Here is a 72,089-nt window from a genome sequence, read left to right as displayed (position 1 = left end):
ATAATTTTTGTTTCCAATTAATTTTTTTTTTCAATGATTTTTTTTTTTTTCAACTAATACTAATCAATGGGGCAATTGGTAGTGTTACTTTAAACCTTAGGGAGGTGATTGAAATTTCTAAAATGTGAGGGTTGTCAATGTAATTTACCCAATGAAGGCAAAATTGGTATTTAAAAAGATTAAATTGCTAAAGGGAAAAATCTGTAATAAAACTTTAAACATCAGGAGGGAGATGTAATTTTCAAAATGTGAGGAGGGAAACTGTAATAAATATAAACCTCAGGGAGTGTCAGTGTAATTTACCCATTATATTTTTTACCATTGTATTTGAATGACAAAAGATAAGAATGTGATTTTTCAGGGGTCATTTGGAAGCTTTAAAAAAAAAAAAAAAGAGTTACTTTTTAATTTTTAATTTATTCTGGATCGAATAATATTATGAATTATGAAAAAAAATCACAAAATGTTTCATGAAAATTTTTCATTCTTTAATTAGGGTATGACGTTTTATTGTATTTGTAATTCAAGAGTGAAAAATCTTTCATGGGTCATATCATCTCTCACATTTTTTACACACAAAATGATAAAAAAAAATTTAAAAAAAAGTCAAAAAATTAACTTTTAACCAACTTTCAAAATCACCTCTCACTTATTTCGTTTAAATAATAGAAAAAAAAGTCTTTTATTTTACTTTATCAAAATAATCTTTTATATGAATAAATTATTTTTTCAGCTTCTTTCGCTATAGAGTAATTTTGGTATGAGATTTTTATTGATAAATCTATTTTAGAGTTGTTGTAACTCATTAGGTCCACAAAAGATTATTATAGCCTGATTAGTCTCATATACTTATCTTTTTATTCCATGAGGTCCATTTTACTAATTTTATATTTTTAAATACACTATTATGCCCTTATATATATATATATATATATATAGTGTACAAATACCACGTTTCTTTTTCTTTCTTTTTTTTATTCTGTTTTAGTAGTTTCTATCTTCACGCTTTTGATCACTATTCTAATTCAGATGGATACGTTTCTATTTTGCATACTCGTTTCAAGGCTTTGATGTGCTAGGGTTTCATTGTTGCTGTTGTGATATGGTTCGGTGATTTTGGAGTGAAGACGACGGATTGAACAATGTTCGGTTATGACACTTTCTGGAGTATAACTGGTTGAAATCAGTTGTTTTCGAGTAACAGGATGAGTGTAGGATTGCATGATTAAAGTTAGTATCATTTTGGTTATGAATACATGTTCAGTTTATGTTTTGATTTGTATGATGGATTAGTTGCTCTATTTTTTGATTGATATGGATCGGATGCTCTGTTTGTTCAATTATATGCATTTTACGTGGCCATATGGATGTGAAGTAATTCAGATTACGTGAAGAATGTAGATGTTCACATTTTATTTTTGTAGGGGGACAGAAATTAAGCCCCAAATTAAGTATGGGCCTAAGTACTGAGGTCGCCCCAAAGAGGCGACCAGGAATCAAAAAAGAGCATAGGCTAAAGCCCAAGGGAAGTGGGTTAACAGTGGGCGCCAAGGGTTCAAATGGACTCCACGAAGGAAAATGCCCAAGTCAAGTTGCAGAGGGAACATATGCAGCAAGAAAGTTACTGATGCATTTTGCCTCAGCGCCACCATTCCTAATATCTTCGGTTCCGCCGCCATCTGAAGTTGCTGAGGAAAAGAAATAGCCAACGTAACTAAGTTGCAGAGGCAATACTTGTGATGGCCAAGTTGCAGAGGTACTTCGTCCTAGCATCGCCATTTCAAGTAACGTTGGTGTTGTCGCCATTCCAAGTAGTGTCAGTACCATAGCCATTTGGAGTTACTGAGGGAAGGAAAAAACCGAAGTAACTAAGTTGCAGAGGCAGTACTTGCAGCACCCAAGTTGCGGAGCTATTTTGTCGACACCGCCATCTCTGATATTGTCGGTCCTGCCGTTTGAACTCGCCGCGGGAAATGATTACCTCAGCAACTACGACCGCAGCAACTAAGTTGCAGAGGGAATACCCTGCCAAGGTGATAGCAACCTTTGAGAGATGCATCCCTCTGCAAGTATAGGCTAATGTTTAGCGCTGATAGTAGGCCCTAAGGCATTACTAGCCTAGGGCTGATAGCAGGCCCCCTCTCCAAAGTTCATTTAACTTGGTGCTCATAGCAGGCCCCAAGACTTACTGGTTGGAGCTGATAGCAAGCCCAAAGATACCAGTTTACCGCGGCAATCCCACGAAGATGGAAGCAGGGTAGCCCAAGCATAAGGGACTCCCTTTCCATTACCCAAGTCATAGATCTACCTTAGTCGCACAGGCAGGACTAAGGAAGCCCCTTTGGGCTCGGTATTAAGGCACAGCATGGCTAATAGCAGGCTTAGCTGTGGCATTTGCCTTGGGAAGCTAGGGAGTTTGTAGTTAGGTGGCTAAGAGTGGAGGCTTCACTGAGATGAGTACGAACATAGTCGATAGCAGACTAATGGAGTCCTGAGAATGTATGTACTGGCGAAGTAGAACTAAGAAGGCAAGTGCAGCAGTAAGGTTTACCGCTGTAAGTGCACTTGCTGAGGTTCGAGCTAAGAAGGCAAGTGTAGTGGCAAACATCCTCGTCGCAACTGCACTTGCTGAGGCTCAAAAGAGAGTTGCAGCGCCAAACACTCGCGTCGCAACTACACTTGCGGAAGCTTAAAAAATGTAGCTGCAGAGGCAAACAGATAGTACACAGTACATACAGAGGGACAAGTGGCACCTTCAGCCTGGTGGCACAAGGAAAAATATTCCATGTGATCCTCTAGGACACATGCTGATGTAGGCCGAAAGGTACCACATTGAGGCCACTTAAGTTACATTTTTAGTCTTTTAATTTTATTTATTTTGTAGAGATGATGTGTTTCGTGCACTTGTACAGATTTGGCAGGAAATATGAAAATTCAATCAAAAAGGGCGCGAAAACAGATCCTCCGTGTGAGAAGTGAAGAATTCGAGCCAGCCAAACCACCGCACGTGCGTCCAAGCTTCACCACACGTGCGGCCCACAACCGCTCATGCGGCTCACATGGGCACTCGAGCGGCCCATCTAGGGACGCGTGCACAAAATTTTTGGTCTATTTTGCTGAGAATAAAATATAGAAAAATAGCCAAACCTAGGGTTCGAAAATTAATTCAAAGAAAAAGAAGGCTAGGGTTCTAAAGATGTGATATTCTACCAAAGCTTGAAGGACACTTCCATAGGGATTTCTTCTGCATCTTCTTCCTCTTCTCACTCCTCCATGAGTGGCTAGTCGTATTTTCTAGGGTTTTAATGAAACCCTAGCCATATAATAGGATTTTTCATTAGCTTTAATTGTGAATTGCTTTGAATGGATGTATGGATGATTTAGAAGTTTTTAATATTTGGTTCTTTCATTTCTTCAAGCATTTTAGTCTTTGTGATTGTTTAATGTTTTTCTTACATTAGTTTTCTTTGTGTTTGTATTCAAAGTACGAGATGAGTCATGCTATGAGAGACGGGTCGTATTGCTACCATAGTTTAGAGCAAATGACTCGTACTACTCGGGATGATTCGTGCCTGCATGTTGAATGCGACAACCCTCTTGATCAATATTTCAAACTTGTAGTTGTGAAATATTGGATAGTTCAAACCGAATCGTGATTGTTGGCCAATGTTAAGTCTTATTCATGTGGTTAGTGGTGAATTCTCTGCCCTAGGATTTTTTCTGAAAATTAATAACTCAAACCCTAATTTTAATTGTCAATATAATTCTTCAATTTCATTTAATTGTCGTTTAGTTATAAAATCAATCTTATCTTTTTAATCAAAATTAATTTAGGAATTTAGCGATTGAATTAATCTAATTTCACATTTGTCCCTGTGGATCGATATCTGGACTTGTCATTATTCTAATAAAATTTGGTATAGTTTAGTGATTTATTTTTGGTGTGTGTAATGACCCATCACATGCCTTCTCTCTATTTGGCCACTTGGTGTCCTCTTGACACCAAGGGAAAACCTATAAATATGACCCATTTCCTAAGGTCCAACATGAGGAATTTTGGGGATTTGGGGGAGATGCTACTCATTTGTGCACTGCCATACGTTCTTTCTTGAACCATTTGCTTCACTATCACCCAACTACACACTCTTCAACTCCTAGACAGTTGTTACTACTCATTCTCCAGCCACTCCTATCATTATTGTACCATTAGCATAGTTTTACCTCTCTAATCATATTCCTAACCATGAACCCCCTACATTTCTGGCGACTCTACTGGAGAGGCTGCTTTGTTGATGGTTCATATCCGCAATGGCTCACACATTTCACTACAAAAATGGCAACTGATGAAGTTCGGCAACTCCCGCAGTAGCAAGGCTCTTCCAACGGCGGAGCAGCACCTGCAGAGGACCGTGACCACAGTGTTGTGATTGAGGCAGTTCGGTCACCAGGATATGCAGAGGGAGATCCTGGCAGCTTTGCAAACTCTCACTGAGGCTATTATGGCCATGGCTTCTCGACCAGCTCCAGTGTAAGCACCTCAGCCCATAGTAGTCCTAAACCCAGTGCCTAACCTATTCCCTGAAGTTCGGCCTCCAATCTAAGTGCCTCCGGTGGTACCTTAGGCGAATGGTACGGCCGCTGGTTCAGCTATACAGGAGCAGACTGGACCATTCCAACCCACTCACTTTGTTACTCTAGCCGATGTACAAGCTATGCTTGAGCAAGAGCGTAGCAAGAAGCAACTATCATCTCTCCCCAACCCAGATGTGAAGCCCTCATACTCTGAGGAGATATTGACCATGCCATACCCAACTGGGTATACAGTGTCCAAGTTTATTAAGTTTGATGGGAAACAAGGCAATGCTAGAGAACACGTGGTGAGGTTCATTGAAACTCTTGGTGTCGATGGTAGTGACCACTCTCTACGCCTCCAGGAGTTCTCCAAATCACTTATTGAAAGAGCTTACAACTGGTATGTGAACTTGGCTCCTAATTTGATCAAGAGTTAAGAGGAGATGGTGAACATTCCACACGAAGTTCTTCCAAGTCCAAGAGAAAGTTACAACCCTCACACATGGGCGAGATGTCTAAAAAGAAGGCGAAGATATACTGGACTATGTTAAGTGGTTTCAAAATAAGGCTATTGACTGTCATAAACCAGTGGATGAGGCTTACTTAGTCATCATACGTATGGAGGGTGCCATACGCGACTACAAAATCTTCTTAGTGAACCATAATCTGTCTACCTTTTTAGCCTTGATTGAGGCGGCTAGGAACCTCAGTACCGCTGGTCCTTTGCACAGATCACATGACAGCCACCGCTGCTCCTGCAGTGGCAGAGTTGTTGCAGTAACCTCTGTAGGAGGGAGCCACTCGCAAGGGAGGCATCATCCTCTCGGAAGAGAAAGAGTTATGAGGACAAAAATCCATATCTTTGTAGCCTTGAGAATGTTAAGGCCTTGGTTAAAGAATGAGTAGCTGATGGTGAACTTACTTTACCCCCAGTCGATGTCCCTCCAACCAAGAAGGACAAAGAAAGCCCAGATTACTGTGTCTATTACAGAACCACCAGACACCCCACTAGGGACTGTTGGACTTTGAAAAGTATCTTCAAGAAGAAAGTTGATGCAAATGAGCTGAAGTTCAAAGACGCCGGTAATCGTGACGTGAGGAAGGACCCTTATCCTAATCACAAAGAGAGGGGGAAGAATGTACATATATATTGGGTACCTTGGGCCCGTGTGCGATCAAGTGCACATGGCGTCCTACTATGATGAGTTAGAAGAAATTGCTAGCGGCCAGCTCCCTGAGGCAGTACCTGCAGAGGCAAAATTCGTAGAGGATACTTATGCTCAGGCCTTGCAAAACTCTGTTAAGTTTCGCTCCTTCTTTGACCAACTGGGGCTAAGCCAAGCCGCTAGGTTAGAAGCAACAAAGGCCCTTATTAACATCTCCGAAATGCACCATGATAAAGTTGCTGAGGCTAAGGAGTATTTTCCTTGGCTCATCCAAGAAGATTATGGGGCCATTACCTTTTCAGAAGCAGACAGGGCATTCTTATTTCCTCATAACTGTCCTCTTTTTGTCACAGCTTGCATCAATGATGTAAAATTCAAGCGTGCTTTCCTTGATAGCGGGACATCTATAAACATCATCACTACTGAAACATTTGCAAAGGTTGGTATCCCAGAGTCCAGGATGGTTCGCCAACCCATCACTATAACGGGATTTGGTAGTGAGAAGAAGGTTACTAAGGGCCATATTATAATGGACTTAGCAGTCGGCGAGATCCACTCTGCCACTAAGTTCCATGTGATCGAAGCGGACACAAATTACCACATGATACTTGGCAGAGCTTGGATGCACCGATATGGAGCTATCCCGTTGAGTTATTACCAATGTGTAAAGGCAAAGTTAGGAAAGTGCACAATAACCACAAACGCATCTGAAAGGCCATTCAGAGTGGATGAGGCACACTATTCAGATGCAGTTTTCCATACTGAGTTGTCCACGGATGAAACTCCAAGGACTGGTAAAGTTACCGAAATGGGAAAACATTCGGGGTGCAGAAGCTGCTCCAGAAAGTAGTGGGCAGAAGAGGAGCAACAAGTCTATAAGTCTTCTGTCCAAGATTGTTTAAGGTGCGTGAGACCGGTAAGACTGTTTATTACCTATGACGGTCTTGGAGGCCAGACTTCATACCTTGGGAGGATGGCCCCGAAACCAATAAATGTAATGGTGTTGGGTCCCAAGAAAGGTTGGTGAAGACGCCTGAGCCCGCCCCTAAATGCATGCAAGATAGACCCAAACCGCAGCAGGAGGTACTTGCTGAAGTCAACCTCAGTGACTTATGAGGACAGAGCAAGCCCGTGTTTATCAGCGATACAATGGCTCCAGCAGCTAAGGAAGAATTGATAACACTACTAAAACGATACAGTAACGTCTTTGCTTGGACATACGACGAGATGCCTAGTCTTGACCCATCCCCCGTCACTCATTATTCGGACACTTTTCCTAACTCTAAACCAATCAAGCAGCATGCTCGAAAGTATCACCCTGATCTTGAAATAAAGATTAAGGTAAAGGTAGAAAAGTTGCAGAGGGCCAAGTTCATTGAGCCTATACAGTACCCAACTTGGCTAGCAAATATTGTGCCTGTATAGAAGAAGAACGGCCAGATCAGGGTCTGCGTAGACTTTCGCGACTTAAATAAGGCATGCCTGAAAGATGAGTTTCCATTGCCCCATGTTGACACACTTTTCGATTCTACTGCAGGCCATCAGATGTTCTCCTTCATGGATGGGTTCAGTGATTATAATCAGATCAAAATAGCACCAGAAGATGCAGAAAATATGGCTTTTAGAACGCCCTTAGGAAATTTTTTCTATACAATGATGCCCTTCGGTTTGAAAAACGCGGGGGCAACCTACCAACGGGCTATGATTGCAGTGTTCCATGACATGTTGCATCATAAAGTGGAAGTATATGTGGATGATCTGGTGGTCAAGTCTACTAAGGCAAACTGACACCTTTGCGACTTGAAAAAAGTTTTTCAGCGTTGCCACAAATTCTACCTAAAGATGAACGCTCTCAAGCGTGCCTTCGGAGTTATCGTAGGCAAGTTCCTGCCAGCAAGTTCCTTGGCTTTTTAGTACACCAGCGGGGGATTGAAGTAGAAGGGGATAAGATCAAGTCAATCATGGAGATATAACTGCCACACTCTCAAAAGGTTTTGAAGAAATTCCTAGGCAAAGTGTCATACCTCAGGAGGTTCATTCTAGCCCTTGCTGAGATAACATTTTCCTTTGGGACACTGCTGAAAGGGAATCACAAGTTTGAATGGTTGCAAGAACACCAACATGCATTTGATATGATCAAGAAAGCACTTACCTCTCCATTTACAATGATTACTCCACAACCCGAAAAGCCTCTGCTATTGTACCTGACCTCTACACCTCGGTTTATTGGAGCTTTACGTGTCCAAGATATAGATGGCATTGAGAAGCCAGTCTATTACATCAGTCGCAAAGTCAATGGTCCCGAGTCGCAATATATCCCAATTGAGAGGCATTGTTCAGCCTTAATCTTTACAACGCAAAAGTTACGCCACTATTTTTTGGCACATCCGATCCAGGTTGTGACCCGGAGTGATCCAATCCACTACTTGCTGAGAAAGCCCGCTCTGACTGGAAGAATGACAAGATGGCTCTTGGCTCTAGCAGAATATGACATCACTTGTGTTACCCCGAAGGCAATTAAGAACCAAGCACTTGCAGACTTACTTGCCCAATTCCCATCTGGTGAACATGAACCTGCAGAGGTACCCCTACCAGGTAAGGTCCATGTCTCAGCAGCTGCAGTTGAGACTTATTGGGACTTAAAATTTGATGGAGCTTCCGGAGCTGGGAAAGGTGGAGCTGGCATAACACTAACCAATCAAGCAAGAGAAAATTTTCATCTATCATATAAGCTTGACTTCGAATGTTCAAACAACGAAGCTGAATATGAGGCGTTGATACTAGGTCTAATTGCTGCCCAAAAGAAGGGCCTTCGCAAGCTGAAAATTTGGGGCGACTCCAAACTAGTTGTCAAGCAAATAATGGGTGATTTCGCCTTGAAAGAGCCTATGTTGGCCCCATATCACACTGTGGTTCAGAGGTTGCTCACTCAATTTGATGATGTCCAAATCCAGCATACCCCTTGAACACAACCATTTTTTCGATGCCTTGGCTACACTGGGGGCAAAGGTGGATATACCAGATGATAGTATAGCCATCGTCATCGAGAAAAGAATAACACCAGCAGTATTAGCCAAAGAACATACAGAGCAAGATGCTGAGGAGTGGAAAACAGATATAATCCAGCAGTTGAAAACAGGCCAGGGAACAATTAGACCAGCAGAACTTGTATCATTTTTGCTCCTCAGAGGAGAGTTGTATTTTCGCAGTCCCAATAACTTGTTGGTATGGTGCGTCGGTAGACAAGAAGCAACTTACAGACTTAAGCCGATCCATGCTAAGTCCTGTAGAGATAGAGATATCAGTCTATACCGACGGATACAGAGGTAAGGGTATTACTGGCCAAAGATGGAAAAGGAAAGCATTGAGTTGCAGAGGCAATGTGCAAAGTGTCAGTCCCATCCTAAAGAAGAGGAAGCCCATTTCTTAAGCAGTAATGAATGGAGGTAGCCATGTATTGACAACCTTGAAAATGGCACACTACCTGAGAACAAAGTTGATGCAATCAAAGTTAAGAGATGGGCCCTCCGCTTCTTCCTTGACCAAGGCAAGCTGTACCGAAGAAACGTTGAAGGGGAACCTTTAGTGTGTTTATCAAAAGATTAGGCAAATGAGGTACCGAGGGAAGCCCACGAGACAAAGCATCAAGGAGGGTAACAATTATATAGACATCTCATTCACCTCGGCTACTACTGGCCGACAATGGACGAAGATGCTAAAAACTTTGTGAAGAGATGCCAATCCTGCCAGAAGTTTGGGAACTGGATACATGCATCAGTAGTTGAACTACATAACATCAAGACTCCTTACCCACTCCATACATGGGTATTTGACCTGGTAGGTCCTATAGCGCAACAATTCAAAGGCCACAGATGGATACTTGCAGTGACTGAAGTTAGCACCAAGTGGGTAGAGACTATACTGATGAGGAAGGTAGACAGGGCCAGAGTAGCCAACTTCATCAAAGAAAACATAATCTGTAGGTTTGACATACCCAAAGTAATATTGTCTAACAATGGAACTTTCTTTATAAATCGTCATGTGGGAAGACTGCTGGACGCCTACCAGATCAAGCACCACAAGTTTAGTCCATACTACCCCCAAAGGAACGGACAAGCTGAGGCGGCCAACAAAACTCTCATCCGAATATTGAGTAAAATGATGGATGAAGCAAGGGGCATATGGTCCGAACAACTCCCCGTAGCATTTTGGGCGTATAGAATGTCAAAGAGGAGGCTAACTCAGGCAACTCCATTTTCCCTAGTATATGGATCCGAAACTGTGTTACTAGTTGAGTTGGTAGCAAGAATGGCTATGTCAGCACACTTAGTTCCAGACAGTAGGAAGAATGACATAGAGGCAGCTGAAGAAATAAGAGGTTGGGCCTCACGGGCAATGGAAAAGTATCATCAATCCACAGCTCGTACCTACAATCAATCTGTTCAACACAGGAAGTTCTATGAGGGGGACTTGGTATGGAAGACGGTGGACGCAATCATGTGGGGGCAACCAATCCCCAAGTTCTCACCTAGATGAGAAGGCCCCTACAAAGTTGCTGAAGCAAGCAGCAGCGGGTACTACAAGTTGACAAGAGTAGATGATGGGTTCAGAACTGGCCGTATCAACGCCAAGTATGTCAAAGAATATTTTCCTTAATTGTTTTTGTCCAGAAAAAAGAGTTGTAAAGTTTCTTTGTTAATACTTCCAAAGCAAAGTGTAAAAAAAATATCATATACTTAGTAAACCTGTTACTCTTATATACACTTAGTATGAAGAAAGTTTTCCATACTTAGTGAAATTTTATCCTTGTAAAAGTTTAGTCATGATGAAGTTTTGTTCACTACAAAAGTTTTGTTTATCTTTAAAAACTGTATAAAAGCAACGTAAGGATGGCGAAGAAATGAAATTCAAAGTACTACAAAATATCCACACTTTTCATTAAAGTCAAATTTCCATAACATGATTACAATGTTTGAAAAGAAGTTGTGACAGAGAAGAAGAAAAGAATAGGCGCCACAGGTGCAATGAAACAACAAAATAAAGAAAAGAAAACGGAGGAAATCATAACAAAGTCACAGGTACATCAAATCAAACCCTTCAAAAGGGAGTCCATCAGGGTCACATCTTGAGGCAGCTAGGTAACCAACGCAGAGTCTTTCTCTTTGAACTGAGCCTGGTTCTACCGATGCTACTCCAAGGCACCCTCACACTCGTTGATAGTCTCCTCTAAGGACGCAATGAACACCACATTGTTTGCATGCTCAAGGAAACCATCGACTTCCGGAAGCCTATCCCTCATCGACGATAGGTCCAAACCGTTCCTCTCAAAGCCGCTTAAGTTGGCCTCAGCATTTTCCATGAACTTGCTGGAGGTTGTCAAAATCTTCTTGGTAGCAAGGTCATGAATGAAGCTGGCAAGTGACTCTAGGAGCGCTATCTGCACCATAGATCCAGGAACATTAAAGGCAATAAAGGTGCCCGGATGCAACGCCTGGATACGAGCAAGAATGAGAGCAGCTTCGGAGGAGACCCAATAACTTAGGAAAGAAACTTTTCTTGAGGACTGAGAGGACTCTCTCACACCGCCGCCGGCTTCAATCACTAGAGGGAGACTGGCAGAGCGACCAAAGGTCTAAAGGCAACACACTTCCCCTGAAAATGATTGCCTAGCAGCATTGGAATGGATAGATGCTGGTTGGTGACTGGGCGAACTAGCCTCGTGAGAAAGGCCAAAGCTACTTGCACCATCATGTCGCTCTGAAAAGAGGTCATCCATCTAGTAGTCTCCAAAGTTCAGATTTGGTACAACAGTGGTATCCATCCTAGTATAAAAATCTTAGGATACCCCAAGGTCAGTTGATATCCGGAAAGTGAGTAGGGTACAACTCTGCCAGTTGTTCAGAGGTTGACGAAAGAACTGGGTCAGAGGTTCTAGCGACAGAAGTAACAATGTGGGTGGCTAAAGTGACAGCTACCTTTGCAAGTTAGTCCAAAATTAGAAAGGCCACAGCAGGAACGGTGGAAGCAGCCGCTACACTTGCACTCCCCTCAACCACTTGGACGTTTGGAAGTGGGATCTGTTGAACCAATGGAAACTCAACGGACTGGAAGAAACCACCAGATGCAGCTCCAAAAGGAAGTGGTGTAACTTCCAGCGACTTTCTCACGCCACGATCTTCTTTTGGGGTCTTAGGGACAAAATCATCTCCGCCGACAGAGAAACGGTCAGAGTGCACAGAATCAGCGGGGTTTGGAGGCTCTGTACCCTCCGCAACTAGACCACCCACAGCAACTTCCACAACATGGGGAACCTGTTCATTTTCTGCACCCTCCACAACTGGCTCAGCCTCAGTAGTTGGTGCAACTCTAACACTTGGTTCTTCTTCAACATTTGGAAGTATCATCCTGCGGGTCCTGAATCTTGTGACCCTTGTAGCAATGGGAAGGTCGTCGTCGTCGTTCGAATCTGAGGAAATTCCGATGGCAGTAGAAGAACCTCCGGGACCAAAAGGTGGTATGGTCGACTGGCCCTGAAAAGGAAAAAGATTATGTGATTACTAAAGTAAATATAAGAAGCCCAAGGAAGTAATGCAAAATATTTTCTAAGTATAAATACCTTTTAGTGTCTCTTCCTACTTGGTGAGGCACATGCCTCAATAACTGATGTCGCTGCTTCTTAGGTTGCCTTCAGTCTAGCGGGTCATGCGTATTGTTGTGCCGACTTAAGGGAGAGCAATTTTCAAGGGTTGAATAGACATTGCCCTAAACGGGTGAGGCTCTTCCACATCAGGCAAGGATAGAAGCTTGAAACGACAGAATATACTAGTCTGTTTCCCTAGACCAAAGGAGAGACGAAATGATAAGTCAGGCTATGGAATAGGTTCCATCGTAGGGATAATGGGAGCACAGTTGCAAAAGTTGAAGAAGAATTGAGGTTGCGGTGCTAGAACAGCCTGTTACTGGGAGTGAATGCACCCTCTTTCCCAAGTGAGGGAAGCTCCATGAAGCCTAAGCCCTCCACAAGTAGAGCGGTATAATCACGGGCAAACCGCTGAAAACTCTAATGGAAATCAGTCTGAGGCGATGTGGCATGTGGGACGCCCTGATCCATTCCGAACTGCTTAAGGACCCTGTCTGGTCGATAGAGGATGCTGGACATGCCCTTCTCGTTCCACACGGGTAGAAATCTGGGGCGTATTATAGTAGCAACAAGAAGGGAGTTGGTCTAGACACTGTCGAGGGAGAAATCAACATGACGAACCTCAACAAAATAAAATGAAACCATAGAAATGCCAGAAAGAAGCTGAGTGAAAGGGCGGACCATACACTCCTTCATGCGGTCGACGTAATCCACAAAAGGTCTATTAGTGCCAAGACCAGACCACCGAGAGATGCGAGGGAGGGATTGGCGCACTTGTCTCGTAACAGGTCGACCCTCTGCATCGAGAACGGGATGACCCTCTGCATCAAGGGCTTCATCGATGAAGAAAAGCTCATGGTTTTTAGGGACGGAGCCCGTATTAGGAAATCTCTCATAGAAAAAAATAGTCAGGAACTGAATGTGTACGAAGCTCTATACATCATAGCGGCCCATGGATCGCTCCATGTCCGAATGAATGAAGTCAAGGCGGAAGTATAAGTTCCCTAAGAAGAGGGGGGCCAAAGGGATTTAACTGCCGCTACAGAGTTTAACAACCACAGGAAACACCAGAGGGTTGATACTCTCAGCGGGGTTGCTAGAGAGAACAAAAAAAGAGATGAAATAACTGACAAAGGCGGCCAGGTACAAGTCGCCGCGGTAGTCCGACCTAACTACAGAGTTGCGTCTCTCCTCTGTGATGTCGCCCACAACTGGTTGCAGGTCCTTGAAGAAATGCTTTAATCAGGAAAGATAGGTGGTTTTGTCCCTCTTAGGTCTCTCCTGGAGCAGTTCCCCAGTCTTAAGGTCGTACCAGGAGCCATACTTTCGCGCCTCACGAAAGGCGCCTTGGAGAACAGTGACAGCAACTTGTTTTGCAGAAGTCAGGGATGCTGGATCGAAGGGGTGATCTCCATGGGTGCTCAAGCGCAGAAGGACGGCAACATCTTCCAGGGTCGGGGTTATCTCCCCCCATGCCAAGGCAAAAGTGTGAGTGTCGCGGCTTCAGCGGGAGACAACCATATCAGTGTTGGTCTACACCTTGCGCACTAATAACTCCCTCGAAATCAAAATGACATTAAAGAGACGAACATCCCGCATGCATTGCTTGAAGCCACCATCTGCAATGATGTCATCAACCCAAAGGGACCAGTTCGCTCGCTGGGGGATGACTAGTTTTTTGGCACACCCCTACACATAACTTACCTTATTAAACCACACAAGCTAAGTTGGTACGGGATGACTAGTTTTTTTACACACCGCTACACATAATTATCCTTTAAAAAATAAAAAAATAAAAAATAAAAAATAAAAAAACCCAACACAGCCCAACAAATAAATTTTAAAAAAAATACAAAAACAAAAACAATAACCAAACTCACACAAGTCAACAAATAAAAATAAAATTAAAAAAAATAAAAAAACAAACAAAACAAAACAAAACATTAAAAAAACAAAAACAAAAAAAAACAACAACAACAACAATTTGAGGCATTCGAGCCTTGATTTGTCGAGGCCCATAGCACTGTCTATAGGCTATCCACACTATAAAATTTCTTTTTCAATCATTTCCAACGCTGAGATTATACAAACTCAAAATCATATTTATATTCTCCATTCAAATTTTTTGTCATACAAATTTAAAATCTCACAAATTTTGTCAAAGTTTTTTATTTACTATTTATTTATAGACAGTCACTCTGTTTGATTTTTATTTTCAACATTTATTTTTTTTAAAATTTTATTTTTTATTTTCACTGAATTTTTTTAAATATTTTAAATAATTTTTTTTTTAATTTTTAAACACACCTAATATAAATACATTTACAAAATATAATATTTATGAATTTTTTTTAAAAAAATTCACTAAATACTAAAAATATAAAAAATAAAATAAAAATTTAGAACATTTATTTTTATTTTTATGTATTTATTAATTTTTAAAAATATTTTACTATTTAAATACATTTAAGTAAAATATATATTAAAATAATATTAAAAAAATTACTTAAAATTTAAAAATATTCAATAAAAATAACAAAATATGAAAAATAAATAATTTAACTTTCAAAATTAAATTCAAAAAGTTAAAACCAACCACACTAATATTATTTATTTGTAATTCACTCTCACAATCTACACTCCAAAAGCAATATGATCACACACACACAATAGCATTACTGGGCACAAGAAATTAGGGTTATTCAGCAATCTCAAACTACAAGAGAAAATTCAAGCAAATCCTTTGTTTTTATTTTCCAGGAAAATTAACCTTCTCCAGAACAGAATCACAGCGCTCGAATTTGCTTTCATTCACTTTCTCGACAGAGTCTGAGAATTTTCTCTTCTCCTCTCGTTCACACTCATCGCAACCACTCGTCCCATCAAAAATCATATAGACATAGAAAAGAAAAGCACTGCCAATCGTCGCAACAAAGAAGAGAGACAATCCATACCCTGAATGAGGAAAATAGGGTCCGAATTGGAACACGACTCCGAACATAATCGAAGAAAACAAGAACCAAATGGCGAATTTCAATAAATTCTTCTTGATCGATTTCTCGTGAGGAGGCAATTTCTGGTACGCCAAAGAACAGCGATCTAACAAGAGAAAAGCAGAGTAAGCGCAGACGATGAAGAATAGCAAGGCATAGTCGGATCGACTGTAGGCTCTGCACATTGCTCCGATGCTGTTTGATGCTAAGAAAAAGTAAGTGATTGAAGGGAAGAAGCTTGAGTATTCGCGATTGTTGCTGGTTCGGTGAGTAGTTGTGTTGTGAGACATTGGGATTGTTGATGTTGTTCTTTTTCTCGGAAACGTTTTTCGCATTATGTGACACAGAATTGTGATTGTTGTCGTTGATGTGAGTTTATAAGTTTGATTGTTCTATATGTATACTTGTAATCTCTGGAAGATGTCTTGTGATAATTACGCAGAAATTTCGAAGAAGGTAAAGTCGTCTATACCTTATGATCCAAGTGCGAAGAAAGTGAGTTGAAGTTTCTTGGATATTACTTTCCGATGTACCCAAAAATAAATAATAAAAATAAATTAACTAAAAAAACAAAAGAAGAAGTTTCTTGGATATTACCTGGTAGTGACTAAGAAATTCGAGTCTCAAAGTGAGAGGACGGGCCCACTTCAACTGAACTAAAAACTCGGTTATACTCGATTATATTTTTTACCATTGTATTTGAATCTATCTATATATATATATATATATATCTATATTATTATTATATATACTAGCGTATCACCCGTGCTATGCACGGGATAATTATAAATATTTATATTTATTTTAAATTTTTTTTAATATATAAATTATATATTAAAATTTAATTTATCTGTGATTTTTATTTGTTTTTAATTATTATTATTTAGGTAAGTTATGATGTGAGTTAGATATGTGATAGACATGTGAGTTTTATTGATTTAAAAGATTTTTTTTTTAGCTTTTTAGTTTTTTTGGTTATGTTATATATAAAATATAGGTAGATATCTACAACTTTAATAGAAAATATTATCTAATTTTTTAGGGAAGAGAAAATGAATGCAAGTTTTAATATTTTTTTTAAAAAAAATTGTGAGAGAGATTAGGAGGGAGAGATTATGAAATATTTTTGTTATTAAATAAATAAATCAGTCAATAGTTTTTTTTAATCTATTATGTAAATTAAAAATCAATAATTTTGGAAAATTGATTAATTTGTCCTATTAAGTGATTTAAAATTTTGATAGATATACATAAAAAAAAATACATAATTATATTATTAAATCATAATTCAAATTTAGATGTTATATCTTTTTGAGATCTATAGCTAAATTCTTATCTTTTTATTTTTTATTTTTGTGTGTAACCATAGTATATGGGAGAAATTGAAAAGGGTGTTGCAATAATTATGAGAGAAGTCAAAAGGGATTGTAAGTTGGGAGAAGTCAATAAATGTTGAGGTTTTTTTTTTTTTTAATCAAAAAATTAGAAAATTAGGATTAGGAGATTGGAGCTCCCACAGGCCTTGGGGTTAAAAACCCCCTTTTGCTTAATATATAGTATAGATAATCAAATGTAGTGATTTCTTAAAAAAAATTAAATTTTTAATCTTAACATCTCATTAAGTTCTTTCTTAGGTAACACATCTATTCTTCTCTCTTTCTATTTTTCTATTTTCTTTTCTTTTTTAATATATATTTTATTTTACTTTTTAATTACTTAGAGCATGGATATATATAATATCATGTCGATAGAATTTTCTTCTCTCATTCTATTTTCATGTTTTCTCCTATTTTTTAATATATATTTTATTTCACTTTTTAATTACTTAGGACATGGATATATATAATATCATATGGATAGTATTTTTTCAAAATATTTATAGATAAAAGATAAGTTTGACTCTAATTCAAATTCTTTCATCAAATTTATATCATACTCAAAGATATTTCAAAAATAAATAAATAAATAAACTATAAATCTCAAAACCTTACTTCCATGACAATATGAAATTGGACAAAAATATTAGAAAACAGAAGAACCCTGCACAGAAACTAAACAAGTGATTTAACCAATCATGCAACATTTTTCTTACGTGAAAAGAAATATATATTTGAAATCTCATATCATGTTTTTTGTTCTATTTTTTCTTTTGCAGATTTTTTTGTTTGTTTTAGGTTTAGTCTATTTGGTGTATTTAATTTTTTTTTTCATAATCTAAATTAGTTGTTGAAATTATAATAATATAGCAGATGCGCTTATGCCTCCGAAATTTATTATTTATCTTTTAAAAATTTTACAACGACAACGTACAGAAAAAAAGTAGCAATGGCAACAAAGAGCTAAAAGACCAATACAAAGAGTGATATTTTGTGATGCAATTGGAGTTCACCCATTTTTTTTAAAGAAAAATTGTACCAATCGAGAAGAGTATTTGGAACACATTCACGAGTTTGAAAGAAGTTTTTATTCAATCTCATTTATTTTTTATTATATTTTGTTCTTCAATTATATTAATTTATGTGTTCGATTTTGTTGTAATATATAAGGAGAACACTCAACAAAGGCAGGGGTGACAAAAGGCTACATTGACGTGATTAGGGACATGCATGAAGGGGTGGTGACCACTATTCCACCACTATTAGATCGCCAGCTGGAGAAACAAATGAATTTCCTATCACTGTAGGGTTACACCAAGGATCTACCATAAGTCCTTATCTTTTTGCTTTAGTTATGGACGAGTTGACGATAAATATTCAGGATGAAGTGCCATGGTGTATGCTTTTTGTAGACGATATTGTGTTAGTGGATGAGACTAGAGAAGGAGTTAACACAAAGTTGGAGATATGGAGAAAAGCTCTTGAATCTAAAGGATTTCGGATAAGCAAAACTAAGACAGAGTACATGGAGTGTAAATTTAGTAACAGTAACAATGAAAGCAGAGGAGAAGTGAAGATTGAGAATCAAGAACTGCCTAAGAGTGAACATTTTCGTTATTTAGGGTTGATTATCACAACAGCGGGAGAGATTGATGCAGATGTGGCCCATAGGATTAAGGCGGGATGGTGTAAGTGGAGAAGTGCGTCTGGGGTATTGTGTGATAAACGAATACCCACTAGACTAAAAGGTAAGTTTTATAGAACGGCTATTAGACCAGCTATGTTGTATGGGACGGAGTGTTGGGCAACCAAGAAACAACATGTAGATAAGATGAGTGTGGCTGAGATGATGATGCTAAGGTAGATGTGTGGTAAGACTAGACAGGACAGGATTAAGAATGAGTGTATTTGGGAATGGGTAGGAGTAGCACCGATAGAAGATAAGTTGAGAGAGAATCGTTTGAGATGGTTTGGTCATATTCAATGGAGACCAACAGAGGCAGTAGTGAAGAGATGCGATCCTGTAACGGTAGATGGAAGTGTAAGGGGACGGGGTAGGCCTAAATTAACGTTGACTAGCATTATAAATAGAGATATGAATCTACTTAATTTGACCAATGAAATGACCTTTGATAGAGCCGCGTGGAGAAGAAGGATTCATGTAACCGACCCCATTTGATGGGACTTAAGGATTGGTTTGGTTTGGTTTATATAAGGAGAACACTCAATTTAAATTCAGACGTAAATAAACTTAATTATGTAGTAGCTCTAAAATAATTTTGCTTATATTTTTCTTTTTTTTTATTTGAGATCTTCATGAGTTTAAATTTGTTTCTTTGCATATATGTAGTGAGTAGGATTAAGTTTTTAAATGATAAGTTTCGCTTTTGCAGTAAAAAGTCAACTGCACAAAGGAATATTTAAAGCACAAGATTGGATTTCAAAATCCTTAATAAATATACAAATAAATTACTTTGTTTTCAACTCATAATACTCTTTATATATATATATATATATATATATACGTGTGTGTGTGAAAACCCATCTTTTAATTATTCTTTAAATAATTAATTAATTAATTAATTTTGTCTACAGTCTATCTGAATTATACATTAGTGTAAAAGTTAGTTTTAAATTAACTCAATTCAATCACTAACAAGAATTATTAAGAATAATAATTTTGTGGGTGTTCAATATTTGTTGTTTATAAATTATTTTAATTAGGATTCAATATAATAACTATTCTTACTAAATACCTTAGTTAAAAATCTTAGTGTGTCAATTTTCAGAAACCCACACAAAAAAAAAAAAAATACAAACAAACAAACAAATCGTGGACAAACAACCCACAGCTCCTACCAAACTCACCATCTTTTAGAATTTAGGATAGCCATAAAATTTAGGGAAAGCTTGCTCTTAGAAATTGGAGAAAGGGAATGGAATGTTTTTGAGAAAATAAAATAATGGAAAGAATGAGAGGGAGAGAAAGATGTCTTCAACTAGCATTTTATGTATATATGCATGCAAGCTTTCCTTGTGCATGCAAGCATTCGGTGAGAGAAAAAAAAAAAAAAAAGAGAGAAATCCCCAAAGCAACCAAGCTTAGTGATAGGAGAGGAAGAAGAGTAGGAGATTAAGGAAGCCAAAATTCTCAACCATTTTGTCACCCTATTACTAAGTAAGAAAACCCTCTCAACCCTCTCATTTTTTTTATAAAATTGAAAATTTTCAGATTATGTACATTTGATACATTGTCTAAAACTGTGTTAAATCTGCCAGCATGTTTGCCCGAATTTTTAGACAATTTTATACTCAAAATTTCGATATTAATTCTTCTACAAAGTTGTTGATAATTATGTCTAGTTCATCCAAGAATTTTTGGAAACAATTTTTGAGCTCTCTACGAATTTATACAAAATTTTAATTGAAACTGAAACTGTGTTGAGAATAATCTGTCTTGAATCTGCCAGCATGTTACCCGAATTTTTAGATAAATTTATACTCCAAATTTTGAGGTGATTTCTTCTACAAAGTTGTTGATAATTATGTCTAGTTTATCCAAAAATTTTTGGAAACAATTTTTGAGCTTTCTACGAATTTATATAAATTTTTAACTAAATCTGAAACTGTGTTGAGAATAATCTGTCTTGAATCTGCCAGCAGGTTACCCGAATTTTTAGATAATTTTATACTCAAAATTTTGAGATAATTTCTTCTACAAAGTTGTTGATAATGATTTGTAGTTCATCCAGAAAATTTTGGAAACAATTTCGAGCTTTCTACGAATTTATACAAATTTTTAACTAAATCTGAACTGTGTTAAGAATAATCTGTTTTGAATCTGCCAGCATGTTACCCGAATTTTTAGATAATTTTATACTCAGAATTTTGAGATGATTTCTTCTACAAAGTTGTTGATAATGATGACTAGTTTATCTATAAATATTTGGAAACAATTTTTGAGCTTTCTACGAATTTATACAAATTTCTAACTAAATCTGAAACTGTGAGACAGATTTTACCATGTATTTGAAAATTTATTTAAAATTCTATACTAAGCCAAATCTAGTAATTTCTAACTAAAAGATGAAATTTGAGAAGTCTAGTTTCATGATAAATTTTTAGATTATGGGTTTGATCTATAAATTTAAGCATGGAATTAATGTCAGGAAATGTGACAAATCTGTGTCATAAACACCCTTGGAATTTGTTTAGAATTATTTATAAGTTATTTTTGGAAACATCTTTCTGAAAAATAACCATAACATGTTTATTGAGTATCCTGTAGATTGATATGAATTTTAGAATTGTATAAGTAATGTATTTATAATTTTATTTGCAAGATATATACTCTGAAAATGTTTCTGAACAGAATAAAACCACCACTTTAATATTATGTTCGTCTAATTTTGTAAATCAAAAATTTTTGCATGTGTGTATTTAGGGTTTAATTCTTGTATCTAAATTATTATTTCATACCATGGTTTAAATAAATTGTTTATTTAAATTCTGTACTTTTATTTAGTATTGTGTGACACATGCAATATTTTATGATTGGAAATTTTAATGAGTTGGTATAACATTACTTGTGATTAAAAATTTGGAATTATTTGTGATTAATATCAAAATTAACTGAAATGATTAACGGCATATACAAAGTTAACAATCGACGATTAATACCAGTTGTTCGGGGTGAGTCTTGGTTTAAAGACTGTACGGAATTAAGAGTTGACGATTAACACCGGTTGTTCAGGGTGAGCCCTGGTTTTGAGAATTCTCACGTAAATTGTGTTGCGAAACTCTAAGATGGCACGGGACTTATTTGAACCCTTTTCGGTATTCGGTTTTGGAATAAGGGTGGATGTGCAGGTGGCACACAGGGAGGTTACTTACCCCTGGCAGACCGTTTCCTTGGAGCAGACCACGGATGCCACTACTTGGGTATATAACTCCGGACGTGGGCATCCCTGGTTGTTACGGTTGGTAACACTTAAATATTTGACCAAGGGAGGGTTTCAAATTAACCGTTGCCATGCTTAGTGGTTGGTAAGTTAAATCTCTTTGGTGAGATTTCGAGTGTCACCTAATTTATTAAAATTACTGAAACTATTCTAATGGTTGTAATTTCTGTGTATAATTATATTGTTATCTCATGTTTATAATATTATTATTTGTCTCTTAAAAAGAATGGTAGGTTGGTTACGTTTTCTTACTGTGTTGCAAAACTCATGGCATATATTTTGTTGCCCTGGCGTTTCATGCCAGATTATGTTGAAGAAGGGACTGAGCCTGAAATTGGAGTTGCTGCCAATATCGAACCTTGGCTGACTTAGAGTTAAGATTTTGTCAGAATAAAATCTTGTTATCCCTTGTATTAGGATTAAACTATGTTGTGACGTTGTGTGTGAACTTGTAGTTTTATTTTGTCGTTGGACTTTGGCTTTGTAAGAACTTAAAAGTTCCTAACTAGTAGTTAAAATTTTATCTAGCAAGTTATTGTTATTTAAATCTTATGACGTTTCAAAAAAAAATTGGGGCGTCACAGCTTGGTATCAGTGCCTAGGTTTGAACCTTTTGGCCATGGGTAGTAGTTTATTATTTTTACAATTAAGAAAACCTTAAGTTAATTTGTAATTCTCGGTGACCTAACTAAGTTAGAACCTTTTTATTTGTAGGATGCCAGGGTTATCAGACATTAACTCTAACGAGGAAAAATCGGTGGAAAACTATGACATAGAATCTGACCCAAATGAAGAAGTGGAGATGTCTATAGAAGACTATGAATCCATAGAATCCGACCCAAGTGAAGAAGTGGAAATGCCTATAGAAGACTATGAATCTGAGCCTGAGCTTGACCCTGAACCTGATCCTGAACTTGAGCCTGAACCTGAGTCTGAAGAAGTTGAAGAAGTTGTACCAATATACAACTCCCCGGAGGTTATTGTGATTGAGTCAGACACTGAGGATGAGTCTATGGAAGGCAATACCGAGGGGAACCCTGGAGATATAGGAGCCACGTTTGAGGGTTAGGATGTGCAAAACGGGTTGCAGATTGGCTCTTTTGTATATGTCAGACTTTATCCCCTCGGAGGTTGTGCTTGGAAAAATGAGAGTTGGGTGGGCACCTATATCGGACCTATCCAGATTCTAAGACAAGAGACTCCCTGGGTATATCAACTAGGCCCCTTTCCGGACGGTTTCACCGAAAGAGTGGGCGACATTTTTGACTTTTGGAGCCTTCAGTATATCATGCCCGACCCAAGCAAAATTGTGAGGAGAGATGGGTCAGTGGACTTCAAAGACTGGAGGACTTATCGGGAGGAGCCGGTGCTGCTGCTAGGGCATCGTGTGTGCGAAACTGCTATCTTCGTAAGGGTGCTATGGCGATTCATGGGACTTTTCCAAGCCACATGGGAGCCGGAAGCCCTGGTATGGAGAGACTTTCCTTGGCTATTTTAAGGGGTCTTAAGGGAATTATAAGCCAGGCTAACTGATTGTTTTGTATGCTCACATGTAAAAATTGCCTAGTTTAGAATTGTGAGTGTAGGAGTTAACTCGGATTGTAGGGGCTATCTCTTGGCCGTAGTATGTTATTTAATCTTTTCCTTTGTTCTCTTTGTATTTTGCTAATTGTAGCTTATCTAATCTAATTAATGAAGTCTTTTTTTTTTTTAACTGTCCTTGCACATAAGCATAATAATAATACTGATAATAAATAAGTGAATAAATCACAAGAAAATCCCATCATGCAGAATGGCTGGACGAATAAGAAATAATAACAACGGTAATGGCGATGGAGTGCCTGATGGCGATGTTGCTCGAATTATACGCGCGATTGCTGATAGGGTAGGCAATATACCACCCCGAAACCAAGATCAAAACAAATCGGAGATGATAGCAAAATTTGAAATGCTACGTCCCCACAAATTCCTTGGTGGATCAAACCCCCATGAAGCTGAAGCTTGGTTAAGACAAATTAAGAAGTTGCTAGATACTTCCGACATCCGAAATGAACAAGATAGAGTGACCATGGCGGCATTTCAAATGGAAGGGGAAGCAGATCATTGGTGGGAAATGATCAAAAGTACTCGACAAGTAGAGACATTAACTTGGAGACAGTTCGAAGACCTGTTCATGGAAAAGTATTTTCCTAACTCGCTAAAACAAGAAATGATTTAAGAGTTCCTCCAACTGAAACAAGGAAAAATGTCAGTCGCTCAATATGCGAACCGTTTTAAAGCTCTTTCACGGTATGCTTCAGCCATAGTAGCAAATGAAGAAGATAAGGTTAGGCGATTCGAATGGGGCTTGGACACAGACATTAGAGGAAGATTGATCGCAGTACAACTCTCCACCTATGCCCAAATGGTGGATCGAGCTTTAATTGTGGAACGAGAGTTAGCGAATTCCGAATACATTCGGAATCAGCGATCAAGGAACAACAACCAACCACGCGGAGGAGGCCCAGTCCGCAACACCAGAAACCATCATGCACCAGCACCTTATGCCGGAGGAATGCAACAGCAACAAAGGCAGAATCGAGGAAACCAGCAAGGAGGAAACTTTGTAAATGAGTGGAAAGGAAGATGTTTCAGATGTGGTCAACAGGGGCATCGTCGAAGTGAGTGTCCTCAAGGTGGGGAGTATTTTATGGATCAGCGAGGGGCACAACAATACAACAAATACCAACCTGGGCAAGGTTCTAAGCCTACTCAAAATACTCAGACCAACAAGGGGCAGCCACAAGCCTCTAGGAATGCAGGCCGACCAAGAACACAACCACAAGGAGCTGGAAATGGGAAGAAACCAGGAGAGACTAACCAACAAGCAGTAGGGAGAATGTATGCTCTCCAAGAAGAAGAAGATGTTGATAACCCATCAGTGATTCAAGGTATGTTAATCCTTATGAATTCTTGGGTTAAAGTATTGTTTGATTCTGGAGCTTCGCATTCTTTTATATCCACTACATGTGTGACAAGTTTGGGTCTAGAGCCAAAGACGCTAGGGATAACTATGAGTGTCGCTTCGCCCTTAGGAGGTCAAACCTGAGTAAATCTAGTATGTAAATCTTGCGAGCTAGAAATCTCCGGTTCACATTTGATCTGTGATCTAAGAGTTATGGATATGTCGGATTTTGACGTCATCCTAGGAATGGAATGGTTGTCAGTTCATCGAGCCATTATTGATTGTTACTGTAAGACAGTGACAGCATCCTCCCTTAACGGCACGAAAGTTCAATTTAAAGGGGATAGACAAGATTCTCTAACTCCAACGTGTTGCAAGTCGCGATGGCATGATCAACTAAACGGATGGTTGGCAAGCCTAATTTTGGAAGACGAAAATCGAGAGGATCCAAGATTACCCCATGTGGTGTGCGAGTACGCTGACGTTTTCCCTGACGAATTACCAGGATTACCTCCAAAACGAGATGTAGATTTCACGATTGAGCTTCAACCCGGGACTTCACCAATTTCAATAGCACCACATCGTATGGCGCCAGCTGAACTTCAAGAATTGAATGAGCAGTTGCAAGAACTGTTGAGTAAGAAGTTCATCAGACCAAGTACGTCCCCTTGGGGAGCGCCAGCATTATTTGCAAAGAAGAAGGATGGGACCTTAAGATTGTGCATCGATTATCGACAACTAAATCGAGTCACCATTAAAAATCGATATCCCTTACCCAGAATTGATGACTTGTTTGATCAATTAAAAGGTTCAAAATGTTTTTCCAAAATTGACCTTAGGTCGGGATACCACTAACTTCGTGTTAGAGGAGAAGATATACCCAAAACTGCATTTCGAACCCGTTATGGCCATTATGAGTTTGTGGTAATGCCATTTGGTTTGACAAATGTTCCTGGGGTATTCATGAGTTTAATGAACAAAATTTTTACCCCCTATTTAGACCATTTTGTGGTAGTATTCATTGATAATATTTTGATATACTCACGATCGGAGGAAGACCACGAGCAACATCTGAGAACCGTTTTGCAAATTCTAAGAGAAAACCAATTGTATGCTAAAGCTAGCAAATGTGAATTTTGGTTGAAGGAAGTAAAGTTCTTAGGTCATGTTGTGTCTGAATCAGGGATATCAGTGGATCCTGCTAAAGTAGAAGCAGTAATGGGGTGGAAACAACCTAAGAATACGTTTGAGATTCGTAGTTTCTTGGGATTAGCAGGTTATTATAGGAGATTCATTCAGGATTTCTCCAAATTAGCCAAGCCAATGACACGCCTAACGCAAAAAGGAGTAAAGTTTGAATGGAACGAAGCGTGAGAGCAGTCATTTCAAGAACTCAAGAAGAGACTGACAAGCGCTCCAATATTAATCATACCCGAACGTGACGTTGGGTACACTGTTTACTGTGATGCCTCTAAAGAAGGGTTAGGTAGTGTGTTAATGCAACACGGGAAGGTAGTGGCTTACGGATCAAGACAATTGAAGAATCATGAGAAAAATTATCCTACTCACGATCTGGAGTTGGCAGCTGTGGTCTATGCACTTAAGACTTGGCGACATTACCTTTATGGCGAAAATTTTGAGATATTTACCGATCATAAAAGCTTGAAGTACTTGTTCACACAAAGAGATTTGAACATAAGGCAGAGACATTGGATGGAGTACCTTGAAGATTACCAATTTACCTTGTCTTATCATCCCGGAAAGGCTAATGTTGTAGCAGATGCACTAAGTCGAAAGACAAGGGAGATTGTAGCCAACATATTAATTAAACAATGGGAAATGGTAAGCACTGTGAATGGGTGTAAGTTACAACCAGAGACTCAGAATGGGAAGGGTAGGTTGTTTACAATAGTTACAACACCCCAACTTCTTACCAAAGTGTTGGAAGCCCAAAGATTTGATCAGGAGACCGACTTCATCAAGGCCCGATTAGTGACCGAGGAATCTTCATCGGATTAGACACTCTATCAAGATGGTAGTTTAAGGTATTTAGGTAGAATTTTTGTGCCAAACATCGAACAATTAAGAGAGGAAGTACTTAAAGAATTTCACCATTCGATTTTTGCGGTTCATCCGGGAGGAAATAAGATGTACTAGGATCTTAGGCGACAGTATTGGTGGAGTGGAATGAAGAAGGATGCTGCTCAATTCGTATCTAAGTGTTTGACGTATCAGCAAGTGAAGGCAGAATGTCAAAAGCCAGCAGGGAAACTCCAACCTTTACCAATACCTAAGTGGAAATGGGAACACATAACAATGGATTTTGTAACAGGATTACCCCAGTCGCCGCAAGGCCATGATGCCATTTGGGTGGTGGTTGATCGATTAACTAAGACGGCACATTTCCTACCAATAGGACCAGCAGGTACACTCGAATCTTTAAGTCGATTATTTATTCGAGAAATCATTTGATTGCACGGAGTACCAGTCTCAATAATGTCAGATCGTGATTCTTGTTTTACGTCACAGTTCTGGCAAAGTCTGCAAAAGGCCTTGGGTACAGAGTTGTGTTTTAGTACAGCTTTTCACCCTCAAACTGACAGTCAATCGGAAAGAACAATTCAAACTTTAGAAGACATGCTTCGAGCTGGTGTGATGGACTTTAAAGGTAGTTGGGAGAAATATTTACCACTAGTCGAATTCTCTTACAATAACAGTTTTCAAGCAAGTATTGGTATGGCACCGTATGAAGTTTTGTACGGACGGCCTTGCCGATCACCAATATGTTGGACAGAAGTCGGAGAAGCACCACTTTTAGGGCCAGAGTTAGTTCAAGAAACTACCGAGAAGGTGAAATTAATTAGGCAAAGGCTTGAGACCGCTCAGAGTAGGCAGAAAAGCTATGCAGATCAAAGGAGAAGACCTTTAGCATTTAAAGTTGGAGATCATGTGTTTCTGAAAATACAGCCTCGTCGAGGAGTTGTTCGTTTCGGAAAGAAGGGAAAGTTGTCACCTCGCTTCATTGGACCTTTTGAAATTTTGGACAAATTAGGAGAAGTGACGTACCGTTTGGCTCTACCGCCTCAACTGGCTGGAGTACATAATGTTTTCCACGCCTCTATGCTACGAAAATACGAGCCACACCCTTCTCACATCATCAATTGGGAGGAAATTAATCTTGATGAAGACGTGACATTTGAAGAAAAGCCTGTCAAGATTTTAGATCGTCGCGAGAAGAAATTACGAGGCAAAACTATACCATTGGTTCGAGTTCTCTGGAGACATCGTGGGACGGAAGAGTCAACGTGGGAGCGAGAAGATATGACACGTGTCAATTACCCTCAACTATTCGAGTCTAAAGTTACGAATTAATTTCGAGGACGAAATTTTCTTTTAGGAGGGTAGATTGTGAAAACCCATCTTTTAATTATTCTTTAAAGAAATTAATTAATTAATTAATTTTGTCTACAGTCTATCTGAATTATACATTAGTGTAAAAGTTAGTTTTAAATTGACTCAATTCAATCACTAACAAGACATTATTAAGAATAATAATTTTGTGGGTGTTTAATATTTGTTATTTATAAATTATTTTAATTAGGATTCAATATAATAACTATTCTTACTAAATAACTTAGTTAAAAATCTTAGTGTGTCAATTTTCAGAAACCCACACAAAAAATAAATAAATAAATAAATACAAAAAAACAAACCGTGGGCAAACAACCCACAGCTCCTACCAAACTCACCATCTTTTAGAATTTAGGATAGCCATAAGATTTAGGGAAAGCTTATAAAATTTAGGGAAAGCTTGCTCTTAGAAATTGGAGAAAGGGAATGGAATGTTTTTGAGAAAATAAAATAATGGAAAGAATGAGAGGGAGAGAGAGATGCCTTCAACTAGCATTTTATATATATATGCATGCAAGCCTTCCTTGTGCATGCAAGCATTCGGTGAGAAAAAAAAAAGAAAAAAAAAAGAGAGAAATCCCCAAAGCAACCAAGCTTAGTGATAGGAGAGGAAGACGAGTAGGAGACTAAGGAAGTCAAAATTCTCAACTATTTTGTCACCCTATTACTAAGTAAGAAAACCCTCTCAACCCTCTCATTTTTTTTATAAAATTGAAAATTTTCAGATTATGTACATTTGATACATTGTCTAAAACTGTGTTGAATCTGCCAGCATGTTTGCCCGAATTTTTAGACAATTTTATACTCAAAATTTCGATATTAATTCTTCTACAAAGTTGTTAATAATTATGTCTAGTTCATCTAGGAATTTTTGGAAACAATTTTTCAGCTCTCTACGAATTTATACAAATTTTTAATTGAAACTGAAACCGTGTTGAGAATAATCTGTCTTGAATCTGCCAGCATGTTACCCGAATTTTTAGATAATTTTATACTCAAAATTTTGAGATGATTTCTTCTACAAAGTTGTTGATAATGATGTCTAGTTTATCCAGAAAGTTTTGGAAACAATTTTTGAGCTTTTTACGAATTTATACAAATTTTTAACTAAATCTGAAACTGTGTTGAGAATAATCTGTCTTGAATCTGCGAGCAGGTTACCCGAATTTTTAGATAATTTTATATTCAAAATTTTGAGATGATTTATTCTACAAAGTTGTTGATAATAATGTCTAGCTTATCCAAAAAATTTTGGAAACAATTTTCGAGCTTTCTACGAATTTATATAAATTTTTAACTAAATCTGAACTGTGTTGAGAATAATCTGTTTTGAATCTGCCAGCATGTTACCCGAATTTTTAGATAATTCTATACTTAGAATTTTGAGATGATTTCTTCTACAAAGTTGTTGATAATGATATCTAGTTTATCCAGAAATTTTTGGAAACAATTTTTGAGCTTTTTACGAATTTATACAAATTTCTAACTAAATCTGAAACTGTGAGACAGATTTTACCATGTATTTGAAAATTTATTTAAAATTCTATACTAAGCCAAATCTGGTAATTTCTAACTAAAAGATGAAATTTGAGAAGTCTAGTTTCATGATAAATTTTTAGATTATGGGTTTGATCTATAAATTTAAGCATGGAATTAATGTAAGGAAATGTAACAAATCTGTGTCATAAACACCCTTGGAATTTGTTTAGAATTATTTATAAGTTATTTTTGGAAAAAGCTTTCTGAAAAATAACCATAACATGTTTATTGAGTATCCTGTAGATTGATATGAATTTTAAAATTGTATAAGTAATGTATTTATAATTTTATTTGCAAGATATATACTCTGAAAATTTTTCTGAACAGAATAAAACCACCACTTTAATAGTATGCTAGTCTGATTTTGTAAATCAAAAATTTGTGCATGTGTGTATTTAGGGTTTAATTCTTGTATCTAAATTATTATTTCATACCATGGTTTAAATAAATTGTTTATTTAAATTCTGTACTTTTATTTAGTATTGTGTGACACATGCAATATTTTATGATTGGAAATTTTAATGAGTTGGTATAACATTACTTGTGATTAAAAATTTGGAATTATTTGTAATTAATATCAAAATTAACTGAAATGATTAATGGCATATACAAAGTTAACAATCGACGGTTAATACCAGTTGTTCGGGGTGAGTCTTGGTTTAAAAACTGTACGGAATTAAGAGTTGACAGTTAACACCGGTTGTTCAGGGTGAGCCCTGGTTTTGAGAATTCTCACGTAAATTGTGTTGCGAAACTCTAAGATGGCACGGGACTTATTTGAACCCTTTTCGGTATTCGATTTTGGAATAAGGGTGGATGTGCAGGTGGCACACAGGGAGGTTACTTACCCCTGGCAGACCGTTTCCTTGGGGCAGACCACGGATGCCACTACTTGGGTATATAACTCCGGACGTGGGCATCCCTGGTAGTTACGGTTGGTAACAAAAAAATATTTGACCAAGGGAGGGTTTCAAATTAACCGTTGCCATGCTTAGTGGTTGGTAAGTTAAATCTCTTTGGTGAGATTTCGAGTGTCACCTAATTTATTAAAATTACTGAAACTATTCTAATGGTTGTAATTTCTGTGTATAATTATATTGTTATCTCATATTTATAATATTATTATTTGTCTCTTAAAAAGAATGGTAGGTTGGTTACGTTTTCTTACTGTGTTGCAAAACTCATGGCATATATTTTGTTGCCCTGGCGTTTCATGCCAGATTATGTTGAAGAAGGGACTGAGGCTGAAATTGGAGCTGCTGCCAATATCGAACCTTGGCTAACTTAGAGTCAAGATTTTGTCAGAATAAAATCTTGTTATCCCTTGTATTAGGATTAAACTATGTTGTGACGTTGTGTGTGAACTTGTAGTTTTATTTTGTCGTTGGACTTTGGCTTTGTAAGAACTTAAAAGTTCCTAACTAGTAGTTAAAATTTTATCTAGCAAGTTATTGTTATTTAAATCTTATGACGTTTCAAAAAAAAAAATTGGGGCGTCACAATATATATATATATATATATATATAAGGAAAATCAATTGTAGACAAGGTCATTTGGATCCATTTGAAGAGCAAAAACTCAATATATATGTTTTTTACTTAATTAATATTTAATAGTTAATTTCAATTATATTATTGAATGTTATGTAATTTTTAAACAGATTAGATTCAATATGTGAATATTTCAATAAAAGTTTGGTTAATTTCTTATAAACAAAATTATTATTCAACTATGTTTGTGTTGAAATTACATACACATTACATATTAATGATCAAAATTTTAAAATTTAAAGGGTTATTTGGAGTGTCCTAAATAAGTGCATTTTTGAATTTTTGGACTAAAAAGTTGAGGGGAAAAAAATGGTTGTTTGGGTTAATTTTTTGACTTTTTATGAAAAAATGTGTATTAAAAAATTGTATAAATGATTGTGTAAGAGAAGATAAGGACAATAGGCAGTAGGCCGTACCGTCTAGGGGAGTGAATTGATGATAAGAAATGGTTGCCTACTTTTCGGATATTATATTGGACGGTGTTGTTCGGTCCGTGGGGGCCATCACGGGTCTCATTTTGATAATCTGATCCGTTCAATGTGTAGAACTCGTCGAGTACTATATGCCTGTAAAAAATCACGTTGAACGGATATCGATAACTATCTGATAGAATTCTTTTTTTCAACCGTTAACTATAACGCCATCGTTTTTTTTATACAAAACTGATTTAATCATATAGGTAGCGATATTCAATCAATGTGATGTTTTACAGACATACAATATTCAACGATTTCTACATATTGAACGGTTAAGATTATCAAAACAGAATCCGTGATGGGCTTCCACGGGCCGAACAACACTGTGTTGTTTGTGCACTCCACCTGTGCAATTTTTTCAAATCATTTCAACAACTCAGCAACAGTCTGCGGGACGGTTCAAACTGTGTTGTAATAGTTTGAATAAATATGTTTTATGTATTTAAACAAAAATCACAGGTAAGAAATTTTTTTCTATGATTGTCGAATTTTATCTGCACATGTCATTGCCATAGAAATATTCATGTCATGCATTAAGACATTATTGTTTAAAATGAATGATTATATTACCATATAACATAAAGTAAAAATAAAATTAACTAAAATGCTTATAAAAAAAGAAAAGAAAAGTGGTGCTATTTTTTTATTTAGTAGCTTCAAAATACGAAAGTTGTTGAAATTTATAGGCTATGGACACAAAACAAATTTAAAAGAATAAAAAAGTGATCCTTGATTTTTGTTTGTAATTAAATAGCTTTAGAATACAAAAACTGTTAAAAATAGAGTTAAAATTTGTATAATAAGATAATGTGTTTGGTAACGTTTACGTTTTCAGTTTATATTTACAAAAATTTTATAAACTGGTTTTTGTTTATTTTTTGTTTATTTTTAGAAAAACATAAACTACAAACACGTTTGGTAATTGACAAAATGTTTAAAAAAAATTTAAAATATAAAAAAGAGTGAGAAATGGCAAGTGGCGGCGGAAGACGGTGGTGAAAAGTGGTGACGGTAGGTGGTGGGTAGTTGGTGGTGGCGGGTGGTGGCGGGTGGGTGGTGGTGGTGGTGGGTGGGTGGGTGGTGGTGGCCGGTAGTGGGTGGTAGCGAGTAGGTGGTGGTGATGGTGGTGGCGGGTGGTGGTGGTGGTGGGTGGGTGGGTGGGTGGGTAACGGTGGCGGGTGGTGGGTGGTAGCGAGTGGGTGGCGGGTGGTGGTGGCAGGTGGGTGGCGGGTGGGTAGCAGGTGGGCGCTGGTGGTAGGTGGCTAGTGGTGGCAGGTGGGTGGTGAGTGGTGGTGGCAAGTAGGTGGCAGGTGGTAGTGGCGGGCGGTGGATGGTAGTGGCGGGTGGATGGCAGGTGAGTGGTGGGTGGGTGGTGGTGGTGGTTGCAAAGAGTGGATGGTGCTGGCGAGTGGGTGGCTGGTGGTTGGTGGGTGGTGAGTGGCGGGTGGTGGTGGTGGCAGGTGGGTGGTGAGTGGTGGTGGCAGGTGGTAGTGGGGGGTGGGTGGTGGTGGCGGAAGACGGTGGTGGAAAATGGTGGCAGGTGGTGGAAACACATTTTTTGTGTTTTCATTTTTTGGCCAAATTTATAAACTGAGACCACTGATTTATAAATAAAAAATTTTACCAAACAAATTTTTATTTGAGTTTTTAAAATTTTTGTAAATATAAACAGAAAACATAAAACGTAAGTGTTACCAAACAGCACCTAAATATTTTTTAACTACACAAAATTTAAATTTTAAAAAATTATAGATTGCATTTAATTCTTATATAATTTTTAACTTACTAAGGTTCTTATTTTTGAGTTCTTTTTTTTACAAATTTTAAAAATTATAAGTGGCATTTTATTCTTATCTAATTTTTAAACTACTATTCTCTCTGATTCTTCTATTATTAGAGTTATATTAGATGTTGTTTTTCTTATCAAGTTTATCTTATCTTATTTTTGAATTTTTAAATTTCAATTTTGATTTTTTTTTTTCAATCTTCATTTGATATTTACTAAATTTCTCTCTACCTCATTTTTCTAGGATTTATCTAAATTTCTCTCTCTATATTCTTATAATTTATCTTCACATTTGCACTTGATTTTTTTTTTTTTTTTTTGATCTTTATCTTATATTTACAAGATCTACTCTTACTTTTGATTTTCAATTAAGTTTATTCTTTTTCTGAGATTTATCTGATTTTCACTTCCTATATTCTTATAGTTCACCTTCAAATTCAAATTTAATTTATTTTTATTTTTATATTATATTTATAGAATCTCACTCTGACCTTTCTTTTTTAGTTGAGATCAATCAAATCTATTATTTAAGTACCTATCTAAATTAATATCATAGAATTTTGTTATTAATTTTTAACATATTTAGTGGGTGTTTGGGAAGTGGGTTTTTATGTAGGTTTTTTTAGTTGTAAGATCTTATTGGATAAAAAAAATTTAGTGTTTGGAAAGATAGTTGGATTTTTTTGTGGTTGGATGTGATATTTGTGAGAGAAAAAGTGAAATGATTATAGAGTTGGATGTGATATTTTGTTTGGATTTATTTTTTTTGATTTTGCAAAACTTTTGTCCTTTAGTGGAAAAAATGAGAAAAAAATTTGGGAACCAAGTTCCCAAACACCACAGTATTATTTACCACCTTTTGTTACTAGTCCGTGCATAGCCCAAGTTACCACCAGTGACAAAAGATAAGAATGTGATTTTTCAGAGGTCATTTGGGAAGCTAAAAAAAAAAGTTAGTTTTAAATTTTTAATTCATTTTGGGTCGAACAATATTAGGAACTATGAAAAAAATATCATAAAATGTTTCATGAAATTTTTTTATCCTTTAATTAGTGTATGGTATTTTATTATATTTATAATCCAAGAGTGGAGAATCTTTTATGGGTCATATCACCACTCACATTTTTTACATACAAAAGGAAAAAAAAGTCAAAAAAATGTCAAAAAGTCACCTTTTAACCAACTTTCAAAATCACCCCTCACTTATTTCACTTAAATAAAGTAAATAATAGGAAAAAAAATAAAGTATTTTATTTTACTTTATCAAAATAATCTGTTATATAAATAAATTATTTTTTCAGCTTCCTTCGCCATAGAGTAATTTTGGTATTTTTGAAAAGTTTTACTATTAAATTCAATTCTTTTCTCGTTAAATTTTACTATTTTTAGTAAAAAACAAAACACAATTTTAATAAAAGTTTTTTTTTCACAATTTCTCATCAACTTAATTATCAAAATAAATAAATAAAATTATTATTCTCACAATTTCTTTTCTTTTTACACCAAGTTCAGAGAAGATTTGTTCACAATATGAACAATACATACCCACCATTTCATTGGTTTATTTTTAGCTTTTGGCGGACCACCTCATTGAATCAAAGGTATATTGTATATTATTCACAACTATGTACTCCAAGCTAAGGGTGAACAGTGGATATATCGATCTGTCAAAACTGATCGAACCGCACCGATTCGCCGCATTTTGGACGGATGCGTGATGTCAAGCAGACGGTTGCGGATTGATTTTCTCCAATCTGCCAATTTGGCGGACGAATGGCGGATTAGAGGTTCCTTTGGCCGCAACCGAACCGTCAAACTGCGAGTACCCTTAGTAATTTATAAGATTTCGTGTTTTCAATTTGTTTGAATATTTTGTTTATGTTTTCAATTCAAATATTCTGTTGAAATTTTTTTTTTAACTTGAATATATTTTTTGAATTGAAAAAAATAAACATATTATTTATTTATATTTTTTGGTTTTTAAATCTAACTCTAAAAGTAATAAATAGAAAATATAATATATGCTGGTTGGTTTTTGTTTTCAAATATTGCTTTGTTCTTGGTTTTGATGGTTTGCATTGTTTTTATATTTTAAGAATCACAGATTATAATATTTTATGTGGATGAGGCATGTTGTGATTGTAATATATTAATGAGGCATGTAGTGATTGTGATATTCTAAAGTTTCAAACTTTCTTTCTTTGGATGAGACATGCAGTAATTATAATACTTTTTTAAGTCATTAACTGTAATACTTTTTTTTTTTTGAGGAAGTGCGCAAGTTGAATTATGTTGAAAATTTATAAAATTTCAAACCGCCAAACCGATTCGCATCCATCCGTCAATCCGCTCAATCCACATCCGCCGGATTGGAGGACGGATGCGGATTGATTTTCTCCAATCCGCCAATCTGGCGGACGGATGGCGGATTGGAGGTTTCGTGGCCGCAACCGACCCGCGCCCACCCCTAATCCAAGCTTGCAGCCCGTAATATATTTACAACTTTTTTTTTAAGATTTGATTTTTTTAACAAAATAAATCTTTAATTTTTATTTTTGTTAATTTAAATTTTAAAATTTTGATTTATTTTCAACCTAAATTATTTAAAATACTATTTTTTATTGAGTTTAATAACTAAAATATTATTTTTTCTGTTGATTTTACTTAACAGAAATTGGCTGATCCTTTACATTAAAAACAAATAAAATAATTAGAATTTAAATTGATAAAATTAAAAATTTTGAATTTTTTTGTTAGAATTTTTAAAAATAATTTTCTCTCTCTATATATATATATATATTTTTTTTTTTCTTACTTTTTTCCACAGCCCATTAGGATTGTTTTTTGGGTGAGTCGAAGGGATGAATGGTCCAGTTCAGTTAACATAAATGGGCTGGGGAACAACTCGAGAAATGAAATCGTGTCTGGGTCCAACCCAGTGTTAAAACAGAATCACCACGAACCAACCAATTTAAGCAATGGCAATTATAATTACAAATAATAATTAAATTCAGAAGACATGGCATTACAAGGGGATGTAGCTCAGATGGTAGAGCGCTCGCTTAGCATGCGAGAGGTACGGGGATCGATACCCCGCATCTCCATGTATTTTACAGTTGTCTTTTTAACATTGTACATTTTGTTTTCTTTATTTAATTTTTTTTTTTAAACAAAAACTATAACAAATTTTAAAACTCATCAATTTCATATTATTTTTCTTTTTGAACAAAATTAGTTTTTAAAAAAACAAAAAAGTTTTGTGTTTTTCAAAAAGTTGGGTTTTAAAAAAATTCAAAATTTTTCAAAAACAGGTAACCAACAATTTTTCGTGTGGCAATTGATGTCACTAGGGACGATAGTATGGAGGAAGTAGCGGTTCACGTGCCCCTTGGGTTTTGGATTTTTTTTTTTTGGCCGTGCTATGTCTCCCTAAAATCCACCCCCCCTAATTCCCCGAATTTTCAAACCAAGGCAAAAAAAAAAAAAAAAAAAAAAAGTTCCCCAAAATGACGTCGTTTTGGGGATTAGGGGGGGCTTTTTTAGGGCTCCAAATCATTTTTCTTTTTTTTTATAGACATAAAGAAAGTTTTTTAAATAAAAAAAATTACAAAAATATTATTTAGAGTGAAATATCAATTATATTTTTAAAATTATGAAAACAATAATGATTGTTTTGATTGAAAATGAATAGACTACGATAGGTCATATTATTTCTGAAAATTTTATGAAATTTTTTTAATGTAACAATGATGCCTATTATTATTAACATGCAAATATAATTAATCTCACTATGAAGATATAAAATTTATTAGACTGTTAATTACATTTGATATGCAGGATTCATCTTTTGTGTTTCCTTACTATTAGTTAGTGATATCACATATCAATGATGACGTGATATTACTATTATATTTATTTTTTCCTAAAATTTTGTATAAAATATTACTTTCTCACTATATAATTTATTTTAAAACTTATATCCATAACTTTTTTCGTATTGTCCATGATACACTAGTTACAAATAACATTATTTTTTTTTTTTTATCTTTCTCGAAGTCAATCTAAAAATTTATTTGAAATATTTTTGTAAAATTTTTTAATATTATAATTAATAAGTGCCCTTCTAATTTAATTTCTTGCCGGATGTCACCATTCCCGTAATGGGAATAGGGGATAATAGAAAAGGTAAACCTATACAGCTTACATAATAGAAACATTCCACAAAATATGCATGACAAAACATCATAAGTTGGGAGAGTTTTGTTTCATAGCAATGCTGTGAATAATATAGCTCCAATTACATGCTTCACAAAACATAAAACTTAATTGATACTAAAACTTCATAAGTTACAACCATCCGTATCAAAATTGCAAGCCAATAAAACATGCATACATGCACGACAGGCTCTTTGAATATACTTTGATCCACAAGCAACCGATCAACCGTGAAGCATCATTAACTGTCACTTGTCATGATGCCTTTTGGGATAAATTCGTCAATCCACACCCGACGCATTTAAGTATGACTGTCCCTGTTGATGGATCTGGCTTGATGACAAATTTAACGCCTAGAAAGTCTCTGATGTTCCTCAGTGTTTCTATTCCATATGGCGAGAGTTTCCCTACGCGAACCTTTGAAACATCTTGTGGACATAATGCACAAAGAATGAACAACAAACCCTGCCAAACCAAATATAACAGCAATGACTATCTATCTCATAAAGTAAATATCAAGAAAGCATTGCAATTTGACAATCTAAAGCTTCAAAGCCAGTCAAAGTACTTTCAATTTTCAACCTCATTTTGTTATCAACAGATATGCATTTTAAAGTGGAGTTGATTTAGCACTCTAACCTGGTTTTACTGTATTTATTTATTTGTAAAAGTCAACTCATGGTCAGTGTTTGGTAAGCTTGTATGATAGAAGACCCCAAAGTAGCTTATATGGTTACACACTTAGCCCTTAAAAGAACTACCCTTAACCGTTTGTAACAACACTGTTGTAGGAAATTAAATTGGGATTTAACGTTCTTTTCGTTGTTGCCCAAAAGAAGAGGACCCTAAGTCATTGCAATTTGTTGATTTTACATCATTCAATATGTAGCAGGCAAACAAGAGAGGGTGTGAGCGTGTGAGAAGAGATATGTATAGCCTAGTTGGCTAGCCCTTTGGCCACCAAGTCTCTCCTAAGGGGGAGTCTTGGGTTCCACTCTTAGGAGTAGAATGGGAGCGTTGAAAGGTGAATGGGTGTGAGTTTCAACTCCCCTGAAGTGTTAATCTAACAACTAACTATTGACTTTCGCCGAAAAAAAAAAAGAAAAAAAAAGAGGTATGTATACAAAGAGAAATGTAAAATAAAAATTTGAAAACAAACCTGGTGTGTTGAGTCCACCACACCTCCTTGTTCAATCTCCCCAAGCAATATAGAAGCAATTTGCTCCCCAACATCCACTGGTGGCATAAGCTCTTTCTTCTCTTCGTCTTCAATTTCACCCTCTTCATCCCCACGTGCATAAGACACTGCACTATCAGCAGAGATGAAGCAGCCAGTAGTAGTTTCAGCAACTAGTGAAATTCCATAGCCAGGTGACCTGCCATTAAAGATCCCCAGATGGTACTAATCATAACATGTTCTAATAAAAGAAACTAAAAACATAATTGTGTATTCCAAACAAGTGAACTACCACTAGAGGATGTATATACTAAATCCCTAAACATACTTTCCAGCTTGAGCTCCAGCTTTATGATCAGTAAATATGTGGACATCCGGAAGCAGGCGATTAAAAATTCCTCGAGCTGCATGTATCATGGTATTCTCAAACTGAGCAGACACTCTTGTTGAAAAAGTAACTCCCCTAATCCTCTTCACCATGCCCTCGTCAATCCAGGTGACTGCCTGTAGAACAATACATAATAAGAGAAAAATGATGCAGAAAATGATAGAACAGGACTTAGATGAAGTATCTCACTGTTAAACTACTTCGGACAGTAGGAACCGAAAGAAAAACTTCTCCACCACCATGAGGAGGAGCACCACGGCACTCAATTTTCAGATCCAATCCTTCTGAAGGAACTCCGAAATGCTTCAGGATTGGTAAGGTAGTTGATCGGAAAGTATCAACAGATGGATCCTTAGAATCATTTGTAATCCCTGAAAGCAACATAGATATAATTTATAATGATAATGAGTACTCCAAACCCTGGATTCATTTCTACCTAAAACAGTGTTTAAAATCATTATAATTTATATTGATAATCGATATACATGTAAAGCTTTTCAATTGGTAAATGCATCAACTGCTAAGCTTCATGGCTAATCCATTCTAGAAGGTTTCCAGCATAAAAAACCAAGCAATATCTAATAATATAATGGCAAAACCTTACAGATAATATTTACAGCTGATAAGCTTTTCCTCAAACATCACTAATTGTGCCCCTTTTCTCGCAATAACTAACAAGCAGTCGGAAAACACCAATGACATGTACTCATGATTGAATGCTTCCCAGAATTCTTCAAATTATAGTGTCCAACAACTTGTGTGTATTTTACCTAAAGAAAATGTTAAATAACAAAAATAAAAAATCAAGGGCAAACTACACAATCCGCTCCTAAGGTTTTCTGAGTAGCTTACAAACTACACAATCCGCTACTAGAGATGCTAGCATAATCTACCAAAAACAGCAAAATTGATTTTCAAAAATGCCAAAACCACCCTTTTCCACTATTGCTAAGACCAAAGTGCATTTCTCATGCATTTAAGGCACTTACATATAGCCAAGGCCAACAGCCAAGTCTTATATGCAGCCAAGAACAACAACCAACTTAGTGTTTCTTTCACACACACACACACCCCACGCCGAAGAGTTGCCCAGGGCCGTATTAGTTCTCCCTCTTTATACCATTGCTAAGACCAAAATGCATTTGTCATGCATTTAAGGCACTTACATATAGCCAAGGCCAACAATCAAGTCTTATATGCAGCCAAGACCAACAACCAACCAACTTAGCTTCTCTTTCACGCACGCACACACACACACACACACACACACACACACACACAACACCACACGACACAACACCACACCAAAGAGTTGCCCAGGGCCATATTAGTTCTCTCTCTCTCTCTCTCATATAAAACACAAACAAACCCAATCACCTTCTCACCAAAAGTACCACATATATGTGTATATGCCATAAGCATTAGCATTAAAAGCAAAAAAAACATTAGAGTTCCAAACGTAGCATTATTAGTACGAGATAAACTAAAAAAAATTACAACTCCATAATGGAAGCAGTACTCTATGAGAGTGAGCAAAGATTGTAGCAAAATGAAAAAATAATAGGCCCAAGAATACTCAATATAAGTTAACCAACACTTCACAAATCAGAGTGCACAATTGGAAACAAAACAGCCAATAGAGCAAGAAGAACAATCTCATTATAGACAGCCCCGCTGATTTTGCTTTTCCATAGTGATTGGAGGGGTAGGGGGTGGTGGTTCAGTTTGCGGTATATATATATCTGTATGAAACTGGTAGCATCAAGTGAGAGTTGGAGGGTGGTGGCTGGGTGTGTTTTGGAGGTGGTGGAGGAATGATACATCACAGCAAATTGTAGACAACTTTATCAAATTCAGCCAATAAGGGAAAAATGAAAAATCAAAAGAAGACAGATTTATAGTACCTTTTAGCCTTATTGAAAGGGGTTTCTTCCCAAACAATCCAAGCACAATTAGTGGCTCCAAGAAATAGCCAACGGACCGACTAACACCACAGTCATGCACAAGATGTTTCCCACCATTCACAATCCCAGGTTCATACTTCAATTTTGTGCCTGCAACATTAATTATCAGTTTTTAAGAAATTAACTTATAGCCATAAAACTCTATCCTTCAAACGGACAAGAATTATACAAAAATATTAGTACGTGTGTTATATATAGAGAGAGACATACAAATTAAAGTCTTATACATCATTTTAAGTATTGAGGGAAAGCGGAAAAATTTGGGTGGTACCAGTTTCGTTGATCTTGACGACACAGTCATCAGAAATCTTCTCGAGGAGGCGGAGGAAGGAGACCTCATGGGGGCGGAGGCCAGGCCAGGTTTCATCAGCGCGGATATCCTCGATAACAATTGGAGTGGAAGCAAGTGTCGAGAGAACGAGACGCTGCCTCAGGTTCTGGCTTCCCTTTAGTTTCATGTACGTTGTCTTCCCCATTTTTTGCACTCCTGTTTTCGTCGCTCACCAGTTAACTCTCCAAGTCTCTGTTGCCCCTTACCCTGTCCTCTGCAACTCCATGAAATACTTTCTAGTTGTGGTCAATGAAAATCTTTTTAAGTAGCATAAATTCTAGAAACACAAATTTACACTCTTATCTATATCTATCATCTATTTTCAAAAATTTGACAAAGATAATTTAAATTCCTCATACCTCATATCACAAAAAACAAAAGATTATTTATCAATGCTATCAAATACAACCTATTCAATGTATGTGACTAATTAAATAAGTGTAATTGCAGCAAACAAGACATGTTCTCACTTCTCAAAATAAAACCCCCAAAAGAATCCAAGCTTTCCAGCAAGCCACAAGAGAAAAAATAATCATCTAAAAAATCCATAACAAATTAACAACTCCAGTAAGAATTTAAACAAGCAGACTATCCCAAAATCCCAACATATAAAAATTAAGCATAACATAGCAATAAAAGTCAATAGCTAAACATTCAATTACGGGCTCACCTGAACAATGTCGTCTTCTATTGAAGAGAGCTCAGAGAAAGAAGAGAAAGCTTTGGGCCGTCCTGCGATGTAGCTAGGGTTTGAGACGTGTGTGTGTGTTTTTAATGTTATTTTGCCTCCAATTTTTTTATTTATTTACAATTTGACCCCACATAAATTTATATAATTTCAATTGGCTAAACTGGCCACTCACTGTGCGGCCTATAAATGGCCCTTGCGATTCCCGGAGTTTCTTTCAGAATATTCAAATACAGAAAGAAGAGCAAAGAAGAGAGAGTTTCACCGGAAAAAAGAGGTCGATGATGATGGAGTGCGGAGGCGCCCCCGTAGGTCCGGCGTCAACGGCGGTGGTGAGGCAGGTGAAGGTAGGGAAGGAGTGCGAGCTTAGAATCGAAGTCGGTCCGGACACACCTCTCCGACTTCGTCTCCTCACTGGCACCGCTGAGATCTTCGGCACTGAAATCTCTCCCGGAATTTGGCTCACTTTGACTCCCAGGCTCAAATTCTCCGTAAGGCTACCAATCCCTAACTTCTTATTATATTATATTATTGTTAAGATATTTTTAGTTTAGATAGATACATACACACTCAGGACGATCTTGAACGCATTAGCCAAGAACAAGCCGGCCCCCTGAGTTGTACGGGAAGTAGCAGCAGGGAGCTTCTAAAATGGCCCTTTTACCACCCAAAAAAAAAAAAAAAAAAGTTAAAGGAAGAATTACATTTCAATGTATTTTTATTTTTTTAAAAATTAAAAAATTATTGAAAATTTTATGATTTTAATTATTAATATTAATAAAGTTTTTCATTTATCTGTAATTGTTTTCTAAAACTACTGATACGTATTTTCTCTAAAAATTAAAGATAAATTATAAAAAAATAAAAAATCTTTAAAGTTTGAGCTTATAAGAAAATAACTATCCCAAAATTGTTCAGAATTATCATCTAATGCTTCATATTTGTCATATTACACAAAGAGTGATGCTATTAGCACTATCAGTTAGTTTGGACTCCCGATTTCTTTAGACTCTCACTTATAAATTCTAAAATTTTTAAAATTTATTTTTTTTCCTAAATAATTTCAAAATTATTTTTATAAAAACATTTCACCTATTCAAATGCACAACCCCACACTCCCCACACCCCAAAAAATCTCTCTCAAAACCCTAACAAAACCCATGACGGTGGAACCTTCCAAAATCGGTGAAAAATATTTGTGGTGATTAAGAAGTTTTTTCTCTATTTCATTATGAGGTTTGTCAATCTATTAATTTTTTTGTTCTTTTTCTTTTTCTATTACCTCTTTTCACACACACAACACAATCCACTTTCATGCTTCAGTGGTTTGTTTTTTGCGATTCATCCATGGCATCACTGTACTTTATGCTTCCTGTGTGAGCAAAATTGGGCAGGATTTCCCCCCCCCCCCCATCAACTGGCCGATCGACCACCTAAGGATGGTCTATTCTCCTTTGTTTGCTTGCTTCTGCTACTTCAGTTATCTGTTCCCGAAACAAATAAGAAATGTTCAATTACCTATTTCTGAACAATAAACAATATTTAGACCTGTGTTCCCGAATTTGTTTATATGTTCGAACAATGTTCAGACTTGTTTTCTCAAATTTCGTTCATATGTTCGTGAGTTTAGTTCAAAAAATATAACGAACAATTTTTATTATTTTTGTCATTTTTTCTAATATACTTACCTTTACAAGGTCAAAGTGAATTCAAAAGATAAAAAGTGGGATTGAATTTCCCTCTCACTTTCTTTTCCCCTATTCTTTCCATTATAACCAAACAAAAAGTGGGATTGAAATTCTTTTTCCCTTTCCATTTCTCTCATCAAATTCTCCAACCAAACACAGCTTGAGTGATTGGAAATGAATCACTCTTTCTATTGTAAGCTGCTATGTTCTGTTGCCTCTTGTTGATGTATGTTGGATTTTATGTTTCAGGTTTTTTCGTGGTATGGAGCCACAGTTGAAATGGATGGCACTACTGAAACTGATTATATTGCAGATGAAGTATGCTTGTTCTCTCAAATCAGTTTTGCGTTGTTGTCTGGCATTGCTCTAGTATATTTGTTGAAAGTAAAATTTCAATTTTTTTCAATGACTGATAAAAGTTTTGCATTGTTGATTTTAGACACCTATGATTAGTTATGTAAATGTGCATGCCACACTGGAAGGACGGAGAAATCGTGCTAAAGCGTCATCTAGTGACTCCGATACGTATCAGGTATTACTCAATTGTATTTGATATGCCGGGGGGGGGGGGGGGGGGGGGGAAGAATAGAAAAGAAACAAAGAACGGTATTTGGAATCATATTCCTGTTTAGTTTTTATTTGTCCATTGTTTTGACTGAATGTGAGAGTAACCACCTTTTGTAATTGACAAAAAAGTTTCAACTTAAGACAAACAAAATTCCCTTCCCCACTCCCAAGGAAGATGTTGATAAAAAATATTGATGTCAATATGGACAAATGCACAGTTACCCTTTTTTTTTTTTTTTTTTTTTTTTTTTTTTTGGACTCACTTTTAATAATATTGGGAGGAAGCAGCTGCTTTTGATGAATGGTTCTGCTTGACCAATGATTTTCCAACAAGGAAATGTTGGCATAGAAATGAATACAAAACATAACCATCCCATTGGTTTGTTATCTAAACTGCATTTTTTATGTACATTAGATGAGACTGAAGTATTTGAAGCCGGTTTTATGTCTGTTGAAGTGCACTTATAACATTGGTTGCTGATAGGTGGGAAGTGCAAAACATAGTTACTGGATTTGGAAGTAGAAACCGGAATTGATAAGGAAACTGGAAGCCAGAAATGCAGCCAAAAAATAGGAAACAATGAAAAAACTTAATGAAAATCTATGAGTACTTCAATGGATACTTTAGTAGAACATATTGGATGCTTAATTAATACTAAAGGAGAAACAATATTCAAACTTGAAAAATCTAGAAATCCTCTAGATATTGATTTATGATTATGTATCAATTTTAATTAGTAAATAGCAATCCCAATCAAACAATTAAAGATAAATCAACACAATGATTTTACGTGAAAAAATCACAATTGGAGCGCCTCCAATTGTGATAAAAAATCACGGGCAAAAACCACAAAACAATCCACTAAAAAGATATAAAGGAATTACACAGATATACTCTCAATTACCTAGTGAATCCACGCCCAAATTGAACCAACCCCTATGTGCCTCTTCCAGCCCCGTCTTCACTTCGGAATTGTCTTGCCCAACGTTGAATCCACAATGCCAATGTCGAATCACGACGATGAGCCACTCCAGAATCCATCAAAGCTTTAGGCTCGAATTCTCCAAAATCCACCGAAGAACAACTCTCTCTTTTGTATAGAATAAACAAACAATCCTTTGATGTATACTTCTTAAACTATGAGTTGAATACTCAATTAAATATCAAAGAAAACTAGCAAAATAACCCCAGATATAAACCCTAATATTAAGAAGAAGATCTGGAAGCCTAACCTTAAAATCTGGTTGAAACACATATTTATAGCAATCTGTTTCGCGATCTCCGCTCAAGCGCAGGAATGGATGCTCGAGCGAACCGACGCTCAAGCACTGGAAATTCCGCTCGAGCGGGAAAAAACATCTTCTAGTATTTTTGCAGGCGATCAAACTTCTGGAATCAAGGATTCTCCGCTCGAGCGGGGGAATGTCCGCTCGAGCGGAGGAGCAATTTCGAATGCATTTTTGCATTTTGCTTCGAGGGCACTGCCCCTCAACCTCGCCATGGCATTGCCCCGGACCCACCAAAAGGCGCTGCCCCCTGGACCCCCACGAGCTGACCGGGCAGCTCGAGCCCCGTCATAGTTAGCGAAGTGGCAAACATGAAAGAATTATCTTCTGAAACTTCTCAGCAAGGCACAATTTAGGTTGGATTCGCATCTAAGTACTCATAACCTCACTGAAATAAAAGAGCAAATAAAAGTACAACTGAAGGGAGTTTTGTCAAACGGGATTGCCAAGAATAAAATCCAAACAAAACTAATGAAAATCACTTGTGGATCACTGTAGGAAGCACGTTCGAAATGAATAAAACGTATCAAATTTTTATGTTTGCTGGAATATTTTTTAAATAGTTTCCACGAAGCTTCTTTCTAGTTTTTTCTTAGTTTCTTTGGAGTTCATATACAATTTCCAGCTTGTCTTCAATACGTTTCCCAAAAGTACCTAGAATATTTTCTTTAATTTTCACAATAGTATCGTAGTTGTTTCAGATGTATGCACGTTTCCCCTCTTAAAGAGAGTTCTTGATAAATTTGTGCAAAACATCAAGAGAAACGGGTTACCATGTTCACTTAAATCTAAATACATAAATAAACATTTTTTTCTTTGTCTCTCTTAACTAGTTCAGCAGCTTGGACTGCTTTCAAAGTTGGAAGTACTTGTGCCATGTGTCTACATGTCCAGATATTTGGGGGATTCCGGGCAACTAAGATTATCGGTCGACAAGTCCAGCTGTTTCTCTTTGTGCTTGTGCATGATTTTGTTAATTTATCAGGTCTCATTACTTTTTGTTGGTTCAGGGTCCGAGGGTAATTGTAGTGGGACCTACAGATTCTGGAAAGAGTACCTTGTCAAGGATTCTTCTTAGTTGGGCAGCTAAACGAGGTTGGAAACCTACTTTTGTGGATTTGGATATCGGCCAAGGATCTATAACCATCCCCGGATGTATTGCTGCTACCCCAATTGAAATGCCAATTGACCCAGTTGAAGGAATCCCTCTTGAAATGCCTCTTGTTCACTTCTACGGACACACGACTCCTAGGTGATGAATTGTTTTTCTCCTTTGTCAGTTTTGACTGTTTTCTCTTGACGTATTCTTTATTTCCTAGATTGATTCCACATGAATACAAAATTTCGTATTGCCACTTATTGTTTGGCTTAGTTACAGCCTTTTCCGTCTCCCAACTATCATGTATGTTTTTAGAATAGGTGCTTCGCAGTGTCAATGCAGATTTGTACAAGGTGCTTGCGAAGGAGCTTGCTCAGACTCTGGAGAGACAGTTTGCTGGAAATGCTGAATCTCGAGCTGCAGGAATGGTAATCAATACCATGGGATGGATAGAGGGTCTTGGTTATAAGGTAACTGAGTTTCAAGCTTCCATTGACAAAATGCTTGTTATATTATAATGTCTGGTTGCTTCAATTAGAATTTTTTTTGGGGGGATATGTTGTTAACTAGGCATCGTCTTTGTATTTTGCTGCAGTTGCTGCTTCAGGCAATTGATACATTCAATGTAAATGTTGTTCTGGTTTTGGGTCAGGTAAATGTTTTCCTTGCTGCTTTTGCTTTGATTTTGTTAGGATGCTTTACATGCAAAGTTTCATGTTAACATGCATCTTCTTAGGTGGATATGCTAGAATCATCTAGGAAATTAGATGTATAGATAAACTTGAGAGATGAAATTTTACCCTTTTTACATTTAGGCTCCATTTGTTTCAACGTAAATTGTTTTCAATTGTAAAATATTTTACGGTAAATATTTTTCCGGGTAAAATGGTGTTTACTACTTATTTCCTTCCTGTTTTTGGCTAAACTACTAAACAAACTTTTCAGGCGATCATTCTGCCCAACAGCTTGAGGACATTTAACTTGTGATTTAAATCAATCAATATTCCTATGCATAACCAATTGAAAACTGGAAAATGGAAGAATAAAGCCATCAAAAACTGGTTCAAATTCGAAGTAAAAAGTGAATGATAATCACCTTGAATGAGCCAAATCACCCCATGAAGGCTCCCAAGCTATGTTGTTCTATAGGAGAGTTTATGGTTCGTACTGAAAAGCTGCTGAACATGTTGCAAGATGGTCATTGGTTTCAAGAACTACTCATCAACTTTGATGAATATCGATTAAAAGCAATATTTATGTCTTTTTATTTTTGTTATCTCTAGAGAAGACTGTTGAGGCTCTCAATTTGTTTTTGAAAATAACAAATGGAAGATGGATCCATGGGTCATTTTACCACACTGAACGTAAAATAAGTTGCATGTAAAATGTTTTACAAGGTCTCAATGTACATCTGAACACCAAAAATTATAAATAAATTAAAAAAATATATTAAAAAATTGGGTAAAACCTTTTATTTCCAAAAAAATGGAGCATCAATGTCAATGTTCTTCCAGATAAAGTTTGTTATTACTTCCAGACTTCATCCTGGCTGTATCACACTGCAACGTCTAATATCTTTATAAATTAGCTTGGGCCAATCACGATTAATTGTCTCTTATTAATCTATTTCAGTAGGGTTCAATTTTTATGCCAATCTGTTCATGTTTTCATGCTCACTTAAATCCCTGTGCAGGAGAAACTTTGCAGCATGCTAAAAGATGTATTAAAAAGCAAGCCTGATGTTGATGTTGTGAAACTTCAAAAATCAGGTGGTGTTGTATCCAGGAATTCAAAAGTCCGTCAGAAGTCCAGGAGCTACAGGATAAGGGTAAACAAAAACCTTTATGGTTATTAAATAGGAACTTGATTGTTAATTCTTTATTTGCTAATCATGAATTGCCTGGCTTTTAGCTTTGTTTGTTTGTCTCCCTAGTACACTAGCTAAATCATGCCGATATTGTTTATTCCAGGAATATTTTTATGGCATTGTAAATGATCTTTCGCCACATTCAAATATTGCAAATTTCAGTGATTTGTCTGTGTATAAAATTGGTGGACCACAGGCCCCGCGTTCGGCCCTGCCAATTGGTGCAGAGCCAGCTGCAGACCCAACAAGGTTGGTCCCTGTGAATATCAACCGGGACCTGCTTCATTTAGTTCTTGCTGTTTCGTTTGCCAAGGAACCAGAACAAATTATTTCAAGGTATGCAAATTCATTGCCTTTTCTTTTTTCTTATGTTATGATAATACAGCAAGAAGAAGCACTTGGTACAATTGATTTGGTTGCTATGGACTCTTTTTTCATGGCTGATGGCATCACTCAATTGGGGATACATATTGCTTAATACTCTAGATACTGCCGTCTCCCAATACTGCTATTTAAAACTGTGTTAGTGACAGAAGAGTCATGTATTTGTAGCCTTCCAATTTGGATTACCTGTAAATTTTTAACCCTTTCTACAACTGTACTGATTAATTTACTCTTGCTGACAGTAATGTTGCCGGGTTCATCTATATCACAGACATCAACATTCACAGGTTTGAATATCCAATTTTTCCACTCCTTGATTGACAGCTATTGTATATTGTATATACATTGCTTTTGTTTTGTTCTAATTGTAATTTTTCATTTTCCAGGAAGAAAATTACATACCTTGCGCCATCCACCAGGCAACTCCCAAGCAGATTCTTGGTCATGGGAACTTTGACATGGCTTGAAACCTGAATTATTTAAAAATAATTGCAAGTTGTGCCTTGTTTTTGGTTGAAAGCTTGGTTTAATTGTTTAATTTTAATCTTATCACCTATTTTTGTATGTATTATTGCATTCCAAACCTTTTGCCAAAGTTGGCATAAAGTTTGACAACTGTCAAGGTTTGGCGAAGCTCTCTCTACTTCTCATCATGGGTTCCCCAAATGACGATGTCATTTGACATTTTGTAAGGAAAATAAAAAGAAATTACATTTTTTTTATAATTGTCAAAATTATAACAGTTAGGCCCCGTTTGTTTTCAGAGGTAGAATGGAGGGGATTGTTAGTGAGTGGATTAAGTAAAATTGTTTTTAGTTTGGTGATAGTTGTTAGTGTAGGAATTGTTAAATTATTTTTATATAAAATAATAAAACAAATAAAAAAATATAAAAAATTAAATATTAATATTTAAAAAAATTCCTAATATACAAAAAATAAAAAAAATTTCTAATCCCCTCACTATTTTTCTAAAACCACATCTACCTCTTCCATCTCAATTCCCCTTCCAACTTCCATCTATATCCCCTCCATCCTAATTTATTTTCTAACTCTACAAACAAACACAACATTAAATAATCTCACCTCCATCTTAATTCCCTCCCATCCATCGCACCCAAAACAAATGAGGCCTTAGTTCTTTGAATTTGACATTACTATTTATTAAGTATCCACCATTAGAGATGCTTTTAGAACATGGATGCTCTGTATATAGAGTTTTGTTTTTTATTTATTTTTTGGTTCTCCATTAGATCTGCAATTTTTTTGTTGGGTCTGTTACAGGTGGTTATGTTTATTAAAGTTGATATACACTAGATGTGGGGGGGAAAATTCAACTACCCCACCAGCAATAAGTTTGAACATGCACAGTAGCCTGCAATAATGATTACTTACTCAGATTTACAGAAGTACCCTTAAATTCAATATGAAACTTTAATCTTTTGTCTTCTTTCATAAAATTAAAATGCTAAGGTGATGGGTAAATTATAATGTGTTTCAAAATTTGTTTTAGTTCAATTCATTAAATTTTTGAGTTGATTTTAAACAAGTTTTTGTCAAGCTAAGCTTGAGTAATTTGAATTTGGTATGTTAATATAATTTTAAACTTATCAAACCCAGTCAAATGAGTAATAAATTATTTAAGTTTCGCTTAATAATTTTAATAAATTTCAAAATATGTTCTAGATTAGCTTGTATGAATCGGTTGAACTTTTAACAAACTGAATACGAGTTAATGTCAAAATATTTGGTTCGTTAATCATTCATAACCAAATTCTAAAGGTAAACTTACATGTAAGTCTTAATAGGTGTACTTATTGTCTAATAGGTTCTGCAATAATTAATGACATTTTTGTCAAACACTATTAAAACACATCAAAATTGTTAATTTTCAGTGATAGTTTGAAAATTTATCACAAAAAATTTTACTAATTATAAGTTTTAGTGACGGTTTTAAAAAATCGTTACAAAAAACATTACTAATTTTAAAATTTTAGTGACAGTTTAAAAAATTCATCATAAAAAAACGTCACTAATTGTAAATTTTAGCGACAATTTATAAAAATCGTGACAAAAGCAAAGTCACTAATTGTCACTTTTTAGTAACATATGCAAAAAATCGTCACAAAAAATTATTTTTAGCGACGATTTTATTAGAAGTTATTTTTAATAGGATTTGATGAGAATTAAGTCCAACCATTAAAACTTATTAGTTGTTTACCTAATTCTTGAACTCTCCTTCTATCTATAAATTATGAGTAAGGCTAGAGATCCTAAAAGTTCTACCAAAATTTCTATCGAATGTCCCACATGATAACATGGATGTGGGAGCCACACTATGTGGGTGCCATGTAGGTCTCATATTCATATGAGACATTTTGTAAAAATTTTGATAAAATTTATAACATCTCTAACATTTTTGATAAATTATTTGTCATCAAGATAGTACAAAGGGAGTGAGAAATTGTGAAACATTCATTTAAGTAGTTATAATCCAAACCAAAATACCCGACTCACTCATGAGAGATCAAGTGGCTTGTGACCCACACACCACCACCACAAACCCAAGAGACGTGGCCAACAGCAAAGTCTGACTCTATGCAAATAGGATGAAAGAGAAACTTTAATAAAAATCAAAATTCAAAGCAACATCCCAAACTACAATTTCAAAAGATAGTACTAATTATAAAGATCAAAATGATAAGGTGTTCAAAGAGATCCCAGAACTACACTTTCATACAATAAAACTAATTCTGTTAGATAGTATTCAGTTTATTGAAATGAAAATGCATTAGAATGAAATGATTATATTTTAATTTTTTCAGAGAATGGCATGAAATAGATTGTGAGCATGAATCATTCCAATAAATCAAACATAATATTAATACTGTGTTTGGTTGAAAGATTTGTGAAGAGATTTAAAAAATGAAAGGAAAAAAGTGTGCGAAATTAGGTGAAATGTAAATATATTTTATTCACATTTCACCTTCTTTTTCTATATTCATTTCCAAATCCTTCTTCAAATTTCACAACCAAACACAGCATAATGAGAATGGAGTAATTTTATTTTATGTCATCAAAATGTCAATCTCTTTCTCACTTTTGATCAAACTTTTCTCTATTGGTATTTGGTGAGCTATAAACATAAGATTTTATTTAAGAGTAATTCTATTCGTATACCATATTTTATCTCAAAATGCATCATTTGTTTCGTTTCGATATAAATTTTTAAACAAAAAAATAAATATTTGAAATATTAACTTTTGAACAACACAAATAGTTTTTATTAACATAAAATATGGTATGTCAACAGAATTACTCCTTATTTAAAAGTTTAATTGTTAAAAGAAAAATTAATTATATTAGTTATATATAACGTTCAAGATTCAAATAAATAAATTTAATAGAAACAAAGACTAGAGTTTAATCCTAGACGAAACCACCTCTACCTTGTCTTAAAGATAAGAAGAATGTATTGTGGATCAAAGTCAGTGGATGATGGCCATCATTGGGTGTTTGTCAAATGTCTTTATGGGTTTCACTTTCTTTGGTCTAGGCGTAATTGCCTGTCACACGTTTTTTTTAAAATTTAAAAAGGAAAAGTCATTGAGAAGGTAAGTTAAGGTCAAGTTAAGGTAAGTTAAGGTCAAGTTACACGTTTTTATCTTTTTATCTTTTTTGGGTCACATTAATCAATATCTACTCTTTATTTTTTTTACATATAATACAAAAAAAGTCAAAAAGTGCACTTATTTAGTCTTCCCAAACTTGGCCTAAATCTAGCTATTAATTTAGGAGAGTAGCTTCCCTCCAGTCTTAGATTAGACTGGAGAGTGCTGTTGGACCCGTGAAGATTCATCACGAGTTTCGTTTTGATAATTCGAATCGTTTCAAGATGTAAAATTTGTCGAGTACTATATGTTTGTAAAAAATTATTTTGATCGGATATCGATAACTATGTGATCAAATCAATTTTATATAAAAAAAAAATGGACGGTTAACAAATTAACGATTGACAGAAAACTGATCCGATGAGATAGCTATCGATATCCGATCAATATAATTTTTTACAAGCATATAGTACTCGATGAATTCTACATACTGAAATATTCGAATTATCAAAACGGGACCCGTGATGGGCCCCCACAGACCCAACAACACCCTCCAATCCTAGATCGGACCGGAGGGAAGCTACTCCCTTAATTTAGAGTAATAGTAGAAATCTCAAATGTTTTACTAAATATTTTACATGAGTGTAGGACTCACATGGTATAAATCCTGACCCACATGATATAGATCACATACCCATATAAAATATTTAACAAAATATTTAAAATATCTAAAATTTTTATGTCCTATATTTTAAGATTTAATGATGATGAGCTCCCCATCCGGTAGCCCTCTGGTTTCCCATTGAATAAAATCATACTTTCATTGAGATATAATTTTTTTATTGGAATAATGTTGTGGGTCTATATATAATACAATTTTGTTTGTTTTCAATAAATGTGGTGCGAAATGCTATACAAATTTCACACCTTAGCAATACCTTACTCTTTTTATTTAAACATAAGAAAAAGAAGAAGATAAGGACTTGATCTCTTTCCAACTTTATTAATTAATGAAAAATGTTAGTGTTGATGTATATATGGTATATATTTTTACATATATTAGGTATTAATTTTCTAAATATATTAAGTATTGTCATAATTAAGTTTCTTATAAGATATTATTTCTCATAATTAGATTTCTAGTAGGATATTCTTTCTCAACCTATATATACAGGCCTTCTCTTATGAGAAAAAATTTATTCATTACAATTTATTGACTACAATACATATTATTTCCTCATCTCTCTCTTTACTACACTACTAGAAAACAGGACTTTTGAGTCGGCAGCATGTCGTCGTAAATAGCGTATTTGCAGACGCAAAAACTTTTGCGACGGCGTTTTGATGACAACTCAAGGGACGAAAATGGTGGGGTCGCAAAAAGTTTTTGAGTCGACAATCTATTGACGCAAAAAGTTTCAATTTTTTGAGACGGTAGATTGCCGACTCAAAAAGTGGTTAAATGTTTTAAAAAAATTTAACCCACAATTTTCTCATTAAGGCTCCCAACTTTTGAACACACTCCATTTGGACGATTTGACCCGAAGTCACCGCACTAAGTCCAATTGACCACCATACCTCTTTCAGATATTAAATGAGATATATATTATTTATAGTATATACACTCAATATTAATATAAAAGTATATGTATAAATAAATATATTTATTAAATATAATCAAGTAAATATATATATATATATATATATCTTGGCTATAAATTTTTTTTTTTTTTGCTACGGTATCAGTTGCCAACACAAAAAGGTATAATTTCTTGCGTCGGCACAAATTTGCCGACGCAAAAGGTCTATGCCGACTCAAAAGGTCTATCTTTTGCGTCGGTAAATTGAACCGACTCAAGTAATGCTATCAAATGTTAATTTTTTGTGTCGGCCAACGGTGCTGACGCTAAAGGTTTGGTATTTGAGTCAGTAACTCTGTGCCGTCTCAGCTACCTTTTGCGACGGTAAAATTTGCCGACTCAAAAAACCGACTCCAAAGGCCCTTTCTTTAGTAGTGCTATTCTAATATAGTATCATAGCTATAGGTTAAGTTCTTGGTGTTTTTTGCCTTACCGGCGAGCTATAACCTTGCCTTGGCCACCTACTGGACCTCAATCCATTCCACTGCTTTGCTTCGTGGTGATATCTTCCTCTATCCACTGGTTTATTTCTGCCCTAAATATCTCTTTCATATATGTAACAACCCGAAAATTTAAGTTGTTCCTTAAATTTTATACTAATATTATAGTTGTATGTGATAATATATTATTAAATAAATAATAATAAATACAGAATCTAATTCGGTATTAGATTACCAAATATGGGATTAATTATGGATTATTATTTGGGGCCAAATTAATAAAAATATGGAATTATAATACTAGTTGGGGGCCAAATTAAAGTTAAAGATAGTAAATAAATAAATATAAAAGTAAGAGCAAATAAATAATAATATTGATAACAATAATAATAATAATAAGTGTGGTAGTAAAATAAATAATTAATTTTCTGTTGGTATACGATAGAGTGTAATTTAATTAGGGATTAATTTATTTATATAGTTATATTAGAAAATTGGGCCAAAGTGTAATTATCTTAAATATTTATTAAAGATAAGTATAAATCCATATAATTTATGATCAAATCTGTGGGAGATTTGCTGGCCACGTGTTAGCCAGCTAATGTTCTTACCTCCCTATAGGGGGAGGTGATCAACCGTGGGAAAGAAAAGGAAAAAAAAAAAAGAGAGAGAGAAAGGAAAGAAAAAAGGATAGGGAGAAAAGGAAAGGAAATATGAAGGAAAAGGAGAGCGAAGGAACATCTGTGAGAAGGTAGTAAAAATAAGAAGAAAATAGTAAGGGTCAATATTAAGGTGAGTTATATTATACTTTGAGTTACCATAATATATTTTACGTGTGTTTTGACTTACCATAATTTATTTGTATTTATTTATACAAGTTATGTTCTATAAATTATATAAATATTTTAATTATGTTGATTATTTTTGAACTCCTTTTGTTTAAAATGAAACCCATAGATATGTTTGTTTAACTTTTAAAAAATATTTGACTATGACTTTATAAACAATTATATTTTGTAAGTGCCACCACAGGAGTCTCATGCATTGGGGGACTTAAATAACCATTGACCTCTGTTTGGTCAATTTGTGACCTGCTGTTGTTATGGATCTATTGACCTCTATTCTATGCGAAGCAAAGTGCTATGCAGAGATAAGTGCTACACTATTGTGGGAGCCACCTCTATAATCCGTACGAGCCACCTCTTGAATCTGTAACTCTGTATTGTTATGAATCTATTGACCTCTGTTCTGACTGTCACTCTTGTGACTTCTGTTCTGTTCTGTTCTGTTCTGTTCGGTACCATAGTTATGGTTATTTATTTACATAATCTCAGTTTTGTTACTTAAATGATTATTTGTTCAGACTAAATTATCTTAAATATTTTAATTACATAACTATCCATGGTTATTTTGTGTCCCTTATACTCTTAACATAATATCTCTCACTTTGTCATGTGCTTATAGTTGTTTACCAATTTTTAGGAAACAGTGCAATTCAGAAATAGCTTTTGAAAAATCTTAGATGCAGGGTTGCGGAATAGACACACGTAACACTTTATGATATTTTTCTGTGTAAATATCGATTTTTTTGTCAATAAATTTTGTAATAAAAATAGAAGTTCCGATAATTATTTTGGTGCCCTCACTTAAATATTCTTTATGCTCGCGTTTATTAATTTGTTCAAGAATCAGCCGAAGGTAACCTCAGTTACTGGCCATTACGATACTTAACCATTATGTACGGGAAGCGGGGTCGTGACAAATGGTATCAGAGCAATGGTTTATTAAATAATAAATAAAATAATAAAACAAATCATTATTGGAGCATAGTACACACGCACATTTAAGAAGTATGATAGCGGGTAATTAGTACCTAAATATTATATTTTGTTAGTCGATTTAATTAGATTATAATTTTATATGATTATATATATATATATTAATTTATTTATTTATTTGTGCATAATTTGTAAGGGATATTATATATAATTTATCTTTGTAATAGTAAATGAAGGAAAAGAAACAAAGGGTGTTGGGGTCAAACACCCACTAAAATTATAATATAATTAAATACATATAATTTCCAGTTTAGTATTCAAAAAAAAATTTATTTCAACTTTTTAAAAGTGAGTTCAAATTATAAAGATACTAATTTTAAAATTATTTTCGTCAATGGAAAGTTCACGGATAAAAAAAATGGGAGTTCATCTCAAATTCCTTCAATTCCTGCATATGATTCTGTCATTTCATTTACAGTCGCTTGTTTAATTGTATTCTCATTTTATTTTATTTTTTATTTCTTTTCAAAAACAAAACTAATGAAAAGTTTTTAAAGTCACTGATTGTTTCACATTTTAGTTCAAAACAATTATTGACAAATAGACGGTGAGTTGTTTCTGGTAAAGTTTTTTTTTTTTAGGTAATATTTTCTATCAGATTAATCATATAATATATATTTATCAGAGTGCGCAGCGGTTAGTTTACACATATGACAAATTTCGAGGACGAAATTTTTAAAAGGAAGGAAGATTGTAACAACCCGAAAATTTAAGTTGTCCTTTAAATTTTATACTAGTATTATGGTTGTATGTGATAATATATTATTAAATAAATAATAATAAATATAGAATCTAATTTGGCATTGGATTATCAAATTAAGGATTATTATTTGGGCCAAATTAATAGAAATATGGAATTATAATTGTCACGACCCGCTCCCCGTATCCAAAGGTTAAGTATCGTGATGGCCAGTAACTGAGGTTACCTCCGACCAATTCTTAAACAAATTCATAAACGCGAACAGAAATAATATTCAAGTGAGGGTACCAAAATAATCATCGGAGCTTCTATTTTTATTACAAAATTTATTGACCAAAAAGGTTTCGATATTTACATATAAAAACATTATAAAAGTACTGTGTGTGTCTATTCCGCAGCCCCGCATCTAAGACTTTTCAAAAACTGTTTCTGACTTGCATTGTTTCCTGAAAATTGGTAAACAGCTATAAGCACATGATAAAGTGAGAAATATTATGCCAAAAATATAAGGGACACAAAATAACCATGGATAGTTATGTAACTAAAATATTTAAGATAACTTAGTCTGAACAAATAATCATTTAAGTAGCAAAACTGAAATTATGTAAATAAATAACCATAACTACGATATTGAACAAAACAGAACAGAGGTCACAGAAGTGATAGTCAAAACAGAGATACAGATTCAAGAGGTAGCTCGTACGGATTATAGAGGTGGCTCCCACAATAGTGTAGCACTTATCTCCGCACAGAACAGAGGTCAATAGATCCATAACAATAGAGAGCCACAAAGTGGTTAAACAGAGGCCAATGGTTATTTAAGTCCTCCAAGGCGTACAACTCCTGTGATGGTACTTACAAAACATAATTGTTTATAAGGTCATTGTCAAATGTTTTTTAAAATACAAACAAACATATCCATGGATTTCATTTTAAACAAGTAGAGTTCAGAAAATAATCCATATAATTGAAATATTTATAAAACATAACTTGTATTAATATAACTAATAAAATATAACTTATATAAAATAAATTATGGTAAGTTAAAATATACGTAAAATATATTATGGTAACTCAAGATATAATATAATTTATCTTAATGTTTATTCTAACTTTAACATTTCGCTCACTGTGACCCACTAAATATTCCAAACTAAACCTAAAGTTTTATATATAAAAAACAAACATTTAGAGAGGAGAGAGAGGGAGACTTAGAGAGTTTGGGATTGGTGATAAGGATGACACGGCTCAACACATCTATATATATATACATAGTAAAGAAAGCTTAGACGACAAGACACTTGCGGGGGCACGCAAGTTGTTATACGAAAAATGTTATATTTCAGTATATTTTGGTCTAAGAAAAATATAGATAAAATTATAATAAAAATATCATAATACTCGGAAAATAATTTCGAATAATAATATAAAGTTAAAATTATTTTTTTTTCAAATCATTTATAATTAAATAATATTAGTATAAAGAATAATTAGAAATTTAGATTGTTACAATAATATTAGTTTGGGGCCAAATTAAAGTTAAAGATAGTAAATAAATAAATATAAAAGTAAGAGTAAATAAATAATAATAATAATAATAATAATAATAATAATAATAATAATAATAATAATAATAAGTGTGGTAGTAAAATAAATAATTAATTTGCTATTGGTATACGATAGAGTGTAATTTAATTAGAGATTAATTTATTTATATAGTTGTATTAGAAAACTGGGCCAAAGTGTAATTATCTTAAATATTTATTAAAGATAAGTATAAATCTATATAATTTATGATCAAATCTGTGGGAGGATTCGCTGGCCACGTGTTAGCCAGCTAATGTTCTCACCTCCCTATAATAGGGAGGAGGTGATCAACCGTGGGAAAGAAAAGGGAAAAAAAAAGAGAGAAAGAAAGGAAAAGAGGATAGTGAGAAAAGGAAAGGAAATAGGAAGGAAAATGAGAGCGGAGGAACATCCGTGAGAAGGTAGTAAAAATAAGAAGAAAATAGTAAGGGTCAATATTAAGGTGAGTTATATTATATTTTGAGTTACCATAATATATTTTACGTATGTTTTGACTTATCATAATTTATTTGTATTTATTTTATACAAGTTATATTTTATAAATCATATAAATATTTTAATTACGTTGATTATTTCTGAACTCCATTTGTTTAAAATGAAACGCATAGATATGTTTGTTTAACTTTTAAAGAATATTTGATTATAACCTTATAAACAATTATGTTTTGTAAGTACCACCACAGGGAGTCTCATACCTTGGGGGACTTAAATAACCATTGGCCTCTGTTTGGTCACTTCGTGACCTGCTGTTGTCATGGATCTATTGACCTCTGTTCTATACGGAGCAAAGTGCTGTGCAGAGATAAGTACTACACTATTGTGGGAGCCACCTCTATAATCCTTACGAGCCACCTCTTAAATCCGTAACTCTGTATTGTTATGAATCCATTGACCTCAGTTCTGACTGTCACTCCCGTGACTTCTGTTCTATTTTGTTCGGTACCGTTATGGTTATTTATTTACATAATCTTAGTTTTGTTACTTAAATGATTATTTGTTCAAACTAAATTATATTAAATATTTTAATTACATAACTATCCATGGTTATTTTGTGTCCCTTATACTCTTGGCATAATATTTCTCACTCTGCCATGTGCTTATAGCTGTTTATCAATTTTCAGGAAACAGTGCAATTCAGAAATAGCTTTTGGAAAATCTTAGACGCCGGGCTGCGGAATAGACACATACAACACTTTATGATATTTTTCTGTGTAAATATAGGCCTTTTTGGTCAATAAATTTTGTAATAAAAATAGAAATTCCGATGATTATTTTGGTACCCTCATTTAAATATTATTTTCGCTCCCGTTTATTAATTTGTTCAAGAATCGACCGGAGGTAATCTCAGTTACTGACCATCACGATACTTAACCCTTGGGTACGGGGTGCGGGTTGTGACAATATATATATATATATATTTGCTCGCAATCTTTTTTTTTTTTTTTTTTTGTTTTTGCTCCACTTTGTCTTTCTCTCTGTTTCAACCTCAAATAGGTTTCTGTCTTCAAAACTATTTGAGTTTGAGGGGGGTATTATACCTATATCATTGTGAGCAGGGTTATACACCATGTGAACCACCCAAGCCACTCATTTTGGTGCACCACCCAAGCCGCCTTATCTGGTGCACAATTCAATTGTCCCCTCTGGCGCACAACCCAAGCCACCCCCTTTGGTGCACAATCCAAGTGAACCACCCAAGCCGCCTTTTTTGGCGCACCACCTAAGCCATCCCTTCTGGCGCACAACCCAAACTGCCCATTTTGGCGCACAATCCAAGTCGTTCCCTGGCGCACTCAGTTATCTGTCGCCATTATTGTTCAGCACCACGTCATAAGTTATGTGTGTGTCATGCTTGCTAGTTTAACATCCAGTTCTCTACATTGGTTGAGCATGACCCCTCTAAATTGTCTCGACATTGATTTCGGTTAACTAATCTCTAAAACGATCCGGCATGACTCCATAAACTGTCCCGACATTAATACCAGTTAGCTCCTACAACGGTCTGGCATGACCATAAATTGTCTCCCGACATTAGCTCCAGCCTTCGATCTCAGCATTAGTTCTAATTAGTTTCTATATCGGTCCAACATGACTTTAAACTGTTCTGGCATTAGTTTCAACCAGTTCTTACAATGGTCCGACACAACCATAAATTGTCTCCCGGCATTAGTTTTAATCTCTAATCTATTTCAAGCACCCTTGAGCTCCCATTCGGATTTTGCAATATATTTGTCTTCTATTTTATTTAGTTTTATTTCATGTTTTAGTTTCTCTTTCTAAATTCAAGATGTTTATCCTCCTTGAGTTTAAGGGGGGATATTAATGTATATATGGTATATATTCTTACATATATTAGGTATTGATTTCCTAGATATATTAGGCATTGCCATAATTAGGTTTTTATAAGATATTCTTTCTCATAGTTAGATTTTTAGTAGGATACTCTTTCTCAGCCTATATATATAGGCCTTCTATTGTAAGGAAAAATTCATTCAATACAATTCATTGATTACAATACATATTATCCCCCCCTCTTTTTCTCTTTCTCTCTTTCTCTCTATCTCTGTCTCTGTCTCTCTTTCTCTCTCTACTATTCTAACAACTAGGAATCCTAAAAGTTTTATTAAATATTCTACCAACTCCGTTAAATACAAATTCAGGCAATCCAGGTGAACGTAAAACAACTTGTTTCGTTACACAGTCTATGGTAGCATGGTATTTTGTTAACCAGTCAATTCCCAAAATTTCATCGAAATGATTAATATTCAAAGGTAGTAAATCAATATACAAAAGTACATCCCCAATAACAATCTCACATGCAGGATACACATAAGCACAAGTCATGGATCCCCCAGCAGGTGAAGATACAGCTAACAAATAGTCCATGGGTTCCAGTGGTCTATTTAATTTTCGTGAAAAAGCATGCGAGACAAATGAATGTGTAGACCCCGAATCAATCAGAATATAAGCATTTTTGGGCACAGATTGAGAGTATACCTGACACAACTGTCTCGGTGTTCTACATGTCTCCCAGTACAAGTGCAAACACCCGGTCTTGTCTTAAAGGCTCCTTTCCAGTGGCTTTGGGGTTGGGTTTTGGTGTAACAGTTGATGCTGCGGCACTAGCTGCAGCCTTACTATTGCCTTGAGATGTGGAAGGGCAATCTTTAACCATGTGGTCCACCTTGCCACACCTATAACATGCACCAGAAATTATGTAGCAAACTCCCTTATGCCTTTTGCCGCATTCAAAGCAAGGTGGTATGAAACTGTTTCCCTGACTAGAACTGTTTGTTGACCCTGTATTCTGTTTCTTATTTAGTGAGTTATTTCGGCCCTTTTTGAAATTGAAGCCTCGCCTCTTACCGCGCCATTCAGTCACCGGTGACTTAGTCTGTTGCAATGCAGTGATATTTGCCTCGGCCATAATTGCTTGGTCAAGGACATCCACATATTTGAGTAGTTTCAAAACATTAATCCGATCGAGTATCTCAACATTAAGTCTGCCCTCAAATTTCCTGGCCTTTTTATAATCAGTATCAACCATGTGTGGTATATATCGGGCGAGTTCAGTGAACTTAGATTCATATTCTGTTACTGACATGGTACCTTGTTTCAACTGTTCAAACTCAGTTACTTTGCGGTCTCGAACACATTGGGGAAAATATTTTTCAAAAAAAGATTCTTTAAAAGCATTGTTGGTGTCACGGACGAGCATCCACCACCGTCTAGCCTCCTCTTGTAAAGTGAAGGTAGCCAGTAACACTTTGTGTGCTTTAGAACACGGAAATACTTCAGACAACTTTTCGATTTCTAAAACCCATGCTTCGGCCTTTAGCGGTTCAAGGCCTCTTTGGAATGATGGTGGCTTCATTTTGTTGAAGTTCTGTGTCAAGGAAATTACATCATCATGAACATTCGGTTTCGGTTGTACTGGAGGAGGTAGGGCCTGTTGGTTCTGTTGTTACCTTAAGCCCTCAGTCAACAGTTCAATTGTTCTTTTTAACCTTGTCATTCTTGCCTCAGATGATTCAGATTCATCGGCATTTCTTGCATTCTCCATTTCACTATAGGCAATATGGTAATAATAAACATATGAAGTTGCTGACTTACGCACATTAGCACATATATTCATATCATGGCCACACACACTTTCTCATGCTCATGCAATGCCCTAATTACGTTTTTAGGACATCCTATAGCTCATTTGGACACGTGTGTGCCGTATAACTCGTGCTCTAATACTACTCTGTCACGACCCAAACCCGCCCCTATGGGTTTAGCATCGCAACCGGCCAGTAATCCGTGATTACCAAAGGCCTGTTTAACAGTAATGACAGTAATACAGAGTAAGGGGCTGGCAGAAGTCAAACAGTAAATAAAAGATGTCCAATGAGCTGTGAAAACCTGAATGCAAAAAGACTTTTATACACAAGCCACATTCATAACCAAAACATATATACATACGTCATATATACATAGCATCTGGGTTAGAGACCAAATCCCTTCAACGTAACTGTACAGTTGGGAAGTCTCATTCATCTATTACAAAACAGAGACAGAATGGTGAATCTGGAACACCCCAAAACGGCCTTAGCGTGAACGGACTCGGAACCTCGAAGTGAGGCACAATGGTTGGCTCGACAAAATGAGAGCTTAGCTCGACGCTCCTAGCTCTGGTCCGGTACCTGGACACCTACATATAAATATAAACAGTGAACTAAAGGCCAGTGAATAACATATGCGTAAAGGGGTTAAGAATGAATGTCCTTTCATTAATTAAAACAGTAATTTGCATCAGTAAATCAGTTATTCAATCAGTGGCTCATATTTCATGCCATATCAGTCGTTTAGAATTCATAATAGTCATACGTGGTACGTCCAATAGCAAAACAGTACAGTAGGTCTTAATAGACCGAACAGTCAGTTGATGGCCATCATCACAGTAAACAGTAGTAGTTCCAAACATTGGAACTGACAGAGATCTCTGTAACAGTACAATAACAGTAAATTGCTATGGATGCCACGAATACAGTTTACAAATAGGACAGACATTCATTCAGTAAGTAATGTCATTTCAGAAAGTAGTACAGTCACTCGTTCAGAAATAATTATAATTGAACGTATTTTTACAACATTGTTACTCACAGAGTACTAGGCTATAGACAGGTTAGTCAGCGTCCTCGGGTGCCAACCCTACACAGTTGCAGAATGAACACATACTAAGTTACACACTTGGGATTAATAACTTAGCCCCTTAACTTGACTCGGTGTGGTTCTATAACATTATCCTCATTAAGATGCCTTAAACATGGCTTAGGAATACCTAGGATGGAATGAGGATGCAAAAATGTGCTTTAAAACACTTTTCAAATTTTTTACTGAGATAGGGGTCTCGTTTGAGCGTGGCTTTCTACGCTCGAGCGAGCGTACCAAAACAGAGGGGGTCGCTCGAACGTGGACTCCCTTGCTCAAGCGGTCTGTAAAAAACACATGAAAAGTACTGGATGTTGAAAATCCTCGCTTGATGCTCGCTCGAGCGTAGGTCTTGTCGCTCGAGCGTGCGTTTGCACACGCAAAGAACCTGAGAGCTTGCAATCTACGCTCGAGCCAACATTTCGTCGCTCGAGCGGAGCCCCGAACACAAGGTGGTCGCTCGAGCGTAGAAGCCAAAATCTGGAATTTCCAAATTTGCTCTCAAAGCTCAAACCAAGAATCAAACATATCAAAACTCATCCTTTTGGGCCAATTTTCTGAAAAACACTTAGAAACCCAATATACAACATGTTTCAAAGATCATTTTATGAAATCAAACCCAAAGGTGTGACAATTGAACACAATTTTGAATGAAACTTGAAGAATAATGCAAGAACATCACATGCATGAGCTCCTATGAACTCTAATGCTCTAAAACATAATCAAATGCAAGCTTCAACTTTAAAACATGGTGAATTCTTGAACCACAACTAAAATATGAACATGCATGTGAGGATTTCATGAAAACAACCTCAAAATTTTATGATATGGACATGCATGTATGAATTAATTAAAGTTCCTTGAACTCTAGCTCAATTAACCCATGAATTCACCTATTTCATGTGTAGACAAGTTCTAGATGGCTCAATGACAAGATCAAGGGGTTGAGCTCTTACCTAAACTCCTTAATTAAGCTTTACTTAAGCAAAGTTCTTGAGCAATTCAACAATTCTTCAAAATTTCCTCAATTTCTTCTAATTCTCCAATCTAATTTTCTTGTTGAACTCAATTTCTCCCAACTCACTCTCTCTCACGGTTTTGCCAAGAAGATGGATGAAGAAATGATGTAAAACTAAGCTCCAAACAATAACTCTAAAGGTGCCCCACCTAATGGCAAAGATGTAATAACCTATACTCAATTAATCTAGCATTATTTAATCTAATTTAATTATTCTAAATCAAATTTTAATTAAACCTACCATAAAATCCTATAAATCCTAATTAGCATATAACATTAATCAATTATTGATTCGATTGTCGATAAGGCCTTCAATTTGCAATTCGAAATTAAAACATGAATAGATCATTTAATGACAAACAGATAGAAATGCAATTAAAGCAACACACTCATGCAAACAGATTAGGATTTCATTCTAATCAATTACTTATCATGCTCAACCACAGTTTAACACTAATCAGAGGTGAGGGTTGTCACAGTCTTCCCTCCTTAAAAGAGTTTGGTTCTCCAAACTCGGATTACCTTCATTTTGGAAGAACACTGGGTCCAGGGGGAACAATTCAGGATATCTTTTCATCATATCGTCTTCCCTTTCCCAAGTGGCATAAATGCCACCATGGTTTTGCCAATCCACTTTCACTAACGGAATTTCTTTATTTCTCAACTTCTTGATTCGTCGGTTGATAATCTAAATAGGTCGTTCTTCATAAGTGTAGTCATCGCTCAGTACCATACGAGTAGGCTCAATAACATGGAAGGGATCTCGGAGATAATCCCTCAACATTGAAATATGGAAGACGTTATGCAAGTGCTCCATTTCCGGAGGAAGTGCTACTTGATACGCCACTGGATTAATTTTTTCAATGATTTCATACGGCCTAACATACCTCGATGCTAGCTTACCCTTAGCCCCAAAACGAGTCTGACCTTTTATTGGTGTCACTTTAACAAAAACATGGTCACCTACTTCGTATTCCCTGTCTCGCCTTCGGACATCCGCATAAATTTTCTGTCGGCTTTGTGCGGTTTTCAATCTTTGTTTAATCAGTTTCATCTTTTCGGTAGTCTCATGTACAATTTCAGGCCCAAGCAAAGGCCCATCTCCAACTTCTGCCCAGCAAATAAGAGATCGGCATTTTCTGCCATATAAAGCCTCGAAAGGCGCCATACCAATGCTCGAGTGAAAACTGTTGTTGTAGGAGAATTCAGCTAAAGGTAAATGATTTTCCCAATTTCCTTGGAAATCAAGAACACACATACGTAGTAAGTCGTCCAGAGTCTAGATGGTTCTTTCTAATTGGCCATCAGTCTGAGGATGGCATGCACTACTCAGTCTCAATTCGGTACCCAATGCTGTTTGCAGACTTTGCCAGAATCTCGATGTAAACTTCGAATCCCTATCGGAAACAATAGACACAGGCACTCCATGCAGTCTGACAATCTCATCAATATAAATTGTAGTCAATTTGTCCGCATTATAAATTGTTTTGACAGGTAAGAAGTGAGCAGATTTAGTCAATCGATCAACAAAAATCCAAATTAAGTCCATACCTTTACCGGAGCGAGGCAGTCTAACAATGAAATCCATAGTAATATGTTTCCATTTCCACTCCGGTATTAGTAAGGGCTGAAATAAGCCTGCGGGTCGTTGATGTTCGGCTTTAACTTGTTGGCAATGTAGACATTTCGACACGAAGTCAGCAATCTCTTTCTTCATTCCTGGCCACTAGAAGTTAAGTTTCAGGTCTTGGTACATTTTTGTGTTTCCTGGATGGATGGAAAGTTTTGAATTGTGGCCTTCTTGCAAAATTCGCCTTTTCAGTTCAGAATCATTTGGTACACACAATCTTCCTTGAAATTTCAATACATTGCTTTCAAATTTAAAGTCCGACCTTGGTTTGGATTCCCATTCATCAATGATTTTCTTCAAGAAGTCATCTAGGTGTTGTTTCTCTTTAATCTCCTCAATGAGAGCCGGTTGAGCAGAAATAATAGCCAATGTTCCACCTTATTCTCGCAAAACAATCTCAACTTCGAATTTCTCAAGATCACATAGTAGCTCTTTCTGTCCGGTAAGTAAACAGGCCAAATTTCCAATTGATTTCCGACTCAGTACATCAGCAACGGTGTTAGCTTTCCCCGCATGGTACAAAATTTGCAAGTCATAGTCCTTTATCAGTTCTAACCATCTCCGCTACCTCATATTCAACTCTTTCTGTGTAAAGAAATATTTCAGACTCTTGTGATCTGTGTACACTTCACATGTTGCCCCATATAAATAGTGGCACCAAATTTTCAATGCGAATACCACTACAGCAAGTTCCAAATCATGAGTGGGGTAGTTCTTTTCATGTGGTCTCAGTTGTCGGGAAGCATACGTAATAACTTTACTATTCTGCATTAATACACATCCCAAACCTTTATAAGAAGTATCACTAAAAATAGTAAATCCATCTGTACCTGAGGGTAGGGTAAGAATCGGTGCAGCCACAAGTCGAGTCTTTAATTCTTGGAAGGCTGATTCTCTCTGATCGGTCCAGTCAAATGATATCCCATTTTGAGTCAATTGAGTCAATGGTAGAGCGATTTTGGAGAAATCTTTCACAGACCTTCTGTAGTACCCGGCTAAACCCAAGAAACTCCGGACTTCAGTAACATTAGTCGGTCTAGGCCAATTCACCAATGCTTCAATCTTTTGTGGGTCAACTGAGATGCCATCTTTACTAATCACATGTTCCAAAAACATCACATTATCAAGCCAAAATTCACATTTTGTTAGTTTTGCATACAGTTTCTGTTCTCTTAAGGTCTATAAAGTAATTCTCAAATGACGTTCATGTTCTTCCATACTCTTGGAATAAATCAAAATGTCATCTATAAAAACAATCACAAATTCATCGAGAAATGGTTTGAAAATTCTGTTCATAAGATCCATAAATACAGCAGGTGCATTAATAACTCCGAAAAGCATAACAAGAAATTCATAATGTCCGTACCTAGTTCGGAAGGCAGTCTTTTCAATGTCCTTTGTTTTGACTTTTAACTGGTGGTATCCGGATCTAAGGTCAATTCTGGAGAAAACTTGAGCACCCTGTAATTGGTCAAATAAGTCATCAATACGAGGCAATGGGTACTTGTTTTTCACTGTTATCTTGTTCAATTCACGGTAGTCAATACAAAGCCTTAATGGGCCGTCTTTCTTTTTCACAAATAGAACTGGTGCGCCCCACGGTGAAGTACTGGGCCTGATGAACTTTTTATCTAACAATTCTTGCAGCTGAATTTTCAGTTCTTTCAATTCGGTAAGTGCCATTCTGTACGGAGCTTTAGAAACTGGCTGTGTTCCCGGTAACATTTCAACAGTGAACTCTATCTCCCTATCAATCAAATCCCATGGCAGATCATCTGGAAAAACATCAGGGAATTCTCTGACTATAGGAATACTGTCCACATTAGCTTTAATATCAGCAGGTACAGTCAATATGCAACATAAATACCCTTTGCACCCCTTTTTAATTAGTTTGAAAGCTTTCATGGACAAAATCAGATATGGGGGAGGTACTACACCAACTCCGTTAAATAGAAATTCAGGCAATCCAGGTGGACAAAAGATAATTTGTTTCGTTACACAGTCTATGGTAGCATGGTATTTTGTTAACCAGTCAATTCCCAAAATTACATCGAAATGATCAATATTCAAAGGCAGTAAATCAATATACAGAAGTACATCTCCAATAACAATCTCACATGCAGGATACACATAAGCATAAGTCATGGATCCCCCAGCAGGTGAAGATACAGCTAACAAATAGTTCATGGGTTCCAGTGGTCTATTTAATTTTCATGAAAAAGCATGCGAGACAAATGAATGTGTAGACCCCGAATCAATCAGAATATAAGCATTTTGGGCACAGATTGAGAGTATACCTGACACAACTGTCTCGGTGTTCTGCACGTCTCCTGGTACAAGTGCAAACACCCGGCCTTGCCTTAAAGGCTCTTTTCCAGTGGCTTTGGGGTTGGGTTTTGGTGTAACAATTGATGTTGCGGCACTAGCTGCAGCCTTACTATTGCCTTGAGATGTGGAAGGGCAATCTTTAACCATGTGGCCCACCTTGCCACACTTATAACATGCACCAGAAATTCTGTAGCAAACTCTCTTATGCCTTTTGCCGCATTCAGAGCAAGGTGGTATGGAACTGTTTCCCTGACTAGAACTGTCTGTTGACTCTGTATTTTGCTTCTTATTCAGTGAGTTATTTCGGCCCTTTTTGAAATTAAAGCCTCGCCTCTTACCCCGCCATTCGGTCACCGGTGACTTAGTCTGTTGCAATGCAGTGATATTTGCCTTGGCCATAATTGCTCGGTCAAGGACATCCACATATTTGAGTAGTTTCAAAACATTAATCCGATCGAGTATCTCGACATTAAGCCTGCCCTCAAATTTTCTGGCCTTTTTATAATCAGTATCAACCATGTGTGGCGCATATCGGGCGAGTTCAGTGAACTTAGATTCATATTCTGCTATTGACATGGTACCTTGTTTCAACTGTTCAAACTCAGTTACTTTGCGGTCTCGGGCACACTGGGGAAAATATTTTTCAAAAAAAGATTCTTTAAACTGAGCCCAAGTCATAGCATTGTTGGTGTCACGGACGCGTATCCACCACTGTCTAGCCTCCTCTTGTAAAGTGAAGGTAGCCAGTAACACTTTGTGTGCTTCAGAACAAGGAAATACTTCAAACAACTTTTTGTTTTCTAAAACTCATGCTTTGGCCTTTAGCGGTTCAAGGCCTCCTTGGAATGATGGTGACTTCATTTTGTTGAACGTCTGTGTCAAGAAAATTACATCATCATGAACATTCGATTCCGGTTGTACTGGAGGAAGTGGGACCTGTTGGTTCTGTTGTTGCCTTATGTAACAACCCTCATACTGTTTACTGATTAAGGACTGATCGATTACCGATAATCACCGATTACTGCTAAACGGAACTGATAACTGACTGATAATCGAACTGAATGAAATACTGAACTGACTGGCTGAAATTGAAACTGAATTGACTGAGTATATGTTAGTTAATTGCATTCTATCTGTTTGATTGTCTGATTATCTGTTCATGTTTATATGTTTAAACTGCTAATTGAAGGCCTTATCGGCGGCCGAATTAGAAACCGATTGATGTTCCGTGACCCTCATAACTAATGTGATTTTATGGTATATTTATCTGAAAACTGATTAGGTATGATTAAATTAGATTAAAATAAGCCAATTAAAGAGTTTACCATATTTACCATTTTGCCACTATCTCATATACACACACTTGAGCCTTATACTTGAATCAAAACACATTTGCTCAGCCATTTTCTTGTGCTTAACCGACCAAGAGAGGGAGAGGGAGAGAAATTGAGTTCTACCTTGTGAATTGCTTGGAAATTAAAGGAATTGGAACATAGGTTGCAAATTTAACTTCCACACCTTGTAACTAAAGCTCTAGGTAAGGAATTCAACCCCTCTTTGTAATGTGTTTGAGCTCATTCATGTTAGATTCTTGAGCCTCTAGTGATTCAAGTCTAGAATTGGTTCATTGTGTTGATTTGGAACTCATTTCATGCATGCATGTTTGTAATGTAGATATTTGAGTTGTTTCCATGGCAAAAGGTTACATGCATGTCCATCTTTTGGTCATACCCCATGAATTCATCATGTTCTTGAAGAAATGAGTCCATTTGAACAAGCTTTGAAGATTTAATTTGGTTTGAAACTCATGCATGACATGTTTGAATGTTGTTCTTGAAAATGGGTTTGAATGTGGTTTTAATTGACTCACCTTTGGGGCTTGAATTCATAAATTGAGCTTTGAAACTTGTTATACATTGAATTTAATGATGTTTTCCAGAATTTGGGCCCAAGAGGTCGAGTTTGGAGTGGTTGAATGCTTGGTTTGAGCTTGGGAGGCAGATCTGGAAATTCCAGATTTGGCTTCCTCGCTCGAGCGAAGGATTCCCCGCTCGAGCGAGCACCTTTGTCCAGGGCTCCGCTCGAGCGACCATCGAGCGACGATCGCGCGTAAAATTTCAGCATCCAGTACTTTTACTGTTTTGCAGACCGCTCGAGCGAAGGATTCCTCGCTCGAGCGAAGCCTTTGATTTTGGGCTTACGCTCGAGCGTAGAAAGTCTCGCTCGAGCGAGGCTCCTATTTTCAGCAAACTTTGCGAAATATTTTCTAAGTGTATTTTTGCATCCTCATCCCATCCTAGGCATTCTTAGGCCTAGTTTAAGACATTTAGATGAGGATATCGTTGTAGAACACACCGAGGCAAATTAGGGATTAAGTTATGAGATTTCCCAACTGTGTAGCTTAGTGTGTGTTCAACCTGTGAACTGTGTAGGGTTGGCAACTGGGGAGACACGCTCTAGCATACTGTAGCCCAGAACTCTGTGAGTAACAATTGTGTAAAGATATGTTCAACTGATTATCTTTTGAATACTGAACTGAACTGTTTACTGAACTGTTTACTGAACTGGTATTATTTACTGAATGAATGTATGTCCTTTATTTCTGAACTGTACTGTGGCATCCTTAGTACCTACGGTTTACTGTTACTGTTACAGAGATCTCTGTCGGTTCTCTCGTGGAACCACTACTGTTTACTGACTGATGGCCATCATTACTGTTCGGTCTTTTAAGACCTACTGTTACTGTTGTGCTAATGGATGTACCACATATGACTGTTTACTGTACTGAACAACTGAATGACTGATTGAAATGAACTGTTTTCATACTGTAAGGACATTCATTCTTAACCTCTTTACATCTTGTGTTGTTCACTGGGCTTTAGCTCACTGCTCATATATATATGTAGGTGTACAGGCACCAGATCGGAGCTAGGAGCGTCAGGGTTACTCCAGTTTTGTCAAGCCAGCCTTTGCGCCTCACTGCGAGGTTCCGAGTTGCCATGCTATGGCTTGGGGGTGTTTTGGTTGTTTCCCCC

General features: G+C 36.1%; 3 protein-coding genes and 1 non-coding gene across 6 annotated transcripts; 3 read left to right on the top strand and 1 right to left on the bottom strand.

The window, feature by feature from the left end:
* Positions 1 to 23,953: 23,953 nt before the first annotated feature.
* LOC145824445 (uncharacterized) lies at positions 23,954 to 26,671 on the top strand. Its single transcript, XM_082924106.1, has 4 exons — positions 23,954 to 24,638; positions 24,828 to 25,310; positions 25,668 to 25,867; positions 26,033 to 26,671. The coding sequence occupies exons 1-4, from the start codon at positions 23,954 to 23,956 to the stop codon at positions 26,669 to 26,671; spliced, it is 2,007 nt and encodes a 668-aa protein (XP_082780232.1).
* Positions 26,672 to 36,445: 9,774 nt separating this feature from the next.
* TRNAA-AGC (transfer RNA alanine (anticodon AGC)) lies at positions 36,446 to 36,518 on the top strand. The gene has a single exon. It is a non-coding gene; the product is annotated as a tRNA-Ala (tRNA).
* A 1,141-nt stretch (positions 36,519 to 37,659) lies between these two features.
* On the bottom strand, positions 37,660 to 42,582 carry LOC114294494 (RNA cyclase family protein). 2 transcript variants are annotated; one of them, XM_028238627.2, is made up of 8 exons: positions 42,443 to 42,581; positions 42,160 to 42,221; positions 41,430 to 41,703; positions 41,099 to 41,248; positions 39,384 to 39,565; positions 39,135 to 39,310; positions 38,789 to 39,005; positions 37,660 to 38,094 (listed from the first exon to the last, which is right to left on the bottom strand). In XM_028238627.2, exons 3-8 carry the CDS (start codon positions 41,632 to 41,634, stop codon positions 37,885 to 37,887), a joined length of 1,140 nt encoding a protein of 379 aa, XP_028094428.2. In that variant the 5' UTR covers positions 41,635 to 41,703; positions 42,160 to 42,221; positions 42,443 to 42,581; the 3' UTR covers positions 37,660 to 37,884. The 2 variants fall into 2 exon arrangements, with proteins under 2 accessions (XP_028094428.2, XP_028094429.2); XM_028238628.2 differs by lacking the exon at positions 42,160 to 42,221 and having other exon boundaries at positions 42,443 to 42,582.
* On the top strand, positions 42,459 to 49,794 carry LOC114294492 (protein CLP1 homolog). Of its 2 annotated transcripts, none has more exons than XM_028238626.2 (10): positions 42,459 to 42,668; positions 44,115 to 44,183; positions 44,305 to 44,397; positions 46,730 to 46,971; positions 47,150 to 47,288; positions 47,414 to 47,470; positions 48,512 to 48,646; positions 48,882 to 49,021; positions 49,312 to 49,356; positions 49,456 to 49,794. In XM_028238626.2, exons 1-10 carry the CDS (start codon positions 42,459 to 42,461, stop codon positions 49,541 to 49,543), a joined length of 1,218 nt encoding a protein of 405 aa, XP_028094427.2. In that variant the 3' UTR covers positions 49,544 to 49,794. The 2 variants fall into 2 exon arrangements, with proteins under 2 accessions (XP_028094427.2, XP_028094426.2); XM_028238625.2 differs by having other exon boundaries at positions 48,789 to 49,021.
* Positions 49,795 to 72,089: the final 22,295 nt, after the last annotated feature.

The sequence above is a fragment of the Camellia sinensis genome, chromosome 4 (assembly GCF_055761805.1).
Source record: "Camellia sinensis isolate YWXY chromosome 4, ASM5576180v1, whole genome shotgun sequence".
NCBI classification, from domain to species: domain Eukaryota; kingdom Viridiplantae; phylum Streptophyta; class Magnoliopsida; order Ericales; family Theaceae; genus Camellia; species Camellia sinensis.
Note: the sequence above shows the minus strand (reverse complement) of the source record. Positions and strands in the feature narration are given on the sequence as shown.

What these genes read in the sequence shown, in the direction of transcription:
- LOC145824445 (XM_082924106.1), top strand. Translation starts at nt 23,954, where the DNA reads ATGTCAGTCGCTCAATATGCGAACCGTTTTAAAGCTCTTTCACGGTAT. An exon ending in TAACCCATCAGTGATTCAAG is followed by an intron (nt 24,639 to 24,827) that starts GTATGTTAATCC and finishes CTTGCGAGCTAG; the next exon opens with AAATCTCCGGTTCACATTTG. An exon ending in TAAGAAGTTCATCAGACCAA is followed by an intron (nt 25,311 to 25,667) that starts GTACGTCCCCTT and finishes ATTTTGTGGTAG; the next exon opens with TATTCATTGATAATATTTTG.
- LOC114294494 (XM_028238628.2), bottom strand. Translation starts at nt 41,634, where the DNA reads ATGGGGAAGACAACGTACATGAAACTAAAGGGAAGCCAGAACCTGAGG. An exon ending in CTGTCCGAAGTAGTTTAACA is followed by an intron (nt 39,311 to 39,383) that starts GTGAGATACTTC and finishes ATTGTTCTACAG; the next exon opens with GCAGTCACCTGGATTGACGA. An exon ending in GCTGGAGCTCAAGCTGGAAA is followed by an intron (nt 39,006 to 39,134) that starts GTATGTTTAGGG and finishes CTTTAATGGCAG; the next exon opens with GTCACCTGGCTATGGAATTT.
- LOC114294492 (XM_028238625.2), top strand. Translation starts at nt 42,459, where the DNA reads ATGATGATGGAGTGCGGAGGCGCCCCCGTAGGTCCGGCGTCAACGGCG. An exon ending in CTCCCAGGCTCAAATTCTCC is followed by an intron (nt 42,669 to 44,114) that starts GTAAGGCTACCA and finishes TTTATGTTTCAG; the next exon opens with GTTTTTTCGTGGTATGGAGC. An exon ending in CTGATTATATTGCAGATGAA is followed by an intron (nt 44,184 to 44,304) that starts GTATGCTTGTTC and finishes TGTTGATTTTAG; the next exon opens with ACACCTATGATTAGTTATGT.